General features: G+C 35.0%; 1 protein-coding gene across 1 annotated transcript; it reads right to left on the bottom strand.

Moving 5' to 3' along the window:
* Window positions 1-53,713: 53,713 nt before the first annotated feature.
* On the bottom strand, window positions 53,714-63,064 carry LOC127848385 (heat shock 70 kDa protein 12A-like). Its single transcript, XM_052380821.1, has 5 exons — window positions 63,007-63,064; window positions 60,163-60,479; window positions 59,452-59,670; window positions 58,115-58,250; window positions 53,714-57,041 (listed from the first exon to the last, which is right to left on the bottom strand). The coding sequence occupies exons 2-5, from the start codon at window positions 60,466-60,468 to the stop codon at window positions 56,023-56,025; spliced, it is 1,680 nt and encodes a 559-aa protein (XP_052236781.1). The 5' UTR covers window positions 60,469-60,479; window positions 63,007-63,064; the 3' UTR covers window positions 53,714-56,022.
* Window positions 63,065-72,089: the final 9,025 nt, after the last annotated feature.

Below are 72,089 nucleotides of genomic sequence, written 5' to 3'. Positions count from 1 at the left end.
TTTAAGAAATCAAATGGTAAAGTTTGCTCGCAGCGTCAGAACCTAACAGACAACTTCAGTGCTAAAGCTGTGATGAAGTGTCTGACCTGAGACTGTGTGACACGGTGCAGCGATATGGTCCTGAGGAGGTATCAGATACAATAAAACTGCATCATTTACCTATGAGTCTGCAATGTGCGTAAAGTGTCGTCCCAGATATATAGAAGCATGTGCAGCCGCACTTGCTAACCAGGGGACGACATTTTCCGCTTTCATAGTATTTGTCGTTTTAAGAAAGACTCGTCTTAACGAAAATTCCATTCAGGCTTTTGAACTGCACAGGCTTATCTGGAACGACACTTTATGCACATGCATTTAATCCCGTTTCTCGGAGCGCGATTCATAAAAAGGTGAATGAAAACACATATTCGTATAACCATCTTATAGAATATACGAACGTAATTCCGCCTTTTCTATATTCTTAATTTTGTATGAATGTTAATTCATAATATCATTTTAATATCGTATGAGATCAAACAGGAATTCGTTTTTTTTTTCAAAATGGTTTCTGATAATCATCAATGTTTACAATATTTTTATTTTTCAAGTTATTCAGTATTGAAGAATTTGATCGACAGGGACAATCCAATTTCAAGCTAGGCTCCGTGGCTGCAACAGTAGGTTACTCTTTTAAGACTTTATAATTAATCATACAATTCACAATAACCACTTTTTTGGCGTAGCAGTCTTACCCAGCTTTCCACCTTAAATGACTTTAATCAACCGCCTATAAAAAAATGTTGGGAACATTTACCGCCAGTAGATTCGAATGAATAAATCCGAATATTTCATTGGCTGATTTGAGATAAATCCGCTAGAACATTAGCTACATCACTGCGTCTTAGTACCACGCATCGAAGTTATACTATCATAGTAAGGAAATCCGGACTATAATCTTCATGTTTAAACGACACTTAGAAAAAATGTTGGTCCAGTTACAATAACGGTACGTATTCAATTCCATCTCACCGAATTTTTCATGGTCAGTCCTCCGTCAATAAATCGTCAAGTGAAGACAGCATGGACTATCAATAAACGCCCTATGTTGAGGACACATAAACGCTATACAGATATAAAATAGCACAAATTTAAGTGAAAGAAATGAATGAAAACCTATCGGTAAATGCCATATATTTGACTGGTGATAAAAAACTACCCGTGTATTATTATGTCATAAGATAAAATAGTTTAATTATCAAACCACGCATGTAGAACGTACGTGGTCATCTTGTCTGAAAATCGTTCATGAAAGCCAAAAAAGAAAGTGCATACGATTTTTGATTTCTTGATACATATACAGATATTTATTGTCAACTCATATGGATGAATAACTTCCAGTGTAGTGTCAGTGAACATGGTCGTCCTGTTTCAAGGTGCAAGTCCTGATGCAGCGAAGATTTCTGTAACAACAACTGTACCGCCGGCCATGCTGCTCCAATCATAGAATGAGCAGTGGAGGTTATGTTAATTTTTATAAACAAACCAAAACATGCCGGCGTATTAAAAGTTATGTTTCTTATACCTGTTCATGAATCTTTGCCTTAAATTGAGTAATAAAATGTGTTGTTTGAAAGAATATACGAGAAAACATTGGTTCCGCTAAAAGCGCATTTAAACATGTTTACAATGGCATCAATATACATTTACAAATATTTAACGTTTATGTCTGAATTAAGTGTTTGTTTTTATTTAATAATGAAATAATTATGTTGTTTTAAAGAAAACAGCTTGCTTTATAAATTTGCTTTTGTTTTCAGGCTAATGCAAGCGGAATACCGTTCGTGTAAAAAGCATTATTAATAGGTTATTGTGTGGGTATTATTAAATCTCATTAATCGCAGTTGTGATAAGTTATGATGTTTATTAAAAATTATATTCCCACATATCTTTATACTTGTTGTAATTGTTTACCAAAATATAAGCTTTACCCTTTCCCACTCACAAGCAAAGTGGAAATGGCTATGTGCAAACAGCAAAAAACCAGAACAGCCTGAGAGTAAGTCTCGCAGTCTGATCAGGTTGTATGCTGTCTGCTGCTCACCAGTAAGGGTTTGCAATAAAGCCTTTAAAACTGGAATACAGTATGAAAGGTCTTCAATAAAATATAACTTATTAAGTGACTACAAATGCGTGAAAATACGTATCTTAGTGGTAAAGGGTTTAACGTATGAAACTAGGTTGAAAATAAGCTGATAATTATGTGTCTGCTTCAGCTAACAATTATACAGAAATTAAACGCGTGTTTATATAAAATAAAGATTTGAATAAAATGCAGAATGTTCACTGGCTTGGTTCTTTAATTTACATATTGGATATAAGTGTGCATGTTTAAGGCGAATGTTGATTTTAACAGTTTAAGCCTATTAATCGCAAACCTAAGGCTTATTGATTTGATATCGAGTCGGTTCTTTGTTTATAAAATCCAATCATTCAAACTAAAGTTATGTGTCTGTTATTCACACGGGCGTGTACTTTCAATAAATTCATAGACGGGGTACGAACAAACGTCAATATCTTAATGCAATGGCCATTTAACCATTTACCACTTAAATACGTATTTTGATGCATTTGTAGTCCCTTAAGAAGTTATATTTAATTTAAGACCTTTCATACCAGATTCACTTTTTTAAGGCTTCAAATCCAACATTTAGATACTGATGAGCAGCAAACAGCATAAAACCTGAGCGGACTGCGAGTGTCTTGCAGGCTTTTCTGGTTTTATGCTGTTTGCACATTTCTATTTTCACTTTGCTGCGAAGTGGGTTATGGTTTAGGCCAATTTATTTCGAAATTCCATCATGCAAAATCGAGTCATGGGCGTGTACATTTACTATATCCATAAAGAAATAAGCGGGTACCCATTAATGGCCTTGGCATTAATACAACTAACTTGGCTGTTGAGCGGCGAGTCGGCTGCAAAAGGTGATTGTTTGTTCCTATGTATATCAAACTCTCGTCCTGCACCAGAGTGTAATGCGCTGGGCCCCAACATATGTAAAAACAAATCAAACAAACAACCAAAGCATGTTATAAATATGTCGTCACTCCACTATTCGGGGAAACAGGACGCGTAGTTCTAGCAATGACTATATAGCCTCTATACACATTTCGTCATGAGGCGAACGAAAGTTCAAAATGATTATTGGATCAATGGTCACGACAGTTGTATTGCTTGCCCTTACTGCTGACTTAACATTGGATGAACCGATAACTACGCTTGCCTTTACAAGCACGAATGAATACGGTCTGAAGGTAAAAGGCCAAGAAGGTTAAGATCACACACACGCATGTCAAACTTGTAACTTGACGACTTGCTTGTCCATTCTATAACTCGACAAGGGACTGAAAAATGGTCAGATGAATTAATTGTCACAAAATTCACTGCGGCTTTAAGCTTATGTGGTATAGCAGTAGTTATGTTAAATGACATAAGGCATCAGTAAGAGAACATTACATCCACAGAAGTGTATACTGTATCTTCGCCGAGGCGTTACGTCTACAGGAACACATTGAGTTTAATATAATATTTATTATGTAAAACTAAAATACACCTATACACATGTGCACATATAGCAATGCAGAAATAGAGTATTAAAAAGTGCACATACTAGTATAACACGGAATTAACATGAAAACACAGGAACACACAGAACAATTTCTATACCCGATACCACTAAATGCAGGAGTATCTACTAGATAATTACATTCTAATATTAAACAACACACTTTCCGAGAAAGCTGTAAACAAGAAATGTGTCCACACGACATGGATGCCCCCAACTGTAACTTTGTCATTACATAAAAGCATAACTGTGTTATTTGTTTACATCGCCTTTTTGTATTAAACTATTAGTTTGCTGCATAACAGGTGTTTAGTATTTAAGTTTTGTTGTTTGTTACATATGTCTTCTGCTGCAGTTTGTTTATGTTGATTTTTCTGCCATTTTTTTTCAATTTTGGTGAACATCGAATGAAAACTACTTGAAATAGAGAGCGAACACCATGCTGAATGTTTAAAACGCACTAAGTGACCTAGTTTTTGGCCCGGCATGGCCCATTTCGAACTTGGCATAGAGATCATCTAAATGCAACTTCTGACCAAGTTTGGTGAAGATCGGATGAAAACTACTTGAAATAGAGAGTGGACACCATGCTGAATGTTAAAAACGCACTTAGTGACCCCTGACCTTGTTTTTGATCCCCGTGACCTATTTTTTGGCCCGGCATGGCCAAATTTCGTACTTGGCCTAGACATTATCAATATAAAACTTGTGACCAAGTTTGGTGAGGATCGGATAAAAACTACTTGAATTAGAGAGCGGACGCCATGCTGAATGTTTAAAACGTACTAAGAGACCCCGTGACCTATTTTTTGGCCCGGTGTGGCCCATGTTGAAACTTGGCGTAGACATTATCTAGATACAACTTCTGACCAAGTTTGGGGGAGATCGAATGAAAACTACTTGAATTAGAGAACGGACACCATGCTGAATGTTTGAAACGCACTAAGTGACCCAGTGACCTAGTTTTTGGCCCGGCATGACACATGTTCGAACTTGGCCTAGACATTATCTAGATACAACTTCTGACCAAGTTTGGTGAAGATCGGATGAGAACTACTTGAATAAGAGAGCGTGCACGAAAAGTGTGACGAACGGAGAGACAGACTGACCGACCGACCGACCGACCGACGGACAGTGCGAAAACTATATGCCGCCCGTGTGGGGCATACACAACTCTTTATGCCTATGTTAATCATAACAGCTCTGATTAAAAAACGTCAACTGCATTTAGTAGTAAACATGTAGACATACTTGTATATCATTTGAATGAGAAAAGTTTTTCAAAGAAATGTACACTTTTTATGCAGTTTTTTTGTATTTCCGCCCATTTGATTGCTGAATATGTTCTTTTTATGGCATCAATTGATTTGCATTGAACATGAAAATGTCACAACGAATTCATTAGATGCCACTCAACAGTGATATTCGATTACTTACATTTAGTTTAATGCCTCCAAATTGTATTACAACCCATATAAACAAAACATTATAAAATATACCAGCAGCGAACACACGAAATATTAAATCCACCAAAATATACAGCTAATGTCAACAAATAGTGAACAATTATATTATTATAAACACTGTGAATACAATATATATTAACTATTGTTAAGTAAATTTGAACAAAACATTACTTTACATAACACAATATTGTGTGTCTCACACCAAAAATCATTCGACTGTCACGTTGATTTTCCTTTAACAAAACCATAAACCAAACAAAATCATATTTCAACATTTGTATTCGCCAAAAACTATCTAGTTGACAATGGAATCAAAGGAAATCTTTATTAAATATTTTGCTTGAAATGTTATAACTTTTTCTCTCCACAATTTTGAAATGAAATAAAAGTATTTTATTTCCCTTATAAGTTATACACATACTAGTTGAAAATCTATTTCAAAACAAAGAATTCTCACTTAACGGCACCATTCATATAAGTAAAATACTTGTTTAAGATAGATTAATACGAATGACAATAGATCTGTCAATCAATTCATAAGTTTAGAAGAATAAAGTTTTAATACAACGACAATGGATATGTCAATCAATTCATCAGTAAAAAAGAATTAAGGAAAATTAATTCACTTAGGATGACTTTTTTTAAAGCATCATTTGTTCAAACAAACACCACAAATATTTGTGAGTACTTCATTACATACAATGAACAAAATTAACAGAGTATGTATGAAAGCAAAAAGATTTTTAACTCAAGTTTAATATGTGAGACAAAATGAATGTAAGCGATTAACACATATAATATGCATACTTATACTACTATCTACGTATACTAACAAAACAATAACAGATAACTACGTATACTAACAAAAATGTAACATATATATGTAAGTAAGGATGTCTCATTTGCATACAATTTATGCATGAAAATATTACCATTAACCTAGAAGTTATCACAGATCATGTGGAATAGAGGTTTTCCCAGAAAACCTCAAGAATATATAACAATGTTTTTATTTTATTAATTTTATGCATAAACTTAGAACCGATTGTTCATATTATTAACAACAACAAAAACACAGAACTCTAGTTCATAATTAATGTTTGATACAAACGTATCAAACACATGTAATGGTACAGTATAGGTAGTTGCATACCCAAGGTAAAGAAGACAAATATGACGTGCACAGTGTTTTTTTCCAATGTATGAGCAACTTCTGACTACACAAAAAATGAAACTGAGAATTGCATAGTCATCCCGTACTTAAAAAAAAGTTTAATGCAGCAACTTAATGGTTCTTTGAGGCGATATCAGTGTGTTTACATATTTGTTTATGTGAATACACCAATTTTAACGGTGGGTTGACATATGGTTAGTGTGAAAACACCAATTTTAACGGTGGGTTTACAGATGAGTTTATGTGAATAGACCAATTTTAACGGTGGGTTGACAGATGTGTTTATGCTAATAGACCAATTGTTACGGCGGGTTTACATATAGGTTTATGTGAATAGACCAATTTTAACGTCGGGTTGACAGATAAGTTTATTTGAATAGACCAATTTTAACAGTGTGTTGACAGATGTGTTTATGTGAATAGACCAATTAAAGGAAGGTTTAAAGATGTGTTTATGTGAATATAGCAGTTTTTACGGTGGGTTGACAGATGTGTTTATGTGAATAGACAAATTTAAGGTGGGTTTCAGATGTGTTTATGTGAATGTAGCAATTTTAACGGCGGGTTGACAAATGTGTTTATATGAATAGACCAATTGAAGGTGGGTTGACAGATGTTTTCATGTGAATAGACCAATTTTAAGGTGGGTTTACAGATGAGTTTATGTGAATAGACCAATCTAAGGTGGGTTGACATATGTTTTATGTGAATATACCAATTGTAAGGTGTGTTTACAAATGAGTTTACGTGAATAGACCAATTTAAGATGGGTTGACAGATGTTTTAATGTGAATAGACCAGCTGACAGATGTGTTTATGTCAATAGACAAATATTAAGGCAAACAATTTTTTCAAGGCCAAATCTGAAACAAATATATTTATACGAAATAAAGATGTATGGTATGTAGGATGAATGTTAACATGACAACACAATGCAACCGATATAATGAAAACATTTAAAACATGGCACATTTTCAGATTCAAATGCAGAAATAACAGCCAATGTTATGTCTTTAACCAATTTATGACAGGCCATTTAATAGGAAATCATTAAGAATATTGACAGCAATTTTTTTGTTAGCAGACCTACCTTCTCTCCGTTTTTATCGCTATGTAAGTGAAAAGAAATAACTTTTACTGTTAAACTTGAAATAGGTCACAGAGACTGCTGGCCCAATAACACATGTTAGGACACAGACAAATCCACGTAAATTCTACAGTAGACAAAGGGCCATAATTCAGTAAAACATCTGGTCGCAGTCAAAGTTTCTTTCTATAACATCATAAACACATTGAGGTAAAAAACTGGTCGCCGACAAAGTTCCTTTCTATACCATCATAAACACATTGAGGTCAGTTAAATGTAAAAGTTTATGCAAGAGTAGTTAAAGAGAAGTTGAAGACACACGCTTCATAATATATCGTAAAAAGGCATCTGAACAACAGAAAAGGTGAAATTTTGCAAATTAATATGAGTGAATACATTATTGTGCTCGCAAATTATCATACAGGAATTATTTCTAAAATACAAAAATATAGAAGGAAAAAGAGGCCAGGCATTAATGTCAATTTATCGGGATTTGGTAGCCATCACCCTCCTACAGGTGCAATAACAACTATACGCCTGAACTGCCAAAGATTGTTTTTAAAATATCATATTCCAAAGTTATATTATTGAACCACTAAGAATGATACGGGTTTGTAGGCATTTTTGATAAAATTCATACAAACAGTACAAGGATATCAATTTGGTGTTGGCAATGCCTACTTTCAAGCATGATTTTCAAACAAATAGGAAATAAATGTGTACAAAATATAATTTTTCAAAAATTGGCTTAATTGCATACATTGTTAAATGCTTAATTTGAAAAAGTGACAAACAAAAATTCATTAAATACATTTCTATAAATATTGCCTCACAAGAAAATGGTCACAAGACATTTTGTTGACACAACCCTAACACAATAAATTTCGAAAAAACATGACAATAAAAACATGTTCTCCCTTAAAATTCAGGTATTATTGCCAGCAAATAAATATTAAATGCCAAAAGATTTCAGGCTTTAAATCTCGGTTACATTGCTAGAAACAGAAACTCTTTGTATTAAAAATGCCAAAATATTGATTAAAGGGTATATTGACACAGCGATGTCACTGATGGATTGCCATTTTACATATGATATTGCCAAATAATCTGATTGCCTAAACACTTCCACTAAAATGTGCATTAAAATGGCTATATGCAACCAGCAGACTGTTCAGGTTTTATGCTGTTCGCTTCTCATCAATATCTTAGGGTTGAATATTTATGAAGACTTTATCCCTTTCCCACTAAGAAGCAAAGTGAAAATGGCTTTTTGCAACCAGCATAAAACGAGAACAACCTGCGAGTTACTCGGAGTCTTTTCAGGTTTTATGCTGTTTGCTGTTCATCGTTATTTAAGGTTTAAAAAAGAAGCCTTTAAAATTTGAATGTATTAAGAGAAGTATTTCATTTAATATGATTTTCTAAGGGACTACAGACCAGTTTAAAAGGGTGGTAAAGGGTTACAACTTCAATCTAGTCAGCAAAGCGCGTATCTGAGTGGTAAAGGAATTCAAGTACGGTGGTTGTTACAGGTAGGCTTCGTGAAGTGGATTACCCGGAATACGGTGGGGGCGGAGCATTGGGGTACTGCTGGTTGACACCTGAAATGGAAACGTTGGCTTAAATGATTTAAAGACGTAAATAAGGTTGTTTTGTTACACTTACCAAACCGGCCCTAATTTATTCAAAGAATTTCATAAAGGATATATGACCCTTGTTCTTGAAGTACTGGATTTAATGCAAATGTGTAAAGTGTCGTACCATTTTAGCCTGAACAGTCCCCACAAGCGTATCAGTGATGAAACTTTCCGCCTATACTGGATTTTTCCTACCAAAAGAATTCCTTTAAACAGAAAAATCTATAAAAGCGGAAAAGTGTCATCATCCTACTCTTCATCAGCATAACAAATGTAGTTTTCATCATTACCATCATCATCGTCATCATCATCATCATCATCATCATCATCATCATCATCATCATCATCATCATCATCATCATCATCATCATAAATCATCATCATCATCATCTTCTTCTTCTTTTTCTCCTTCTTCTTCGTTCTCAACATCATCATCATCACCATCATCATCCACTTTACCATTATTAGCAACATTGTTGTTTACATCATCATCATCATCGTCATCATCATCATCATCATCATCATCATCATCATCATCATCATCATCATCATCATCATCATCTTCATCATCATCATCATCATCATCATCATCATCATCGTCATTATCGTCATTATCATCATCATTATCATCATCAACAACTTCATTACCGTTATTAAATGGGGCTCTAATAAAAATACCTTTCTGGTCATAGCCAATCCCCTAGGGTGCGGGTGGATAGCTGGCCCCAGGGGGTTGGGGAGGGTAGCTGTAGGGCTGATAGATAGATTTATTTTGGTATTATAGTGCAAACACAATTAACAAACATGTTGTATCCATAAAATAATAAAAAAAAGACAAACATGAGAATTAACCATATCATGCAACACAGTACCAGGAATAGACCAAAAAAGAGAGTGATCTCTTATTTCAATTGTGGTCCTTGTTTCTGGTGGAATGACATAGAGGGACATGAATTGTTTAAACTGAGCATTAATAATACTTGAATTGGTGGACATTATTGTAGGAATATCACAGTTAAAAATGAGCACATACAACATGAAGTTAATAAATGACTTAGGTAATTAAAATAGTTTTAGCAAATAAAAATATATTACAGATAATTACAACATTAACATCACAAACTGACTAGTGAAATGTAATTCAGAAGCGGAATGGATTTATTTAAACAATTTACACAAGATACTTATTACTTAGTAAAATCTCCCTTAAAAGCTAGTTACTTCCCTTGTATTTTATATTTTGTCCTTTGACCTTGAAGGATGACCTTGACCGTTCAACACTCAAAATGTGCAGCTTCATGAGATACATATGCATGCCAAATATCAAGAATCTATCTTCAATATTGCAAAAGTTATGGCCAATGTTAAAGTTTTCGGACGGACGGACGGACAGACAGTTCAAATGCTATATGTCAACCTTCCGGGGGCATAAAAAGTGGTTTTTGACGGCAACCTTAGACCTATGGGACTAAGATATACTAGTAATAGAAGGATGTAACCCATTCCATAGTTTACAACCCACAAACGCAAAGGATTTGATACCGAAACCTTTAACCTTCGGAATTGTGAAAGAACCTTTTTCACGGAACCTTGTATTGTGACCATGTGTTTCCTTAACGGAATGAAATGCTCATCCATATAATCCGGGGCTGTACCAGCAACAATTTTAAATACTTGAGTCAGAATATTTTGATCGACTCGTTTGGATACTGGGGGCCAATCTAATAGTTTAAATTCCTCAGGACCAATGTGTTACCGTGGGTCTAAATTCAAAACAAACCTTACCAACTTATTTTGAGTTGCCTGTAACTTGTTAATCCATGATTTATTTAAACCATAATACCAAAAGAAGCAGGCATAGTCAACATGACATTGAATAAGTGACATAACCAAAAGTTTCTTTGTATGTTGAGTGAGATATTCACGTTTCCTATATAAAACGTTTAACCTAGAGTATGCTTTTTAATGACTGAAGAAGCCATTAAATCACAAGATAAATTTTGATCCAATGTTGCACCAAGATAATTAACAGAAGAGGTTGGCTCAATAACCTGGCCATTACATGATACATTAAGATATGGATTTAAACGCAGTTTGGGCTTATAGCCAAAAAGAATGGACTCAGTTTTACCTAAGTGTAATGACAATTTATTGTCAATGAGCCATTTACTAACAACCTCAATTTCCTCATTCAGGGCATTGTCAACATCAGATTTATTTTTACCGGTTACCATTATGCCAGAATCATCTGTATACAATAAAAGCATGTTTTTTACAACTGCTGATATGTCATTTACATAGATTAAAAACAGAAGGGTTCCTAGAATTGAGCCCTGAGGAACACCACACGAAATATTCGAAAAAGAGGAAAAGTTCCTGAAACATCAACCAGTTGTTGTCGTTCAGAAAGGTACGATTTGAACCACCTTAAAACATCTTTACTGAGACCTAAAGCTTCCATCGTCATTAAAAGTATACCGTGGTCTACTGTATGAAAGGCTTTTTGAAGATCCAAAAGAATCATAACAACAAGATTGCCTTGATCCATTTGGAATCTAATAAAATCAGAAAGATGAATTAGACATGTATCAGTTGAGTAGCTTCGCATAAATCCAGACCGGAACTTATACAACAAATTATTTTTACACAAATATTCTTCAACCTGGTTATACACAACCTTTTCATAGATATTAGAGATTAAACTAAGAATAGACACTGGGCGATAATTACCCACTTCCGTCTTATCTGTCTTATCATTCTTTTTGTAAAGGGTAAAAACCCGGGCTGGAAGGGGTCCGGGCCAGAAACCTCACCCTCGGGCAGTGCAAATTTCCCCACGTCTGAAATCGATGTTAGACTTGAAATACTGTAAACTGTACTTATATAAGCATGTTTTTTTCAAACAGTTTTTATAATTTGGCAGTGCTCTGTGAAAAAGGGGTTAATGCATGTACCTAAAGTGTCGTCCCACATAAGCCTGTAAAGTTCGCACAAGCTAATCAGGACGACACTTTCCACTTTTATAATATTTATCGTAAGAAGGTCTCTTCTTAGCAGAAATCAAGCTTAGGATGAAATGTCGGCCCTGATAAGCATGTGCGGACTGCACAGGCCTATCTGGGACAACACTTTATGCACATGAATTAAACCCCTTTTTCACGGATCAGGCCTCATTTATAATTTCATATTAGTTATCAGTCAATCTTTTTGTGAAGGGTGTTTTGTTTAAGCGCTAAGTCAAATGAGAAATTATCTTAAATCCGGGATTTTTTATTAAGGGAAATGGAACTTTTTCTTTTCAAACAAAATACATTGACAATTATATTATCCTTGAACTCATGGCACCGTTTAGGTAATGGTATATGGGATTTTCATGCAACACAAAACGTTGATTGTATTGTTCATGTTCAACACTTAACGAAGTCACTCACTCCATTCATGTACAATATGAAATATCAACGCAATCAAAAGACAAAATTTGAGCCGTGCTCTGTGAAAAGGAGCTTTAATGCATGTGCGTAAAGTGTTGTCCCAGATTAGCATGCAGTCCGCACAGGATAATCAGGGACGACACTTACAGCTTTAACGATATTTTCTATGAAACGAAAGTCTATTCTTAGCAAAAATTGTCAGTATATAAGGGTTGGAAATGAAGCCTGTAACTTGATTCTAGTAAGAAAGGTCTTTAATTAAATTTAACTTTCTAAGGGACCATTAATGCCTTTAAATACAGTAACGTATCTAAGTGGTAAAGGGTTAAAATTTGTGTAGTATTTACATCTCAGCCATTATCAAACCTTGTCAAGCCACCATTTAAAGTGATAAACCCAGTCCACTTAACTCACTGGTAGACTCTAATGCACACATGGGTTTAAAGGGACATTTTCACATTTTGGTATATTGACAAAATAAAAAACAATTGTTTCAGAATCGCAAATTTTCGTTGTGGTTATCATATGTGTGAGGAAACAGTAATACTGAACATTTACCATGCTCTAAAATATCCATTTTGCATATTTTGAAGATTTAAAAACCTGAAAATTATAAAGCGTTGAAATGCGAAACAATGGAATAATTTGGAGAGTTTTGTTGTTGTCGTGATATTTTGTGACACTACGAGGATTGCTTATATAAAGTATAAAATACATCACTCATTGCATGAGCACGGATGAGTGGTCTAAGCGTTAGACTTTTACTCCAGGGGTCAGTGGGTCGTGCCTAGCTGAGGGTTACTTTTTTCTTTCTTTAATTTTATTATTGTTTTTAATGGAGCTTTTTAGATCAATATAAAGCATTAAATGACAAACTTCAATATCAGCCAAAATCTGTGAAAAGGTCCCTTTAAAACTTTAATCTAACTGTCTGATAAAAAAAACAAGCACCAAAATGTACAAGACCATGTAAGTCTCTTTCTTGGGAAACGGGGCTTACAGCATGTGCATAAAGAGTTGTCACAAGTCAGCCTATGCCGTCAACACAGGCTAATTAAGGATGACAATTTAATGGATTTTTTCATTAAAAAAATATCCTGTCCAGGCAGAAAGTGTTGTCCCTGAAAAGTTTGTGCAGACCGCACAGACTAATCTGGGCTGACACTTTACTCACATGCATAAAGCCCAGTTTTCCCAGAACGAGGCTCAAATCTTCAAATGAAATCTAAAAAAACAGATACTCTTCTTAAGAGTAGGTATTAAGCTTGATTACCTTCAAATCCAACTAGTTTGTTAGGATGTGGGTAAGCAGGGTAGCCGGGCTGGGAGTTTGCAGCATCTGATAAGAAAGATAACATGAATATGAGCCCGAAAGGCCCAAAGCCGCTCACCTGAGATACAAAGGAACTAACCTGCTTTGTGCCACCCCAAGATATCATTATGAGCCTGAAAGGCCCAAAGCCGCTCTCCTGAGTTACAAAGGAACTGTCCTGCTTTGTGCCGCCCCAAGATATCAAAAGAACAAATGTTCTGACCAAGTCATGAAATTCGACCTATAAATGTGACTTAGAGTGTTGACAAGGTTTTACTATAGCCATATAAGGAAAAATGCCCTGCACCCTGGCGGCAATGCTTTTCAACAGAACTGAACCATTTTCGAAATTGTCTAAGGTATCATTAAAAAAATCTTCTGACCAATGTCAATTAAGACTGACTATAAATGTGACTTTTTAAAAGTCTTAACAAGGTTTTATTATAGCCATATAAAGGAAAATGCCCCACCCTCTAGCGGAACCATTTTACAACTCATTTTAGATATCATAAAGACAAATTTTCCGACCAAGTTTCATGAAGATTGCACAATAAATGTGGCCTCTTGAGTGTTTACAAGGTTTAACTATAGCCATATAAGGAAAAAAATGTCCCGTTTTAGTTTTTGAACCAACAGAATCATTTTCAAACGCAATTAAGATATAATTGGAACAACTATTCTGACAAAGTTTCGTGAAGATCGAACAATTAATGTGTCCACTAGAGTGCTAACAAGGCAAATATTGACGCTGCAGATGGCACAACAGGAAAGGCGATCAAACAATCTAAAAAAAGCTAAAAATGTGTCAACACTGAATTGAGAAATGTTTGTCTGTCATCTGAAACTATCATGAATTGTAAGACATATAAACCTTTCTGTCTCAGAAGCAAAATGAAAATTGCTAACTGAAACCGGCATAAAACCAGTACAGCAAGCGAGTATCTCGCAGGCCCTCCAGGTTTTATACTGTTTTCTGCTCATCAGTACCTATGGGTTGCAAATAAAGCTTTTACAACTTAAATCTAGTAAACAAGTTCCATTATCTAATTTGGTTTTCTAACAGACTACAAACGGTTCAAAGTGCGTATCTGAGTGGTAAAGTGTTAAGACCCACTTACAGTCATAGTTCTTTCCCTGTGCTTTTCCTTTTCCTTCTCCAAAGCCCGGACCCGAGGCTGTGTCCACTAAACCACCGGGAACTGCATGGCGATGAGGTTGCTCAATGTAACGCTGCAAGGCGATTGACCCTTGGACATGGCCTGTCAATCAGACCCAACAAAAGTTTCAACACAGCTCATGCAAAGTAATATATTTTCCTTTATTTTTAAAAGCCAATTAAAAATATATTTTATATGATATGTTATACTACATAATCATATCAGGGCGGTTTCCAGCCATTTTGGGAAAAGGAGTCTGGTCAATGTGGGATTTTTTAATCGATAATAGTGGCAAATTTGGGATTTTTTTTATCGACAAAAAGGACAAAATTTGGATTTTTTATCAACAAATATTTACACAACAGGTCTTTACCTGGCCATTTTGGGAAATAATCATATAAATTATAGTTAAATATTTTGTATGTAGTTTAAAAAATAAAATTGAGATATAGCGTCTTATAATCATAATCATGATAGACCTAATCATAGCAGAAACCCACCTGAATATATATAGTAATTATTATCAACATAGTTTTATTATAAGAAAGTATTCACATGTTAGCTTTGATTTTATTAACTAGATGTACACATGCATTTGTTCATATCTATTTATTGGGTAAGAAATGCGAAATAATTCTGTATTTAGCATGGTGTAGCTAAATTGCATACACAAATGAAAAGAAACAGATGTTTTGAGTTTGTAGAGCAATCCAAGTCTTGCATATTTACAATTATTGTATAATCGCATGGCATGGACTTGATGTTTATAGTAAGGCATACAGTATTTGTTTTCGTTAAAATCGGGCCCGGTATTCTAATGGAACAAGCACATTCGTTGAATTGATATCCCCCGCCATTTTCAAAATTGTGTCAGACGGACGGACTGATAGACAACGCCAATTCTATATCCCTCCGCCTTTAGCGGGTGGGGGAGTAATAAGTCTAAATGTACAAGACATTAAGAATGGTTGGTGAACATATGCCCAACATGTGTGTATCATTAGTATTTGGGAAAATCAAAAACTTTAACATTACATTGTATGCATATATTTTTTGATAAATGAAATGCATTAACGTACAAACAAGTTTCATTTAAATGCACAAAAGCAGTTCCACAATATGCCTCTGGACACAAAAAATTTCTGGACGGATGAACAACGCCAAAATAATCTCATCCAGATAAAAAGACGGATGGACAACGCCAAAACAATATCCTCTCCCAGATAAAATTATGAGAGAGGAAGGACAGACAAATCAGCGACTATTTGCTCTCCCTTGTTGGAGCACAAAATCTCTCAACTGTAATTTCTAAGTACAAAGATGTATACATAATTCTGGAAAAAATGCTGGTCAGTTTAGGGGTTTAGCGTACGACCATACATAAAGCATTTGTGTAACTTTGACCCTTGATGTGAATCGTATGACCTTACATGAAGTATATTGTGTGACGTTGACCTTAACCCTAGACATGAACCTTGCCCTTAACCTTAGACATGAATCTTACATATGACACACAGCAAGGAAGAAGATGGAGAAGAATTATGGAAGGTTATTACAGAATCCACTGATGCATAGTAAAAAAATGGCTAAATAATAACTATTTTTACAAATGTGTGACCTTTGATGTGTGACCTTGTCTTTGGTAAAAAACACATAGGTCTTGCACTGCCTGATAATTGAGAACAATTACATCAGGACATTTTGAGAATTCATTTTTAGTATGGTAGAATTCTTACCAAATAAGGCATATTTAATAAAAATGTGCGATTTTGACTTTTGTGTGTGACTTTAACCATAACCCTAGCAACCTGGATCTTATATTTGACACTCAGCTAGATAATGGAGAACAATTGTGGACAGTTATTACAGAATCCGTTGATACATATTAAATGAATGACTAAATAATGAATAATTCATCAAATTTTAGACATTTGACCTAAATGTGTGACCTTGACCTTAGCCCCTAGGATTATGGGTGTTGAATGTGAAGCACCCCCAGATGATTGAGAACAACTTTGGCAAGTTACATGGCACTGGCTCATGTGTTAATGGAGATTAAGCTTTAATCTTACATTAAAAAGCATTTTTTTCAAGATACAAAGGGCCATAACTACGTTATTAACAGATGGTGTACAATGCCATTTGGCGTGCATCATCCTCTTATCCATATATATACTCATACCAAGTTTCAATGAAATCCGCCAAAGCACTTCCAAGATATGGCTCCGGACACAAAAGTGCCGGACGGACGGTAAGACGGACGAACGGACAACGCCAAAACAATATAACTCCGCCTATGGCGGGGGATAATTAACTCATGATGTGGGTCGTCATTTTAACTCCGCAATTTGGCAACTACTATCTTTTTTAGCGCCAACCTAGCTTTTAAACTTAAAGTGACAGTCCATCGTTGTTTTGCATATAAATCGTATAGCGAGAGATAAACTTTACATAAATTCATTGAAATATAGGTTGGCATCGATAACCTGGTCAAAATCAGTTTTGAATCGATAAAATAATATATAAATGATCATAAATACATGCTATAGGCGAAAATCATTGCAACGTCGCGAGTTATGCAAACTATATATATATATATATTTAGCTTTCGCTAAACATAATTAGCATATTAGCATTTGGAAGATATATACATAGTTTTAGCAAAAATGTAGCGTTGCAAATCAGTTTCCGTCTGTAACAGATGTATTTGCATTTGTTCTTACCTTCTCTTTGCTTAATTCCCCCGTATCCGCAATTTTGTATGTTTAGATTTGAATTAACGTGTCGAATCATGAATATTAATTAGGTCGTTTTCGTACTTTACCGTACTCGACCCCAAAATAAAAATCGCTTAATTGTTTGTTTTCAACCGATTTCAACCGGATTTTCAGTGATATCCTCAATAAAAACACGTTTTCTTACGATTCTGCCCATATATATAGTTATTTCTCGGGTGCACCTTGCTAAATCTGGAATAAAAACGTGTCTTTTACATTTATGTATCAAAGAGAAACTGTCCTTTATTTATGTATCAAAGAGAAACTGAACATTATTGTTTTTACCTAAAAACATGTTAATTATAAAAAGCATCATTTGTACTAGGTTTATCAGTGCTACTTATGGTGCTGTTTTTTAGCTCCACTGGCCAAAGGCCAGCGGGCTTATGTCATGGTCCTGTGTTCGTCGTGTGTGCGTCCGTGCGTGCGTGCGTTAACTTTTTCTTTAAACATCTTCTTCTCCTAAACTACTGGTCTGATTCTGATGAAATTTCTCAGGAATGTTCCTGTGGTGAACCTCTTTCAAGTTTGTTCAAATTATGCCCCTGGGGTCAAATTTGACTTTGCCCCTGGGGGTCAAATAATTGAAAATTTGCTTATATAAGGCCTATTTTGTGCAAATTTTATAAATCTTCTTGTCAAGAACCATTGGGCCTAGGGCTACCAAACTTGGTATGTAGTGACATATTATAGTCCTCTACCAATTTTGTTCAAATTATGCCCCTTGGGTGAAATTTTACCCTGCCCCGGGGGGTCAAAAAATTGAAAATGTGCTTATATAAGGCCTTTTTTGTGCAAACTTTAAAAATCTTCTCGTCCATAACCGTATGGAGTAGGGCTACCAAATTTGGTATGTAGTGACATCTTATAGTCCTCTACCAAGTTTGTTCAAATTATGCCCCTGGGGTCAAATTTAAACCTGCCCCGGGGGGTTAAAAATTGAAAATTTGCTATATAAGGCCTATTTTGTGCAAACTTTAAAAATCTTCTTGTCCACAACCATTGGGCCTAGGGCTACTAAATTTGCTATGTAGTGACATCTTATAGTTTTCTACCAAGTTTGTTCAAACTACGCCCCTGGGGTCAAATTTGAACCTGCCCCGGGGGGTTAAAAAATTGAAAATTTGCTTATATAAGGCCTATTTTGTGCAAACTTTAAAAATCTTCTTGTCCATAACCATTGGGCCTAGGGCTACCAATTTTTCTATGTAGTGACATCTTATAGTCCTCTACCAAGTTTGTTCAAATTATGCCTCTGGGGTCAAATTTGACCCTGCCCCGGGGGGGGGGTTAAAAAATAGAAAATTTGCTTATATAAGGCCTACTTTGTGCAAACTGTAAACATCTTTTTAACCATAACCATTGGGCCTAGGGCTACCAAATTTGCTATGTAGTGACATCTTATAGTCTTCTACCAAGTTTGTTCAAATTATGCCCCTGGGTTCACATTTGACCCTGCCCCGGGGGGTCAAAAAATTGAACATTTGCTTATATAAGGCCTATTCTGTGAAAACTTTAAAAATCTTCTTGTCCATAACCATTGGGCCAAGGGCTACCAAATTTGGTATGTAGTGACATCTTATAGTTTTCTACCAAGTATGTTCAAATTAAGCCCCTGGGGTCAAATTTGACCCTGCCCCGGGGGGGTCAAAAAATTGAAAATTTGCTTATATAAGGCCTATTTTGTGAAAACTTTAAAAATCTTCTTGTCCATAACCATTGGGCCTAGGGCTACCAAATTTGGTTTGTAGTGACATCTAATAGTCCTCTTTCAAGTTTGTTAAAATTATGCACCTGGGGTCAAATTTGACCCCGTCCTGGGGGGTCAAAAAATCGAAAATCTGCTTATATAAGTCCTTTTTTGTGCAAGCTTTAAAAATCTTCTAGTCCATAACTGTATGGCATAGGGCTACCAAATTTGGTATGTAATGACATCTTATAGTCCTCTACCAAGTTTGTTCAAATTAAGCCCCTGTGATCAAATTTGACCGTTCCCCAGGGGTCACAAAATTGAACATATGCTTATATTGGGCCCATTTTGTGCAAACTAAAAAAATCTTCTTGTCCATAACCATTGGGCCTATTATTATCAAATTTGGTAGGTAGTGACATCTTATAGTTCTCTACTTAGTTTTTTCAAATTATGTCCCTGGGAACAAATTTGACCTTGCCTCAGGGGTCACAAAAATGAACATATGCTTAAATAAGGCCTATTTTGTGCAAACTTCAAAAATCTTGTTCTTAATTATAGAGCCTAGGGCTACTAAATTTGGTATGTAGTAATATCAAATAGTCCTCTACCAAATTTGTTCAAATTATTCCCCTGGGCTCAAATTTGACCCGGCCCTGGGACTTTGTGCAAACTTTAAAAATTTTGGCATTACCATTGGGCCTAGTGTTACCACATTTGCTATGTAGTGACATTGAATAGTTCTCTACTTTGTTTGTTCAAATTATGCCCCTGGGGTCAAATTTGACCCTGCCCCAGGTGTCACAAAAATGAACATATGCTTATATATGGCGTATTTTGTGCAAACTTTAAAAATCTCCTTGTCCATAACTGTAGGGCCTAGGGCTACCAAATTCGGTATGTAGTGACATCTAATAGTTTTCTACTAAGGTTGTTCATATTATGCCTTTGTGGTCCAATTTGACCATGCCCAGGGGGTCACAAAATGAACATGTGCGTAAAGAAGGCCTATTTTGTATAAATTTTAAAAATCTTGTTGTTCCTAACTGTATGGCATAGGGCTACCAAATTGGGTATGTTGTGACATCTTATAGTTCTCTACCAAGTTTGTTCAAATTAAGCCCCTGGGATCAAATTTGACGGTTCCCAAGGGGTCACAAAATTGAACATATGCGTATATTGGGCCTATTTTGTACAAACTTTAAAAATCTTCTTTTCTATTACCATTGGGGCTATTTATACCAAACTTGGTATGTATTAAAATCTTAAAGTTGTCTACCAAGTTTTTTTTTCAAATTATGCCCCTGGGGTCAAATTTGACGCTGCCCCGGGGTCAAAAGAATGAACATATGCTTAAATAAGGCCTATTTTGTGCAATCTAAAAAATCTTCTTGTTAATAATTATAGAGCCTTGGGCTACTAAATGTGTTATGTAGTGACACAATTCCCAAAATGAATCTTAAATATTATTTTTTTATTAATGATTAAAAACAAGCACTTCTGGACCTGTTCTTTAAGACACACTATTTATAAATTTGAATGGGTTGTTTTCATTTAAAACTTGAAAATAAAAAGCTATAACATAATTTTTAAAACTGAGTTGCGTCTGAAGTACAACAGCGAACACCTTCAGTGCCTTCTGCGCTTTGATTACGCATGCGCATAATCGGTGGTCGTAAGCGCGGGAAAGGTTTCGCGGGAAACAACAGCCGACATTTTGTAATGCGGACGGTTCCAAAATTCAACAAGAAAATGGCAATGAAGAGGAAAACGGAAGATGTGAATTTAACTGGGTACATTTCAAACGTTAGCCCCGTGAAGCTTTCTTCGAACGAAAAAACAAGGTTAGTGAAATCCATGTTCGTGCAATTATCTAGATTAGTAATTAAGTCTGATCTACACACGCGCGAACAATGGAAAATTTCCTTGAGGATAATTCTTTGTCACTAATTGTAATGTATCCGTGACCATTTGTGTGTGTGTGAACAATTCGAGTCATAATTACGTGTGTAACAATATGCAAACATTTTATGTCGCCGGATAATGTTAAGGCGTCTTTGTGCAAAACGATGTGGGCTTATTCGGCCAAAAACAATAGACCAGTTCACGTGTGACGTCACGCGCACCTGCGTGTTTACATCTGGTTAATTTGGAAGGCAAAAGAAAGACAATCAGTGGGAAGAAATAGAGCGTGTTCGGTTTTTATGTAAACTAATATATTAAGATTTTATTTTTCAACATGCTAACAAGTTGTTTTACGTTACTGTAACAAATGAGATAGAAAACAATCAATAAATAGATCAATTTCAAACATACAACATATAAAAAATTAAGCATAATGGTATTTGTCACGGAAAACAGACACGTTGACACTTTAAATGAACATTTTCAGCCTCGTTCTGAAATAAGACGAGTCATGTGATTTCTAAAAATAGCAACAGCGGTAGCATTGTGAAACTGGTCTATTAGACACATAGAGCAGAAACATAGCAGTCAGATATAAGTAGGTAAAGGGTTGATTAACCATTAATTGATGGCACATTTCACACTTAAGCTGTTAACTTTTTGATATATACCTAATCAGCAATCACCAATCAAATAAAGATCAAATACTAATAATCTTTATATTCATGATTATTTACCACACATTGATGTTGTCTTTTAAAAAGATGTCGAACATGTTACAGATTTGGTTGCATTATTTTGTTTTGTTAAGAAAAGAGTTGTTCAGTCTGGTAATATGTACAAGTTTACCAGACGACGGTTCTGTAATATATTTGTGACTGTCCTATAATATATTTGTAACTTTCGGAAAGACTGCAATATCCATAAGCATCCTTATCTGCACATCATTAAAGCAACGATCAACAAAATAAAAAATTGGAGTACCAAAATGGTAATCATTGCTCTTCTGTATTAGAAACAGCAAATATTGATACACACAAATGCCAATCACACACCTTGTGTTGCTGATGTTAAAATAGTCTCTGAGCTATTCTTATAGTTTTTGTATTTTTTAGATTCTTCACTGCACAGTTGCAAACAGAGAAAACGGAAATCCAAAAGGTTGTGTGCTTCTGCCCCGAAAAACATGAGACGTTCAAAGGGGCAGAAATTATGGACAAGCCATTTCAGATAATTAACGCGAAAGTCCAACCTGATGGACAAGGAACTACTACTATCAAATGTTTCAAAGAGGCCACTCTGTTGTCGTCAAACAGAAATCTAGGGTTTCAGAAGACCTACAAGACCTACAAGAAACATTTAGACTTTGAGGCACGCCAAGAAGTCAGCCGATTGGGAAATATTGAAGAATACCAAATGGTAATATTGCCTTTATATTTTTATTCTCTCCTTAAAAAAATTGGTGGAGCATATAGTTGCCGCTTTGTGCTTACATTTGTGTCTCTGTCTATCTGTGTACAACTCTTGCCCTGGCTATTTTTCTGCAACTTGTGCCTGGAAGTCGATGAAACTTCATGGGAAGCTTCACTACCAAGAAGAAATACAAATATTATCATCAGGTTCTTGGTTGACGAAGTTTCAGAATTTTCACAGCGGCCTTTTGAAATTGTCATTAATTGTAGATAGAGTGCAATTTTTGTGCAGGGCCTCCGCTGTCGGTTGCTTAATTCACCAATTGAATTTGTTTAAGAAATGGCAAATAAAAATGAGTTTGGCAAAAGAACAAAGATCTTGGATGTAAACTTGGCTATGTTTTTGTCTTTCTGTCCGTCCGTCCGGAGCCACATGTTGGAAGTGGTTTTGATAGATTTCATTGAAACTTGGTACGAGTATAGATATATATATATGGAAAACAGGATGATGCAAGCCAAATGGCATTATACACCATCTGTTAATAACCGAGTTATGGCCCTTTTAACAAACACAATTTAGAACTTGCACAATGCTTAACATACACACATTCCTGTTATTCTGCACCCATTAAGAAACGCACTTTCTTCAGCGGGCATATCAAATTGAACAAATTTGCTTGTTTATTCCAGGTGACGGTGCACATCAAAGTTGTTTCCCTTTCAGAAACGCATTCAGAGGTTAATACACAGTATGGGAAGAAAGACATTTATTCTGCGAGAGTAGCAGATTCTTCTGATCACAAAAGCCTCACAATATGGAGCAAAGAAATTTATAGACAGCTTAAAGTTGATGAATTCTACGTTTTTACCAACTTAAGAAGCAAGATGTACGACGGTAATTTGACATTAAATACCACAAGTTCAACGACAGTCACATGTGCTACTCCATTGCCAACAGTGGTTAACATTGAACGGGAAGTTGTCAACAAAAGTTCAGTCCTTGCTGATTTGGAAAATGTCCAAGTGAAAAAAACACTTATTTGAAAAAAGTGTTCCAAAAGTGTACAGGAAGTTAATTTCGCTGATCCAACTTTCCTTTGCCCATCGTGTTTGTATAAGCAAAAAACAACCAGCATCTCAGTAGATATCCAAATTTCGGCAGCTGACCATAAAATCAAAGGTCCTTGAATAATTTGTCAACATGATTGAAAAGCAGGAGCTGTGAAAGACATAGATGCACTTGGAGACTTTCTACTCTTGAATGGTCCATTCCTATTTGTCTTTGGTGGACATGGAAATGTTTCGAAGATGGAGCATCCAGAAGTTTTATAATGCATTTATACAAGCATAACATTTCCATCAATTTTTGATTAAAAGGGCCATTTACAAGATAATAGAACTTCGGTATGTGAACAGATTGTATGTACTGTCATGGATTGGTTTCAGGTCTCTGTGACCAAAGGAACTTGAAAGTCTGCCAGTGAGAATGTCAGCCTCATGATAAACGACATATTAAAGAACCAATAACTATCGACACAATCTAAATATGCACCCATGCGCATCAGATATTTTAGTTTCTGTTAAGAAAATTGCAATTTTGTGTGTTCGATAAGCTGTCTTAAATGCAGAAAGTATGAATGTACAAGATGATAAGGGTCAACATTTAAAATTTAATTTGGAACAAAAATTTGTTTTTGAACAACGTGGACAATTTCGTGTTGTTTTTTTAGCTCACCTTAGTACAACGTGCTCATTGTGAGCTTTTGTGATTGCCTTTTGTCCGTCGTCCGTTGGCTGTGTCAACACTTTGCCTTGTGAACACTCTAGAGGCCACACTTATTGTCCTATCTTCATGAAGCCATAATGTTAAAGAAAGATAACCTGTACATATTTTCTAATAATTAACTAATCGTTAACTCCCTTGTTTAAACCTGGGACTTCTTTCATCAAATGTGGTGAACATAAAGACAGTAGTTTGCATTCAATTTAATAAACCTATGTCATAAAATAACTGTACCTGTACTTATGCAATGTAGAACCTTATGTATGATCTTTTCTGATAAGCCAAGTTAATCTACCGTGTTTTGGTGTATTTAGCAGACGACAGTGCTATGAAACTTTTTCCATGGCAACCGTGTTATTTGGCATTTTTTAAATTAGAAAGACTCTTGATTAAAATAACTTTTGGAAAATCTTCTTAATTTTTACATTCGAGACACTGGAGTTTTCCACTCTTCATCAAGTGTGTTCTTTTGATTAATTGAGACTTATTTTATAAACTAAATTTTAAGCAACTTCTAACAGTAACTAATATTGATATCAGTTTTTTTTACAGATTGTGAACTTCTTTTTACATACATTAAGGTATTTGCTGTATTTGTTCATGTTTAACGATGCATAGATTCTTTAGACTAAAGTTAGTTATTTTCATTAAAGCTGCTTTGATTTTCACTTATAGATTAATTCTTTCATTGTATTCAGGCGTATCTGACTGGACGCCTTAAGTAAATTGAATTACAACCAGTAAGAGTGTTAGAAAAAGCAATCTTTAATTACACTCGACACATATTTCCGTATTACATAAGTGACAATCTTTATGAGCATATTTTTTGCTCGTAGTGAACTTTTGTTATCACCTTTTTTCAATTGTCTGTATTCCGTTTGTCATGGATATTTTCCTTTTTAACACTGTAGAGGTTGCATTTATTGTTGTATCTTCATGAAAATTTGTCAGAAGTTTTGTCCCAATAATATTTTGGACGAGTTCAAAAATGGTTCCAGTCTGTTGAAAAACATTTCCACCATGGGACCATTTGTTGTTCATTCTTCATGAAACTTGGTTAGAACATTTGTTCTATAGATATCTTGACCTGCAAAGAACAGGTCACTTCTCTTTATCTAAGGAAAGCTTGTTTGGGCCTTTCAGGCCCTCTTGTTTATAAAAACAAATCATTCAACAGACAGCGAAACTTACAAAATACCTGTACTAAGAGCGAATCACATTTACACAGGTTGTATCATGAATTAAACATTTACAAAAGTTGTGAAATCACGCAAAGGTTTTATGAATAATACAAAATTCATTGAAAAAATATCTGCAGTGCATGGGTGTATATAAAGATTTAGGTTGTTTGTACCTGAATTTATTGTTTATCCAATAGATTTTGATCATTCATCGTATCACAAGTGGTTTGAATTTTTTGATGGTGTTTTGATTATTTAGGATTACCATAGATCTCAAATGTGTACCATTCTTGCTGTTTTATGCCCCCCTTCAAAGAAGAGGGGGTATATTATTTTGCACATGTCAGTCCCTCTGTCAGTATGTCTGTCCGTCCGTCCACCAGATGGTTTCCGGATGATGACTCAAGAACACTTAGGCCTAGGATCATGAAACTTCATAGGTACATTGATCAGGACTTGCAGATGACCCCTATTGGTTTTCTGGTCACTAGGTCAAAGGTCAAGGTCACAGTGACTAGAAATAGAAAAATAGTTTGCGGATGATAACTCAAGTACATTGACCATGACTCACAGATGACCCCTGTTGATTTTCAGGGCACTAGGTCAAGGGTCAAGGTCACATTGTTTCAAAATAGAAAAATGGTTTCCGGATTATCACTCAAGAACGCTGACGCCTAGGATCATGAAACTTCATAGGTACATTGATCATGACTAGCAGATGACCCCTATTGAATTTCAGGTCTCTACATCAAAGGTCAAGTTCACAGTGACTTACCAGTAAAATGGTTTTGGGATGATAACTCAAGAACGCTTACACTTGGATCATGAAACTTCATAGGTACATTGATCATGACTCGCAGATGACCTCTATTGATTTTCACGTCACTAGGTCGAGGTCACAGTGACTTGACACAGTAAAATGGTAACTGGATGATAACTCAAGAAAGCTTAAGCCTAGGATCATGAGACTTCATAAGTACATTGATCATGACTCGCAGATGATCCCTATTAATTTTCAGGTCACTAGGTCAAAGGTCAAGGTCACAGTGACAAAAAACCTATTGACACAATGGATGGCGCTACAACTGGCAGCTCATATGGTGGACATGCATGTTTTACAAACAGCCCTTGTTTTATATAATGAAGGGAGAGTTTATTTTCATAATGAACATACGTTCTATATTGCTAGAATTTCAAGACATGTTTGAGATGTTCACCAAGTTTAATTATTGGTCAATTTTGCTGTGACATGGATCAGTCTGTAAATATTTATTGCATGTAGTTAAATTGATAGTTTTTCTGTTGTTGCTTTTTATTCCCCCTTTCGAAGAAGAGGGGGTATATTGTTTTGCACATGTCGGTCTGTCTGCATGTATGTATGTCCGTCCACCAGATGGTTTCCGGATGATAACTCAAGAACGCTTAGGCCTAGGATCATGAAACTTCATAGGTACATTGATCATGACTGGCAAATGACCCCTGTTGATTTTGAGGTCACTAGATCAAAGGTCCAGGTCATGATGACTCGAAATAGTAACATGGTTTCTGGTTGACAACTCAAGAACGCATACGCCTAGGATCATGAAACTTCATAGGTAGATTGACCATGACTCGCAGATGACCCCTATTGATTTTGAGGTCACTAGGTCAAAGGTCAAGGTCATGGTGACCCGAAATAGTAAAATTGTTTTCAGATGATAACTCAAGAACGCATATGCCTACGATCATGAAACGTCATGGGTAGATTGATCATGACTCGCAGATGACCCCTATTGATTTTGAGGTCACTAGGTCAAAGGTCACGATGACCCGAAATAGTTAAATGGTTTCCGGATGATAACTCAAGAATGCTTACGCCTAGGATCATAACTTCATAGGTACATTGATCATGACTCGCAGAAGACCCATATTGATTTTCAGGTCAAAGGGCAAGGTCATGGCGACCTGAAATAGTAAAATTGTTTCCGGATGATAACTCCAGAACTCTTAAGCTTAGGATCATGAACCTTCATAGGTACATTGATTATGACCTTCAGATGACCCCAATTAATTTTGTGGTCAGTAGGTCAAAGTTTAAGGTCACTGTGACCCGAAATGGTAAAATGGTTTCAAGATGATAACTCAAGAGCGCTTACGCCTAGGATCATGAAACTTCATGGGTACATTGATCATGACTTGCAGATGACCTCTGTTGATTTTGAGGTCACTAGGTCAAAGGTCAAGGTCACGATTACCTGAAATAGTAAAATGGTTTCCTGATGATAACTCAAGAACACTTATGCCTAGGATCATGAAAATTCATAGGTACATTGATTGGAAATCTTTATCAATTTTAAATATGGGTCAATTTGCTGCGACACGGATCAGTCTGTAGATATTTATTGCATGTAGTTAAATTGATAGTTTTTATTTTTATTTTTAGTGATTTCGTTTGTTGTAAGTCAGGCAACCTTTGTTAAAATTTTATGTAAAACCTTGTATTCCTAGCTCTTCTGAGCATATTTTGGTCGAGGTCTACAATCTAAACTAATGTTTATTTCCATCCTTGTGCATTTTATCCTTGCATTACTTTTTCAGAACTGGTCCATCTTGGTGGCCCTAAAAAAACTTTATGAAATTTCTCGAAACATTTGCAAATAGGCTTTCTTAGATACTTCCCTTGGGTTTCGAAAATTTCTATTAAATAACAATTTTCCCATTTATTTTTCTGTGGCTTTCAATTGCAGTTAGAGGTACCATGCATAACTAAACTGCAGGTATTGGTACCTTAAAACTCTGATGAAAATATTGTAAGGGTAATGAAAGCCTGTTGTTTATTTTGCTAGTTTCAGTTCGTTGTAGATCAGGCAATCTTTTGTTTGCTTTGTTTTATGAAAAATGTGTATTGTTTTGTTTGACCACATGTTTGTTCTTGTTTTTTACGTTATTTTTCATAAAATGCTTGTTTTATAATTTTGACCAGGTTTTCCAAAGAAAAGTTTTGGTTACAAAATAGGTGAATGCCAGCAATGTGTGGAAACATTTCTTCCCTGGAGAAACTTTTACATTTCTCTACAGATTTGAATGAATCTTCTACAAACCTATTGTCAACAAGGGCACCGGCACATATTTAAGGATTTTACTATTTGGTCAAGGTCACAAAAGCTAAAATTATATTGAATTTGAAAATAATGTTATAAGTCCAACTTTTTTGTTACAACAGCTTTGGTAGATTTCACTAAGATAATAACCATTGTTCATAAAGAACAAGGTTTTGTGTTTAGGTCAAATTTATTTGAGGATGCTTTTCATATTGACCAAAACCCACCGACTCTCTGAATTTGATAGCGTCTCGTTCCCTTTGATCAAGGTCAAGATTTATTTTGCTTTAAGTAGAACTATCTACTTTTCTTTATAGAACCATTCTTATGCCCCTCTTCGAAGAAGAGGGGGTATATTGTTTTGCACATGTCGGTATGTATGTATGTATGTCCCTCCACCAAATGGTTGTCAGATGATAACTCAAGAACGCTTAGGCCTAGGATCATGAAACTTCATAGGTACATTGATCATGACTGGCAGATGAACCCTATTGATTTTCAGGTCACTAGGTCAAAGGTCAAGGTCATGGTAAACCAAAATAGTAAAATGGATTTCGGATGATAACTCAAGAACGCATATGCCTAGGATCATGAAATTTCATAGATACATTGTTCATGACTCGCAGATGACCCCTATTGATTTTGAGGTCACTATGTCAAAGGTCAAGGTCACACTGACTTGAAATAGTAGAAATGGTTTTAGGATGATAACTTAAGAATCCTTACGCCTAGGTTTATGAAACTTCATAGGTATATTGATCATGACTCGCAGATGACCCCTATTGATTTTGAGGTCACTAGGTCAAAGGTCAAGGTCACACTGACTTGAAATAGTAGAAATGGTTTTAGGATGATAACTTAAGAATCCTTACGCCTAGGTTTATGAAACTTCATAGGTATATTGATCATGACTCGCAGATGACCCCTATTGATTTTGAGGTCACTAGGTCAAAGGTCAAGGTCACAGTGACCTGAAATAGTAAAATGGTTTTAGGATGATAACTTAAGAATCCTTACGCCTAGGTTTATGAAACTTCATAGGTATATTGATCATGACTCGCAGATGACCCCTAGGTCAAGGTCACAGTGACAAAAAACGTATTCACACAAAGGCTGCCACTACAACTGACAGCCCAAATGTGGGGCATGCATGTTTTACAAACAGCCCTTAGATTTGGTCAATAGATTCATCTCATTTCTACACTTCATCAAGTCTATGCAATACTATCCTATGTGGTGGTAATTTAATGGCACCATACTATTGGACTTTCTTGTTGACTTGTTACTTTTAATCGTATATGTGATATGAAATTCAAAACCTGGTTGCTCATGGGACAATTTTGTCCCACTTTGTACATTTATTTGTGACAAGTCGTAGTTTGTGATAACTCATAGAGAGGGTGTCCCAGTTGTTTTGCTCAAGAATTGCATACTTACTAAAGAAAACGCTTAATGTTTATTATAATTAACCAGGTTTTCTAAAGGAAAAACTGGTTATTAAATTGGCGAATGTATGCGGGCGGGCGGAACAAGCTTGTCTGGGCCATAACTTGGTTGTTCATTGTGAGATTTTTTAATCATTTGGCACATATGTTAACCATCATTAGACAATGTGTTGCACGAAAGAATTACGTCAATATCTCCAAGGTCAAAGTCACACTTTGAGTTCAAAGGTCAAAAATCGCAATGAATGAGCTTGTCCATGCCACAATTATGTCATTCATTGTGAGATTTTAAAATCATTTGGCACATTTGTTCACCATCGTAAGACAGTGTGTAGTGCGACATATTCTGTCGATATCTCCAAGGTCAAGGTCACACTTTGAGTTCAAAGGTCAAAAAAGGCCATAAATGAGCTTTTTGGTCCACAACTGTGTCATTCATTGTGAGATTTTAAAATCATTTGGCACATTTGTGCACCATCAATGGATGGTGTGTTGCTCGAAAGAATTACGTCGATATCTCCAAGGTCAAGGTCGCCACAACTAAAATTAATTTATTTTGAATCAAAGGGAGTTCATTATATACAATCAGTTCAGCTTGAATTGTCTCCCTTTGTCAGGCTTCTTTTTTTTTACATTGAAAACCTGATTTTGTGACAATTTTGTCCCTTGTTTTAATTGTCATCTGCAACACCTTTCAATGTTGTCACACGGTTAGTGTCAGTAAACTCTAGGTTGCTAAAAACAACATGGAAATTCATAAACCAGTCTTACATGAATGAGTTTGTAGAAATGACATTTTTTAACATTTTGAAAGATTTTTTGTGTAATGAGCGATTTCTTTTCTTTTTTTCTCATGCCTTTGTCATGCATAACTTAACTGCATGTACTGGTACCTTAAAGCTGGATTAAAATATTTTGAAAGTTGTAAAAGCACGCTCTTCATTTTGCTAATTTCTGTTTGTTGTATACAGGCAACCTTGTTTATATATAACAGTTTATGAAGGATTTGTATTGTTTTGTTTGTATTCACCAAACGGTTAGTATTATTATTTTATGTTAACATTCTCAGAATCCTTGTTTTCTGATATTATATTTATCATAAGGAACGCTCTGGTTATAAAATTTGGAATGACAACAGATATGGAATAATTTATCTTGAGGAAAACTCCTATGTGCATACTTTTGTATTTCATGATTTGCTCAAGGGCACAAAGGCTAAACAATGATAAAATTTAATTATAATTTTTCAAGCTCAACTCCCTACATTTAACAACAGATTAAGATGAAGCTTTCACTTAAAGTATAACCATAGAACAAAAACAATGAGGTTTTTTGTTTGGTCAATGTCAATATTGCTAAAGGTTGCTTTTTATATTGAGCAAAATCTGCTTATTTCTCCACTTTCATGGTGTTGTGTCACTTTCAATAAAATCTAGGTTGCTATTGCTTCAACTAGAACAATCTAGTTTTCTCCATAATAATCTTTATTTATTATGCCCCCCTTAAAGAAGAGGAAGTATATTGTTTTGCACATGTTGGTCGGTCCGTCCACCATATGGTTTCTGGATGAACGCTTAGGCTTAGGATCATGAAACCTAATAAATACATTGATCATGACTCGCAGTTGACCCCTACTGATTTTCAGGTCACTAGGTCAAAGGTCAAGGTCACAGTGTCTCGAAATAGTGCAATGGTTCCAGATGATAACTGAAGAATGCTTAGGCCTAGGATCATGAAACTTCAAAGGTACATTGATCATGTCTGGCAGATGACCCCTTTAATTTTCAGGTCATTTGGTCAAAGGTCAAGGTCGCAATGATTCGAAAAAGGTAATTGGTTTCCAGATGATCACTTGAGAATGCTTACGCCTATGATCATGCAACTAAATAGGTACGTTGATCATGACTAGCAGATGGCCCCTATTAATATTTAGGTCACTTGGTCAAAGGTCAAGGACACAGTGACTTAAAACAGTTAAATGGTTTCCTGATGATAACTCAAGTATAATTGGGCCTAGGATCATGAAGCTTCATAGGTACACAGTCAAGGTCACAGTGACAAAAACGTATTTACACAGTGGCTGCCACTACCACTGACAGCCCATATGGGAAGGGGGAATCATGTTTTACAAACAGCCATTGTTGACTTTAATTCTAACCTTTGGATTGTAGGTTTCTTTAATTTACACTTATTGTCAACTTGCTGCAAAACTGTACTAAATGTTTGGCAATTGTTTAGAGAACTTTCCAAAGTATTGTTCCAACCTGTTGACTTATTACTTTTAAAAAAATAAACTATTTAAAACTGATAACCCGGATTTTGTGTGACTTTTCTTCTCCTTTGTATACATTTGTCATCTTTGGCAAGTCGAGTTGAATATGTGATCACTCGTGGCGGGAGGGCGTCCCAGCTGTTGACCACTCAATAACTAAAGTACCCTTGCATGTATGGACACCAAAATTGTGTCTAAATATTACAAAGAAAAAGGTCCCGACCTGCTGAATTTGGTCAGTCAGGTCAAAGTAGTTAATGCTATAATTAATGTCTGTTCAATTACTTCAGTCACAGCATGTATATATAAAAATGCTCGCCCTTCCAACTTTAAGCGCCCAGTGGGACAAGGGATGAAAAGAGAAAGTCACTTGCTTGGGTACATTTCAACCCATGCGTATTGCACGCTTTTTTTTGCACAAAAACCAGTGGAGCGATACAGGGCCATCATGGCCCTCTTGTTTAAGAAAGTGATTCAAATTTCCTCCTATGCTGAAAACACCCCACATTTTCCTATTTCAAACTGAACCTGATTTCTTATATCTTCACAAGCGTTTTCTATCATTTGAATTAGTGACCTAGATTTGTACCCTACATGACCCAGTTTCGAACTCGGCCAAGATATCATTGGAACAAATATTCCTACCACATTTTATGAAGATTGGGCAATATATTCGCCCTCTTACATTTTCAGAAGGCAAATATGTTTACGAGGGCAATTCACTCCAAAACAGACATATGGCTATCACAAAAACTCATCTGGAGCATATTTGCATAAGTGAGCTAAAATGTAAAAAAAATTGCTGAAATTATTACATTTTTGTAAATGTAAAGGACTGAAAATGTATAGGGAGTGATTAAAACCATACAAAGGTTAGCCTTAGAACTTCCCTCGATTAATTCATTATATTATTAGACTATTCCGCCAAAACACTTTCCAGCAGCACCTTTGTACGATTTATTATCCTAAAACTGTCCAAAGGGAATCCACCCAAAGCCCCTCCATAAGGGGAAATTTGCATCATTTTCTATTAAAACGGGATTTGTTTCAATACTACTTTGCATAGATTCATTCATGCAATATACTAAATACAAAATATTTCAGAAGCTATCGAATTACAGCACAGCTTTTAGAATTTAATCTTACAATACAGATAAAAATATATGTTTTTAGAAACTTTTAAACTCTGACGTTTTCTGTGTTTTTATGGGGGAGATTAAAATTAACAGGTACACTCAGCAATATAATCCCTCCAACTTTCTTTATTTTGTTAACTTCAAATAATAGCACCTCTTTAGATTTGTATGAAAAACAAGAGCTGTCACCATAGGATGACATATGCCCCCTATTAACACTTTGATAGAAGTTATGAGCATTTTTCGAAACCTAAACGCAGATTTTGAAACCTAAACGCACATCCAAAGTTCAAGGTCACATGGGTAAAATTTGTGTGCGTATGGAAAGGCCTTGTCCATATACACATGCATACCAAATATGAAGGTTATATCTCGAGGGACATAGAAGTTATGAGCATTTTTCGAAACCTAAACGCAGATTTTGAAACCTAAACGCGGACCCTAAGTTCAAGGTCAAGGTCACAGGGGTAAAAATTTGTGTGCGTATGGAAAGGCCTTGACCATATATACATGCATACCAAATATGAAGGTTATATCTCATAAGTTATGAGCATTTTTCGAAACCTAAACGCAGATTTCGAAACCTAAACGCGGACCCTAAGTTCAAGGTCAAGGTCAAAGGGGTGAATTTTTTTGTGCGTATGGAAAGGCCTTGTCCATATACTCATGCATACCAACTATGAAGGTTATATCTCAAGGGGCATAGACGTTATGAGAATTTTTCGAAACCTAAACGCAAAGTGTGACGGAAAGACGGACGGACAGACGGACGGACAGTGCGATCACTATATGCCCTCCCTCGGGGGCATAAAAAATCAAGTTTCATTTGTAACTAATCACTCGATCCACCAGACATTTACACAAAATCAATGAGACAAATTATAGTCCCCCCAAAACTTGCTGAAGAAACTTGTTAAAATTTAAAAGTAGACAAATCTTTTCTTTCCTTTTATTTTAAGATCATAATGGCAAACACCTACAGCTAAGTAACTCTTTTATATACAGATAAATTCAATAATTAAATTTAAATCAGTTAAGAATCAATATGAATTCCAACCCTTTTCCCCTATACATGTTCATAAATATGAATTTATTGAACACCAAACCCTAAAAGACCTATTGCTTCTACCGATAGTTGAATATGGATAGTTTTGTATTTATGGTGTACATTTAGCCCCCTTAAAAAAAACACGAATCACTTCTCTTCTTTGAGCAAACAAACTCCTCTGTGAACAAATAAACCTCATTTGGCAATCAAATTTTACAACATACAGTTTGCATTACGTCAGTCTTCAGGTTGGTAACATGGAAGAATTGCACTGACAAGAAAATTGGACTCGCAAGTTTCCAACAAACACAGCATTTAATAGGCGAAGAGCTATCTCACTCTGGTGTGTTGGTGGATGACTTTTAATGCTGATGCAAATCATAAACCGCTGGGATACCATTAAGCAGCAGCCACAAGAAATTGCAGACATGGCGAAAAACTGTTTGCCTACTGGGCATTGCCCGTGACAATGTCAAAAGGCCGGCTGCAAAATGTCAGATCGCAGGACTAACTGCCTTGTAATGCGGTCTTCCAAGGATTGTAACCCTTTCCAGTTTTCACATTATTTTTTTTGTAATAACCATGCCTTGTCATTCGGACATTTTCAGTTCATTTTTTTTTCAACATTCATTACTACTTATATCTCTTTGGATCAGCAAACAATGTATTGCTTGCAGAGGAGTCTGCAGATAGTTGACACACCAAGATTGCGGTCAATTCCAAGTGATTCCAAAGTCAACTTTACCAGTCAGCCCATGAGAAATTGGTTGCACATGAGCATCAATCTGTAACTGTTTAGTTGTGTATAAGTAGATCATGTCAAGCATCACACATTATAAGTAATCCAGCTAGGCCTTAATGGAAAGGTGCTCCGCCCTGCAGTTCTGAAGCCCCACCCTGCCGTTCAAAAGCCCCGCCCTGCCGTTCTGAGTCCTCGCCCGGCCCTTTTAATCTATGCTTTCATAATTGACTACAAGTTTCATAATAGCTTGGTATGTATTGTAACAAATAGCACCTTAATGATGCAAATGATCCAGTGCCAGCCGGTCTACATGCCCTCCTAAGTGTTAATTTAAAGATCGAATTGCTGCGACCAAATATATCTGGTCAAGCTATAAGTAACCTGGCCCATGCTGAGACCGTATATATCCGCCAAATCTGTGCATATGCCCTACACTTGCTGGGTGCTTTTCTAATAAATCCATATTTAACATCTTGTAAGCTTGTAATAATCCAATTCCCGCCACTTTAATTGAACTTAATGTTTATTTAGTTTTTATTTTATAAGCTCATTTTGGCTGAATGAACGTGATTGATTCACTTCCAGTAAACAATTGTGAACTGGTTCCACCATTTTTATTTAAAGCTTGCATGTGCACGTGGTTTCGAATTCATCAAAATTATTTTATTGAAGAATGTCATGAATGTTTTCTGATCACATATTGTTTAACTAGAGGGCATGAAAGGCCCAAAGTCGCTCACCTGAGATACAAAGGAACTGACCTGCTCAGTAAGCCCCAAGATAGCATTAGAACAAATGTTCTGACCAAGTTTCATGCAGAGTGAACTATAAATGTAGATTTTAGAGTGCCAACAAGGTTTTACTAAACAGTTGTGTCAATTGTCAGAAATTTAAAATCCGGAAAATAAGACCGGGGGGTCTTGGGACGCTGGTCCCAAACGGAGATGAAGGGCAGTGCCCCCCCCATTTATTGTACTATTTTATAGCCTTTCTAGTTGCTTTACTTTGCTAATCCATCACTTAGAATATTTCATGACGGCAGACATGTTCAACGTTTCGCTAAATTTATATTAAGATTATCGGCAAATAGCGACGAAGTTTCTTCAGTTACCGTTCATGTCCGCGTCATCCGCTAGTCAATCATATATTAATAAATACAATAGCCATGTTAACATAGCCATCCCCGCCGAAATGTGTTTGCTTGTATAAGAATATTTGTTTTAGAGAATAGAATAATATTTGTAAAACATAGTACCTGTGTCATCTATTTATATTTCAAGGATCAATTAGTTATAGTGATGGAGTTATGCTGTAAAGAATAAAATATATGGAAATGAAAGAAAGGGAGGTAATTAAACCAGAAAGGGAGGTAATTAAACCAGAGCACCGCATAATGGGTGCCACGCTCGGCTGCGAAAGCTTGTCAGAATTTTTTGATTTTTTTTTAGAGGTCACAGTGACCTTGACTTTTGACCTAGTGACCCAAAACGGGTGTGGCGTGTAGAACTCATCAAGGTGCATCTACATATGAAGTTTCAAAGTTGTAGGTGGAAGCACTTTGATTTTAGAGCCAATGCACAGGTTTTAGCACGACGCCGGCGGACGGCGGACGACGAGCAGGCTATGACAATACCTCGGGTTTTCTCCGAAAACAGCCTCGCTAAAAAAAAGACTATAAACAGCTACTGTTCTTGACCACTGTATTTTTCCTTAAACTCTTCTATTCATTTTACAGTGAATACTTCAGTCTTCAAATTAAAATATTATTGTAAAATTAGATAAAGGGAGATATTAAAAATTGAAAAGATAAAATACATAGTTATGGTCATGGTTGTGAGACACTACAATTTTCCTTGATACATTTTAAGTTTCATGTTAAACTCTTTCAGGGGGGGGGGGATGTTTTAAGTTTCAAGTACATCCCTTAAATTAATTTGGAGTTAAACTCTGGACAAGAATTTAATGTAAAATTATTATTAAATAAAGGGGGATTAAAGAAAATCCCTTCATTAGATTTGGAGTTATGCTCCGAACATAAAATTCACTATGAAATGAACACAAATTTACTATGCAATTAAATAAGGGTTTATGTTGTAAGTTTCAATCTAATCCCTTATATAAAAGGGTTTATGTTTTAAGTTTCAAATGAAATCCTTTATATAGAATAAGAGTTATGCTTCGGACAAACATTTACTTTGAAATTGAATAAAGGGAGATAATTCTAAAACTAAGGTAGATAGAGATATAGTATTTGGTTACTGCACTCTTCCTAGTTGTCATCTGTTTATATTTGAAGTTTCAAGTTAATCCCTTCAGTAGATTTAGAGTAGTGTCTTCCGGACAAAACGGATAACATTTACTTTGAAATTAATTAAAGGGAGATAATTCAAAAACTACGGCTGATAGAGTTACGGTTCATGTTCACTGCACTTCTCCTAGTTGCCATCTGTTTATATTTCTAGTTTCAAGTAAATCCCTTCAGTAGATTTAGAGTTGTGCTCCGGACAAAAATTTACTTTAAAATTAAATAAAGTGAGATATTTCAACAACTAAGGTAAATAGAGTTATGGTTCTAAGTCACTGCACTTCTCCTACTTGCCATCTGTTTATATTTAAAGTTTCATGTAAATCCCTTCAGTAGATTTAGAGTTATGCTTCAGACAAAAATGTACTTTGTAATTATATAAAGGGATCTATTTCAAAAACTAAGATAGATATAGTTATGGCTCTTGGTCACTGCACTTCTCCTAGTTGCCATCAGTTTATATTCTAAGTTTAAAGTAAATCCATTGACTTGATCTGGAGTTATGCTCTGGTCAAAGTTTCGGACGGACGGACAGACGGACGGATAATATTACTATATCCCCTTCCGAAATTTCGGCGGGGATAAAAAAGTATATATTTTTTCCAAATGAGACCTAACAATTCCCAGTTGAAGGTTTATAAAAACATCAACGACAATTATTTCCAAGTTTAGTCAAAACGCCGCAAATTTTCCCAAATCAAAGGGACCCGGCCCCATTCCCAAAATGGTGAAAAAACACACTGGCATACCCTCTCTGCAGATAGACATTTTGTTAACATAATCTGGATGGTAGAAATCTGAAGATTGCAATACATACAATAAAATCTGACTGCACAGTCAGTCCTTGTTACAAACGGACTTCTAATAGAAAGCCGAGAACAAAACATCTGTGAGCCAGAGGAAATAATCAACGAAGCTCTTGATTTTTTTTAAAGTAAGAAGCATTCAAGTTAGCTTTTCAGAATTATTATTCTTTTGTACACAGGATATATGGTAATTAAAATATATAATAAAAGAACTATAAAGTAGATATTTCTACCAAAACAAAAGCTATTAAGGACGAAATAAGGGTCGTTATGGCGTTTAGGACATTGCCTCTATTTATTGATCTTGTGGTCTCTGGTTTTATCACCTGTCTACGAGGGTTTTCAGAATCTATCCCAAAGACAAAAAGATTCTACCAAGGAAACCAACAAGAGTTTCTTGATAGGTTTAAGACTTAAGATGCCAGTAAAACTTTCTATTTGTGAACATTTCCACAAAAATTGTCTACATGCGATACGAAGTACCTTTCATACTAAGATTATTATGTATATTCGGTATATGACATTTTCCCCTTTTTAGTCTATTCTTGACTTGATATAGCATTGACAGCTCGTTTGACCCTTTTCCTCTCAGATGCAAACGTGAAAAAGGCTAAATGCAACCAGCACAAAGCCAGAACAGCCTGCGAGTAACTCGCAGTCTGAGTGTTAAAGAGTCAATGGAATTTCTACTTGGTTTGTGTACATAAGTGACCAAAATGTGGACCAGCTCAGTGCTTTTTTAACATTCAAAAGTGGGTCCTGAATGGTAAAAAGTTCATATTTTTCCCAAATGGGACCTTAATATTCCCAACAAAAGGTTTCTAAAATATATTTTTTATTATAAGTTTTAAAATTGAATTACAGTCAAAACTGATTACAGAGGTCAATCAAGGTAAATGGCCAGGGACCATTGTGGACAGGTGATGGCTATTTTCGGATCAACACTTTTTAGATGGTTGGTCAGTTGGTAGTACTGCTACGTCGATACGCCACCATGTCATTCGCACAGTGTATAACAAAGACTCATTGTCAAAACCTTAGCATAATATAAATAACTTCTATTGAATATTACAGAATAATATCTTATAAATTGATTTAATTTCATGACTATTTTTAAACTAAATCTATGACTTTATTAATGATAGTATTGTTGTTTACTCGTGCATCTAGTTCATTTAGTACATCAGAAAGTTCGCATTACATGCATTGAAAGATATTTTTAAATAAAGGTTGACACATGTCATAGACGTCTTGTACGAATGAGAATAGACAGCGGATTCGCTGTCATAAACTGAAAGCACCGTATAACTGTATATATATAGGTTGAAATCAAATATCTGCTTTGACTACTTTTATCGCCTTCTTATAACAACACTTGCCAGCTTAGCGCTGTTTTTCACACCTTTATCAGAAATAAAGTACTATTGACTCCAGCTCTATAAGTTTCACTTCAATAAATAATTGAAATCACTTTTATTCTCAAGTTTAAAGTATTTGTTAGTAAAGATTTAACGCCACTAATTTCATAGTTTTAGTCAAAACATTAAGATTTTCCCAATCCAATGTGGCCCAACCTTATTCCCAATATGGTTAAAAAAAACACTGCAACTGCAAGTGGCTGAGAATATTAGCCTTGTTCTGAAGAACCTGGGCTTAATGCATGTGCCGAAAGTGTTGTCTCAGATTGTGTGCATAAAGTGTCATCCAAGATTGGCCTGTGCAGTCTGAACAGGTTAATCAGGCAACACAATTTTCTTCTTGTATGGTATTTTTTGTTAAAAGAAGTCCCTTCTAAAACTAAAATATAGCTTATGCAGAAAGTTTTGTTCCTGACTAGCCTGTGCAGAGTACACTGCATAATCTGGGACGACACTTTACAATGTGGTTTTTCACCATTTTGTGAATGGGACCAGGTCCCTTGGGATTGGAAAAAATTGCAGCGTTTGAACCACAAATGGGAAATTAGTGTTGTTGTTGTTGTTTTGGGAACAAATACTTCACAATTGAAAATAAATGTGTTTTCAACATTATATTTACTACTGATCAACTTACAGAGCTGGCATGGAGGTAAACTAAGTTTTGAGATCTACAAAAAATAAAAAATAATCTTTTTGGTTTCTGAAATCTTCAACTGGGAATGTTAAGGTAACATGTGGAAAAAAATATACACTTTTTCCATCAGGAGTGGGGTGGGGCCCTGAATTTGAACACACAAAAACCAACTACTTTATGCACATGCGCTAAGACCATGTTTGCATACATCAGTCACCATAGGGTGGGACAACTGGAGGTGGCTGAGAGTAAGTGGCAGCTGCAAGGTTTAGATAAGCAGAAACATTACAGGCTATGCTATAGTGCGAGTATGAGCCTTGTTTTGCGAAAACTTGGCTTAAGCCATGTTCGTAAAGTATTGTTCAAGGTTAGCCTGTGCAGTCTGCAGATAAGCCTGTGCAGTCTGCAAAGGCTAATCAGGGACGACACTTTTTGCTTAAACTGGATTTTTGCTGAAAAGATACTTTTTAGAGAAAAAATACCATAAAGGCAGTTTTGTTCCAGATTATCATTTGAAAAACTGCACATGCTAATCTGGGAAGAAACTTAATGCATATTTAATAAGCTCAGTTTTCCAAAAAGAAACTCAGAAGGGGCCCATTTCTAGAAAGCATCTTACGATATTACCACATAAAAGTATATCAGGGACCCATTTCTAGAAAGCATCTTACGATATTACCACATTAAGGTATATCAGGGGCCTATTTCTAGAAAGCATCTTCTGGTATTACCACATACAGGTATATCAGGGGCCAATTTCTAGAAAGTATCTTACGATATTACCACATTAAGGTATATCAGGGTCCCATTTCTAGCAAGCATCTTACGATATTACTACATTTAGGTATATCAGGGACCCATTTCTAAAAAGCACCCTACGATATTACCATATTAAGGTATATCAGGGGTCCATATATAGAAAGCATCTTATGATATTACTACATTTAGGTATAATCAGGGGCCCATTTCTAGAAAGCATCTTACGACATACCACATTAAGGTATATCAGGGGCCCATATCTAGAGAGCATCTTATGGTATTACCACATTAAGGTACACCAACGAATTTGGGTAAAAGTAAGAAATTACAAAACACTAAATAATACATGTGCGGACATTATAGTTTTAACTTAAATTTATGAGGGATATGAGTTTTCAAAATAATGAAATCAGCCTTTATCCTGACATATTGTTCCCATTTGTTCAGATCCACGAGAAATTTTATGTCAAAGAATCAAGGATGCTTTATAAATATTGGCCAATAGAATGGGTTATCAGCAATCTTAAAATACATAACATGAGAACATACAGTTAATGTCAAGTTAAACAAGAGCTTTGTCACAGACGTGACGAATACCCCTTCATGCCGCATTGACACAGAATATTTTGCATGTTGTCTTCACAAAAAGCAGCGGACACCATGCTCAATGTTTAAAATGCACTAAGTGGCCCCGTGACCTAGTTATTTTATCCGGCATGGCCCATGTTCGAACTTGACCTACACATCATCTAGATACAACTTCTGACCAGGTGTGGTGAAGATCGGATGAAAAATACGAGAGCGGACACCATGCTGAATTTGTAAAACATACAAAGTGACCCCGTGACCTAGTTTTTAATCTGGCATGGGCATGTTTGAACTTGGCCTTAAGCTTATCTACATAAAACTTCTGACCAAGTTTGGTGAAGATCGGATGAAAACTACATGAATTAGAGAGCGGACAACATGCTGGATGTTAAAAAACGCACTAAGTGACCCCGTGACCTTGTTTTTGGCCCGGCATGGCCCATGATCAAACTTGGCGCAGAGGTCATCTAGATAAAACTTCTCACCAAGATTGGTGAAGCTCGGATGAAAAATACTTTAATCAGAGAGCGGACAACATGCTGCATGTTTAAAACGCACCGAGTGACCCCGTGACCTAGTTTCTCAACCGGCATGACCCATATTCAAACTTGACCTAGACATCATCTAGATACAACTTCTGACCATGTTTGGTGAAGCTCGGATGAAAACTACTTGAATTAGAGAGCGGACACCATGCTCAATGTTTAAAACGCACTAAGTGATCCCGTGACCTAGTTTTTGACCCGGCATGACCCATATTCGAAATTGACCTAGACATCATCTAGATACAACATCTGATTAAGTTTGGTGAGATCGGATGAAAACAATTTGAATTAGAGAGCGGACACTTAATACGGACCGACAGACCGACAGACATGAAACACACGGGGTACTGCAACTTATTTTATTGGTAAATTTAATATAATATTAAAGAAAAGGAAGTCAAGACAAAGCTAGACCTCAGAATATTTTTTGTAACAATTTGCTTTATGATTTTCCCAAAAAGTTAAAATTTATAACAAATTGTAACAAACTCAATATCAATCAGTTAATAGGTTGTAACAAATGAAAACCCAAACGAAAATACATATGTATTTTTTACATATGTGAAACCAGATGGCTCGAAATTCCAGTTGTCTCATAGTCTCCCCTAAGTACCATTGTTGTATTGCTACATATTAATATAAATATATGTTGTGTGCCTAGAATCAAAGAGGATCAAATTAGCAGATGACTTGAACAGTTTATTTTGTCTTTGTCACAATTTTCACACCTTGTTTTGTTTGTTTGGCTCGAACTCGCTTCCAGTTCCATAAAGCTTTTAAAGGAATATGAGCGATTAATTACCGATCGCGCTACACTATAAATGAGCGGTTGCAAACTTGTAATAGACTTATGTATTAATTGCTTTGAGTAAAATATTTCATCGACTCAATCCTTGATTGAATTGATTCTTACATTTTCCCGGAAATGTGCTTCTTCTAATAAACCTTTATTTAACAATTGAATAGCATTTTGCTTCATTTTATCGGTGTATGAACTGTCAGGAAAAGTACGCCTAATTTGCATAAACGCCGACGGTATTTATGCATAATTTATGTGTATTTTTCCCGACAGTTCATACACCGATGAAATGCAGAAAAAATGCTATTCAATTATTATAATTACAACACAAAATGATCTGAAAGCTTAAATTATTTCGTGGTAAGGGTTATAAAAGTCCGTTTTAATCTAGCGGATGAATCTATTTTCAGGTTCGGCTTCATCTCCGTCAAACGGGTTTATCGTTGAAGTTCGCGCAACAAATATACAGTCATTTTGCTATTGACCAATAAAAAACAACGCCATTAAGTTTCGCGCAAAACCTAACGTCATTTTAGCAACTTGTTTATGACCAGAAAGTAGCGCCATGAATATTCATATTTAAATTTGCATACGAAGTGGGTTCATCGGAAAATGAAAAACCGGTCACTTGAACAAATTATCGAATCAGAATGCAGCATTCATATGAATGTGACAGAAATTGTAATTATATCATGATATTTGTAAAATGTATGTGTAACTGTTAATAAATATTTAGATAAAACAAGAGCTGTCTTCATAGGATGACATATGCCCCCGAAAAACGCTTTGATAGAAGTTATGAGCATTTTTCGAAACCTAAACGCAGATTTCGAAACCTAAACGCGGACCCTAAGTTCAAGGTCAAGGTCAAAGGGGTCCACATTTGTGTTCGTATGGAAAGGCCTTGTCCATATACACATGCATACCAAATATGAAGGTTACATCTGAAGCGACATAGACGTTATGAGCTTTTTTCGAAACCTAAACGCAGATTTCGAAACCTGAACGCGGACCCTAAGTTCAAGGTCAAGGTCAAAGGGTTCCAAATTTGTGTGCGTATGGAAAGGCCTTGTCCATATACACATGCATACCAAATATGAAGGTTACATCTGAAGCGACATAGAAGTTCTGAGCATTTAAAAAAAAGTGTGACGGACAGACGTACATACAGACAGACGGACAGTCCGATCACTATATGCCCTTCCTCGGAGGCATAAAAATAGTAAACGTTTGTATTAATTCATATTATGCAGATAGAAATACGGAGTTTATGAAGTATGAATAGTTGTCCACGTTATAAGAAAATCTAATGAAGACTTAGGTAAGTAAACAATTTGTACTAAAAATAGCGCATTTCTATAAAATTATATACGGAATGAATAGGAATGGACATTTTCAATAAATTAAAATTAAAAAAAACTGTTACTGTATCTATGTTGTACAGTCAACTGCCATCTTAAACCAAGCTTAAGTTTGTATTAAACATTTCATGGATCAACATGTGAATACATACTTGGAAATATTTCTGCCAAATTGGTCTTATAATAATAATGGTACCATGTGTATTATTTGTTGATGTAATTACACATAATGATTGATATAAGGAAAAGCGTCGTATCTTCAAATGTTATCTAAAGTAAAGAAATTACGGAAGTTATGAATACATTTGTGGTTGAAATTAGAAACAGTATGGAAATTAGGAGAAGAATCTAATCTAGCCATAAAACTAACAGGTAGGAAATAACTGTTTAAATGAATTAAAGTATCACATACTATGGCGTTTCTGGATAACTTTCCCTTGCTTGGACGCTCCTCTACGTCGCACATTGACGATGTACAGGTATATGATTACTGTGACCAGTACGCTGCCAACGACGACACCAACCACGATTTTTATGATATTGGCCTTCCTTAAAAGAACGAGACTTTTAATGCAACCTTGTGTGTGTAAGTACAAGTTTTCAAAAATATTATTTTGAAAGCAATGAAAAGTAAAAAAAATATTGTAAAAAAAGACATAAGGCAATAATCTCTATTCTATCTAAAGGGGGCCTGTCATTTCTCTCGGCGCTGCTACAGCACTTGCATGGCATTCTAAAAATCTGTAACAGCCCCGAGTGATTTCTGCAAAATATACAATAGTCATAATAGTTTGTAAATATAAAAAATGATTGGCTTTCTACGACAATCACTCAAGTGTCATCACAGCGTCCTTACAGCGATCAAGGTATCCGGGGCAGAATAGTCTCTATAGCAACTAAATCCCTCAATATATGGCTGAAACATAAATTTATAACCATTTATAGCGAAATCTGATCTTGTACCACTAAGTGTAATATTGACCTTTTTGGTAGGGAAATGGGTGCTACACACAGCATGACGGTGGACATCATGATGGTTGACATTTGTGCGAAGCTATTAACTCTTTCCCCATAAGAAGCAAAGTGAAAATGGCTTTTTTGTTATAATTTGATTATTTTTCATTCAACATGATGTTTTTACTAATTAATATTGCTAACCACAAGTGCTACCGGAGAAAACTGCACCAATATATATCACACTATGGCGGACAGACATACAGAGGAGCAGTGTAAAAGGAGGCATACAAATAATAGAACCTCGTATAACAATAACAAACAAATGATTTACAGACGTAAAATGAGCATTGCAGTCAAGGGAAATTACTTAGTCAATCTTATATTCAATATTAAAAAGAGTTGTCTTATCTGTCCTTTTCCTGGCGTAGCTTTGAGTCCTTTAATCAGACCCATTCTCAAAGCAAAATGGTAAAAAAAATCCCAATTTGAAAAAAACTAACATTTCTAATAAGATTTTTTTTAAGAAGTGTCTTATTAATGATTATTAAATATCATACCTAATAATTTTATTTCAATTGCATCTAACAGAGTATATAAATATATTTTTTTATGATTGTGTGCTTATAATTTTAATTATTATAAAGAGTTCTATAAAATAAAATTTTCCCAAATCAACATACTTTTCGAAAAATTCCCAATGCCGACATGGTATTTTTTCCAAAATGGCCAGGAAAAGGCCTGCTTATATGTTTCATAAGCTAGGACAAGAGTGTTAACATGCTTTTTCTAAGATTTAACCAGTCGGCCTAATTTTGGATGACACATGACCCAGTTTGAACTCTGCCTTGAAATTGTAAAGATAAACATACTGATTATTTTTGTATAAACATTTGAACATTTGACCGAAATAAATAAAGAATGAATCCTAATTATGTCATTAAACTTCAAGATTGTCAGAAATTCATGAAAAGGCCTGGGACCGTAAGAATCATGTTATAATTCTTAATTTATAAATAATAAAAACATGGCTTGCTTTCTTTTGTAGAAAATGGCTGTTTTTTTCACAAATGTGAGAAGTTTGCCACTCAAATTAAAAAAAGGTTCCATCTAATTATTTCATAGTTTTGAACAATTTGCCGCTCTTTCTTGCAAAATTTTGAAAATGTCTTAATTCATTTTTTTCACATAATGCAGGGGGCAAATTCCCCTTCACAGTGATGGGAAGAAAAGGCCCTGGAATACCAAGGTACATACCTGCTTTCTGCCGTGTACTCCAGATAGTCACAACACCTCTGTTCATCAGAGTCACCGCAGCACTTGTCTAACGAGTCCGTCATGTTGGTCTCGGGGCACACAAAGTACCCGAACGTGCTGTTCTTTAAGTTGACTTCATTGTAGCAAATAGTAGGCTCTGAAAAAATAAAATAATGAGCTCTGTTAAAAAGGGGCTTTTTGCATGTGCATAAAGTGTCGTCCCAGATTAACCTGTGCAGTTTGCATAGGCTAATCGGGGACGACAAATTCTGCAATAAAGTTTTTTTTTTGTTTAAAGGAGGGATCCTCTTAGCACAAATTTTAATCAATATACTACACATTAGCATATACAGTTAACGAAACTTTAAAAAAGTCTTTCTAAATATCAAAATTGTTGAAAAAACTCAATAAAATATGTGTCCACAGATGTCGGCTCATATCTCTTTTGTCTAAAAACTCAACTCTGATCTTAAAGTCATGCATTTAGATTCACACACAAAAATCAGTGAAATATCTCACAGCGTTCCGGGAAAGGAATGCTGGACGGACAGACATGTTAACACACGGTCCGACTTCTGTGTCCCACCCTACCTGGGGCATAAACAGGGACCATACCTCTGTCAGGGTACTAGTAGTAGAGACGTCTGTGTCCCACCATACCAGGATAATAAACAGGGACAATACCTCTGTCAGGGTACCGGTAGTAGAGACTTCTGTGTCCCATTTACCGAGGGACATAAACAGGGACCATACCTTTGTCAGGGTACCGGTAGTAGAGACTTCTGTGTCCCATTTACCGAGGGACATAAACAGGGACCATACCTCTGTCAGGATACCAGTAGTAGAGACTTCTGTGTCCCACCATACCGGGGGCATAAACAGGGACCACACCTCTGTCAGGGTACCGTTAGTAGAGACTTGTGTGTCCCACCATACCAGGGGCATAAACAGGGACCATACCTCTGTTAGGGTACCGGTAGTAGGGACATCTGTGTCTCACCATACCAGGGATATAACAGGGACCATACCTCTGTCAGAGTACCGGTAGTAGAGACTTCTGTGTCCCACCATACCAGGGGCATAAACAGGGACCATACCTCTGTCAGGGTACCGGTAGTAGAGACGTCTGTGTCCCATAATACCAGGGGCATAAACAGGGACCATATCTCTAACAGGGTATCGGTAGTAGAGACTTCTGTGTCCCACCATACCAGGGACATTAACAGGGACCATACCTCTGTCAGGGTACCGGCAGTAAAGACATCTGTGTCCCACCATACCAGGGGCATAAACAGGGACCATACCTCTGTCATGGTACCGGTAGTAGATACTTCTGTGTCCCACCCTACCGGGGGCATAAACAGGGACCAAACCTCTGTCAGATTACCGGTAGTAGAGACTTCTGTGTCCCACGTTACCGGGGGCATGAACAGGGACCATAACTCTGTCAGGGTACCGGTAGTAGACTTCCCTGTCCAATCTTACCGTGGGAATCAACAGGGACCATACCTCTGTCAGGGTACCGGTAGTAGAGACTTCTGTGTCCCACCCTAACAGGGGCATGAACAGGGACCATACCTCTGTCAATATATATATAATAACTGCAATTAAGAATCAGGTCAGTCTTGAACCATTCAATATTCAGTACTGATAAAGCAAAGGATAAACTATGTAAAAAAATATTGCAATAACAAAATTTGTTTTTGATAACATGACTGCTGATGTCTTATATTTATCCTACAGCTAAATTATTTTAAAGAACAAATACGACCCATTAAGAAAAGATAAGGTTTTCTCCACGGATATTTTTAGATCAGGTTTATCCCACAGATATTTTTAGAACATTACGTAGGGACTACTTTTTTTGCCTTTCACCCCTGAATGCGTCATTCAGGTCATTGGGTACGCAGTCGTTTTACGAGTTAACGAGTGTGTGTATGTGTTTGCGATGGATTATTTAGAGGATAATACACGGTGAGCCGGACCGGTTATGATAATCGGCCCGCAGGGAGCAAAACTGCCCGAGGGCTTTAGCCAGAGGGCCATTGGCGACATGGGGCCGATTATCACTGCCCGGCCCGGCTCAGCCGTGTATTAACGTATATAATATATAATTATCTTACTTTTATACTAAACTATAGTTGGGCACAGGTTTTGAGTCATACAATGAATCATACTATTTTGGTTTTTCGCTAAAATATATGAAGAACCAGCTTTCCGTACTTATATTTTCATTGAATTGATTACGCAATTTATGACGTATCTCATGTGACGTAAAATAAATGACGAAACTAGATAGACGCTTTGGATGTAAGGAAAACAACAATTCGAACTTGGAGGGTTTTTATTCAACACTTAAATATTTTTTAAGCATCGAACGATTAGTGTGTGTGTTAACGATGGATTAGTATAATATTATAAATGTGAATAACAGTGTTTGGATATAAAACTGGAATTAAACTGGTGAGACTGCATTTTCGATTTCGTTGAAATGTCGAATGTACTCGAATAACGCGATGTTTTGTTGAACAATTGATGGATTTAATTTAAGAAAAGTGTCAGTGAATTGTTCTTTAACTGTTTGAAGGAAACCGATGTTGAATTAAAAGGGTAATTTCTTTAATGAATAAGTCGTTCCTTTGTCAGTCGATCAAAGAAAGTCTATCCACAAAGAATTGCCTGCTTACATTCAGTGCTTTAAAATTGAAAAGATCTATGGCGATGAAGAAATTGTCCAGAATTTTAACTCGTCATTGAAGCAAATTAAACATTACGAAAATAAACATGGACATGGTTATAACTTCGGTGAGTAGAACAATAATTTTATGTCGGTAAGTAAAAAGTGTGTAAACAGAAGAGTTGTTTATAAACTAAAATTAACAATATCGGCGGGGATAAATGCTGAATCATGCTTCACGTAGCCACGGTCTAGGTGTCTACACATTTTGTAAATTTCAAAATGGCGGGAGCCATGTTTGTTTTTAGGGTATTTTACAGTGGTGAAACAAGAATTGTAGTTTGAACACAACCGTCTGTGTTCTACTTGAGTGTGTTACATTTGGAACGCTAATAACATTTTAATCGAGGCGTATAGCGATATTTTGTCTGGTTACTCTTCTTTTGCGTGGAATTGTTAAGGACTATTTCGAGTTCCGTAAACGGGAAAGATCACAATAAATATTACTACGCAATGTTAGAATAAGTTAATTTAATGTGTTTTTACTATTGTTTTAGGAATAGATTAAATAAAAAAAATATTGTATGATAAATAGAATACTATGTTAGTGTGATTGTGTGCTTAAATATATCCCACTCGTCTCAGAAAGGCTTACACTTATCTTTTGGGCAGTCGACGTACGAATGATACACGTTAGAACATAATATTTATGATAAATACGAGATATTGGTTGGCAACTTAATGCATGTGCCAACTTTAAACACAACGATGTAATTACTTAGTTGCAATTCCGTGATTTTTACATCACAACTTGTTTTGTGTTACATTTATGATAACTGTAAGCTTTGATACTTTTTAGGCAATTCAATGGTCACGTAACGTGTTATCAGTAATTATTTACACACTAACGTATATTTTACTAAGACATATTGGAAGACATAAGAAATGGATATATGCATGATAACCCACATTGCAAATAAGGATTAATGTGTGCGTTCACTTTGACGTACCATGCGTAGCTATATAGTGTTAGAGGCATTGGCCGTTTTGAAAATGGTTTGTGAAATTAATAAGAAAGTAAAAAGAAATATCCATAGATTACAGCTTTGATTGGAAATTCATACCAACACAAAAGAAGTCTTAATTATATACGGCAACGTTACTCGTATTAAACCCGATTCTTTGCGCAATGCAGCTTCAAAACACACATATACACGGTCTTCATAGGCACACACACACACACGCACACACACGCGCACGAACATACACACACAAACCAATGTAACCAAGCAAGTATCAGGCAATGGACATGGAATCGTACGTTCAAGTTGACATTCGTCCGTATGGCAAGATTATACTTCTTCGTCTATATAATGCTTGAATTCATTATAGTGATATCTTACATAATTCGCGTGTTAATAATTGACTACGCTTGTTCGTAATTTGCAAATCAATGCTATTTATTGTGTACATGTAATCAATATTCAGAATTGACTCATTACTTTGCGCAATCAGCTAGCTCAAACGCTTAAATCAAAGGTTATTAAAAAGTAGTCCAATACCGGGAACCGGTAAACAATAAGTCTCCCGTTAATAGAAATTAGCGCTGAACGTCAATTTTATTATTGCTTCCTTCTCATTTTCATACAAATAACCATTCACGACAGATCATCATTCGCAACATTCGTAAGCAATAATGAAAAATGCTCTTAGGCAGTACAATAATGTATATATCAATATACAAATATAGTATCAGTTATATTTTAAGATTGCGGTAAGCAAATAAAAAGTTTAAATGCGCGTGTCGTTTAAATAAGCGATATTAATCAAGTGATACAAAAAGAATAAATTGTAGTAATGGTCAAATGTATCTGCAGCAAATGCAAGCATACAACATAAGCAGTCCATTAAGAAACATGCATGTATTTGCGAGTAAATTTGTGTTATCCATATGAATGTTAACCATACTTTGCAACCTGAATTATACGGGTCATGTTAGATTGTATATTTGACGTATAGATAAATATTACTTGCATGTTATTACATGCATATAATATATATGAAACCGTTTAATTTTGCTTTTCGCCGAGGCTTCTCGGTATTATCAGTTATATATGTTTGCTGCAAAATTATTATCTTTATAACAAAATCCACCATAAAATGAAAATGTATACGATAACAATAACGTTATACAGACCAAACAGTAATTTCGTAAAAAAAATTACGTAGTGAACAAAGTGTTTTCCTAGCGATACTTTGAATACAATGGACCCGTTTCACAAAGTTCGTATGAACGATTTTCTTACGTAATAATTAGAGCAAAGATCTGCAAAAGTCCGTGGTTTTCAGAAACAAATTATTTCGCAACTTCCCTCTACGATTCCGTTAAGTTTCATTATAAAGGTAAACAAAAATTAAGGGCTGTCGTAACATTTACAACTGGGCCACGTTGGAAATCGCACGTCTTCACAAACTTTACAAAGTAAAGCGAACACTGACTGAGTTTGCATTTTAGAATATACAAGCAAATACAAGAACATGTAGTATTTTTCGGTTCATTTAAATAAATGAAGTACATTATATACACCGCGGTTTCCCTTGTTTCAAAAAATCGCGACAATGAAACAAGGTCTTATGAAGACAAAGTCTCTTTTGGATTTGCATAATTTATATTACTGGATATGAAATTTACAAGTATTATTGCTGTAGGAATTCTAATCTTTACAGTTATGTAGATCTATGTCACACTGGATTTTTTTTATCACACTTGACTACATTGATGTACTGACGACACAGGAATGTTGATTATAGCAGATCCATCCGAGTTTACAGAATAAAACCAAATCATTAAGATTCCTTTATTAACCTCAATGATGTATACCACTGCATGTTTGAATGATTATTTGAATTTGTTTTTTATCTATATATTCAACAATCTCACCATTATTGGAGCTTTATATTGTATTCTTTTATATTGTATTGTTTGCATTTATTCATTGGCATATAATACAAAGATAGAATTACTAATATATAAATTACTTTTTGCTCTAGGAAAGCCATTGTCTCAGTGCCCCAAAAGTGACTTTATTACCTCTAAAACTAGGGATACAAGAGGTTACCATCAACTTTTACCGGTTAACCTTTTTTGCCGTAAACGGTTAATAACCGGTTAACCAAAACCATTTAGTAGTAAACATGTATAAGTATGCGTCAACCATGTCATATCGGACGCTCATCTCATCAATAGAAACGAAAGTAGTTTGAGATCGCTTTCTTTGATAGCATATCCGTTTCTTAACAAAAATGTATTATAACATTTTATTTTAATAATTTTGAAACTAAAAACTTTAGTTATGATTATTCTTTCCTGCGTAATAACAACAGTGAAGCTGCCTTCATGATGTTTGCATTAATTGCCATTTAGAAACACGCACACAAGAGGCAATGCTCCAGGTTTACTATAATTATAACGTAATATTTTAATAATGATGTAAATATTTAATAATGATGTACATCACTGACATTTCAATTTGTATTTGGATACAATAGATAGCTAACCCATTATAAACATTAAATTCATTTAAAGAGAGAATTTGTCATGTTTTTAAACAAAGTATCAGCATGAACTGGCAAACATGTTGTCGAAGGGTGATATTTCGACATAATTAAATAAACATGAGACAAATTTCTTATAACTTTCAGATTATCCTCCGCCGTACATCATTTTTAAGTTGTTGCTGGTTTTAAACATATATGAACAAATCTAAGTAGTTCGATGTTCTGATTATTGTTTGCATTAAACATCAATAATCGATACTATTTGATTTACATGTTGTGACCCGCTTTTTAGCATCATTATCTAATCATAAGCTAGACTCGGTCTCTCGAGGCTTGCGTTTATACGCTGCTTCACATCCATCTAAATGTGTTGTTGTAAAGAAGAACTCTAGTTGTCTATGTTTTTAACAGCTCTAGATTTCAAGATCGCAATCTACATTATGAAACCCACAATAAATGTCGTCATCAACGACTTATTTCAATGCTAAAGAATATAAAGGCACTTCCTCTCAGTTCGATATGTTTCGTGTGTTTGTTGGTCGAGTTCGACTGTTCATCCAGTTGGTCACGGTCTGATTCATTTCGTCTTAAGTGTAAAACATTAACCATACAGCTAGCCCCAAATTTATTCATGCTGAATCGTATTAAAACAACAATTAATATATAACTCAACCATTATTATTGACTTCGTATTATTTATTGTCTGCGTATTTTTAAAAATCGAATAATTGTTATGGTATATGAAAGGGCTTAAAACTAATTATTGCTATCGAATAACACAATCAAAAAGGTGATAAAACACGATTTAGCTATATTATTTAGCTTGATGGTTAACTCAACTGTTTATTGATGTGAATTGTAGGAGATCACAGTACAGAGGGGACCTATTGATCTAAAAGATGAGGTATATCTGACAATATGCGTTTAGGTTATTGCGTTTTGCGTTCACGAATTTTAGGTAGAGATATGTCGTAAAAGGAGGGCATACACATACAGATGAAGTTATAATATAACCTGTATTATGTCATTGGATGTCCAGATATGTAAAGTTAAATTTGATTTGTAATAAAAAGACAGAGATAATATATTTAAGCTTAAGAAAAACTGCGTTGCCTTAATGTATTTTCTAAACAAAATATCTACTTAACAACTACAAATATAGTTCCTCCTTATTGTTTAACAGGGAAAATATATTAAAGCATGTGTACGATGTTAACATACAAAATGTCTTATGTGATTTAAATTATAACACATACTGATAGTTTATCAATATAATTACATTCTTAAATATTAATCAGTGAACATTTGCATGTACAATTCAAATCAAAACATACATAAAAAGTGAATTCACTTAATATCCAAAACCTGTACATAAATAAGTTTACTAATAAGCTTGGGATGCATAAAAATACATTATTTTAAATTGTAACAGTATTTAATAGGTAGCTTCACTTTGCCTAAGCAGTCATGCTATTTGTGGTATCAATAAGTGTCAACACAATATTCAACAAAGCATTAGCATTACATTGAATATCAATAATACCTCTAATACAACAGATCATATAATACTCATTCATTTTCAAACAAATAATAACGTTCATGCTCACAAACTGAGTAGAACCATTCTTTTTTTGTATTCAAGACTTCTACAATGCCTATTGTTCAATTGTTAAATGCCTACGTAACTGAGTATATACAGCTTACCGTGTCGACCACTGAATATGCATATTTTCCGTCTTCTGGCGTATATTTCAATTGATAAATTAGCCAATATAATCGTGATTTATATTTTCAAAAGCAAAATCATACCAATAATAACGATAACTATATTTAAAAATAACGTACATACAACACTTTGGAATTACAAATAAAGTGAATTCTCGACAAGTTTAAATCACGTAATCCAATATGGCGCAGCAATCATGGATTGTCTTCACAAAACTTTTGCGTTGTTACGATCGTTATTTGCATGATTGGGTCAAACCGGTTGTGACTTTGGCTATTGCTTGCGAGTTTGTGAATGACGATGTTCTCATGGTTATTTATATTCCTAAACATCGCTCGTTACGTCGTGTTTTACATTACGAAATAAAAAGAAGGCTTAACTTATAATGTTATGTATATTAAAAGTTGGTTTTGTTATATGTATGATAAACCTAAATATGTACCTTCGGACAATAAAAAACAAGGATATTTCATAACTAAAATGTGTAAAAAATTGAAATGAATTGGACGCTCTCAAAATACAAAGGACGACTTCTAATTGGAATAATATTATTTAAAAACCTTCATTAAATTCTAAATATTCGAGAACTTTGTCGGGAGTTAGTATTCCTAGCTTTGCAATTATCAGTTTTTAAGAGATATATATACGTAATGTTATGATAAAAAATATTCTGAATAAAGATTTCAAGTTGAAAAGAACAAATTGCTGGTAAGGTTGTTTAAAATAAAAGTCATTAATCGCTGAAAATAGCGTAGTGGCCTAGTGGGTACGGTGTCCGCCGAGGGACCGGAAGTTAACTGGTTCGACCTCAACTGTGGGAGCGTTCTTTAGATCTCCTTCATAAAATACCAAGTACTAGATCTACCCCCGAAAACGGACCCGAGATCGTTTCAATAAGCCCTTAGCAATCGAGAAAAAATATAAACGCTTAATCCATTAGCTATTTGACCAATAGCAATCGTACTGTGTCGTTGATTTGAACAATTGAACCCTGGAAGAGATGCAGCTGTATTAAATAATTGCACGCACAACAAACATGTCACTGAATTTTGATAAAACGTTAACATCTTATTTTTTCAAATTGTGTTGCGCCTATATGAGAAGACATATTATAAAGGTGCAAATTGAATTATCATGCGAATTTCAAATAGTATACTGATTTATCTATTTGAACAGAAAGCACACTGATAAAAGCATTTGTGCAATTGTAGTAACATAAACAAATTAAAACGCTTTCCAGGATCAAAATAGTATCAATACAAAAACTCATGCAAACTACAACGCAATGTTGTTCCTGATTACTTTAAGCAATCTAATAAAAGTGTCTGTTTTTTCCCCGTGTGCAAATTCGTTACCTCAATGAGCAGCTCAGTATGGCCAAACATAAAGTGCACTTCGATACTCTGATCCGTTAACGTTACACTGTCAGTGCTATTGATCTCCAATATACCAATCAGCTCACAACCGGGTTCTGTAGTGTATTCCGGCTTATCTGACATGGTTCTGTATACTTGACACCTTGAATGTTTACTATGAACTTTAAAGGAACGAACTATCTCATGATCAACGCTGATCTCCTCGTTCGCTTTTACAAATATATTGAAACAATTCCTCGCATACCATTTGTTTTCATAAAAAAATGTTACCTCAGGTTTGTGTTTGTTCTCATCATTAGGATCGTTCGCAGATACGCCATACGTATGCGACATTACACGTGATGCAACTATGGATGGATTGTGTCCAAACAGCACCGCTCCTTTAAGAACCGCCAGCCCTGCATCTTCAGGAACAATTAGAGTGATACCGGGAAGTTCATTTCTTAGCCTCTCTTGTACATAAGTCGATTCAGCAAACCCACCGACCAACAATACTGTATTTACATCATTTACAGTATCAAACTTTCTGAAGTCTTTTATATGATCGATAAGGCTCGAAACTGGTTCCGAAAACCAAGTTTTTACGTCCGATTGATTTATACGCAACTTGTCTGATTCCCTGTTTCCACTGTCTCCACTGGCAGCATTTCGCTTTCGGGCTATTTCCATTAAAGAAAACGGAAGCCGTATTATACAAACTTTGCTTGTATGGAATGTGTTTGATCTTTTTTTATGTTCAAATTCTCTGATTAATTCGAAATAGTCTTGCATATGAAAAGTCCGTAATTCTTCCAAAGAGCCTTTTCCTAACACGCTGTCTAAGAATATTAAAAACTTCTGGTCCACATATATTCCACCCCAAGCACCACCACTTGCTTTATGTACCACTTTAACATGATTGTCCGGTAGTTTCTGGATTATGGAGACATCTGCCGTTCCACCTATTTGTCACATCGCACAAAATATATAACCACGATAATTCTTGTATTGCAAATACATATACTGTGGGTGCTAGATGAGATATCGCATGCAACAAGTCCCGAAATTCAAACTAAGTAAAGGATAATAAATGAGAACCAACGGGTGCGTATCAATTATGTTAATAACATGTCATTACGATGTGTTAGATACTTGTTCTCAATGAAAGCTGTACCTGTGTTTGTATTTTGATTTCAAAGATGCACCTTTATATGAATAATTAGATTATTGTTTTTTAAGTTCAGCAAGAAAATCGATTATGATTGTCCAAATTAAAATAAAAGTGTGTACACATCTTAATATGAATTTATTTAACCATTTTCTTAAAAGAACTGTTTCGTATACCTGGCATCGGCATTGTAACATGTGTTATACTATTTACTGGTTTCATTAGTAATTGTTATCAAGAATCATGAACAAATAAGAGACGTGTTTGTCAGAAACACTATGCCCCCTACTGCGCCGCTTTGATTTATTAATATGTTTTTTGCCATTTGGCAGGTTCAGATAATTTTTACAAGGGAAGTAATATTTTTAAGGGATATTATAAAAATATTACTTACCTAGTAAACATTATCTGTACCTGTCAAATGATAAATAGAAGTTATCTCCCTTTAAGGCTTATTACTTCCCTTGGATTTGTTTTTTTGAACTTTGACCTTGAAGGATGACATTGACCTTGTCCGTTCACCACTCAAAATGTGAAGCTCCATGAGATACACATGCATGCCAAATATCAAGTTGCTATTTTCAATATTGCAAAAGGTATGGCCAAAGTAAAAGTTTTCGGACGGACGCACGGACTGACGGACGGACAGTTCAATTGCTATATGCCGCCCTACCGGGGGCATAACAATAATTTTAAGGAATGTATATTTATTATAATTAAAAAGAAATAAAATTAACCAAAGAGTGTTCAACTATGCTTTTTAAAGTGTGCACAAAATAAAAAAAAAGTAAATTCATATTAACTATAGTATGCTACCGTTCAATTATAGTATACGTAAAACCCAAATGCGTTATGTTTACGGCATACCTCCCAGGTCTATGACCATGTACTTTGACGGTCTTTCCATTGCTTTACTCGCGTTACCATAGTTTAGCCCTGAACACCAAATTGTTGCCACCTCTGATTCATAAGCCATTTCAAGTCGTTCGCCATCGATTCCCGCCTAAAAGTTTAAGAAGATTAAACAATATTGCAATAAACACTTATAACTATGACTCCATACAACGGATATTCATGTGAACATAATATGTAAATCAAACAGCTCTCAGAAATGTATTATAAATTAGATCAACAAGTGGAAAGTAACCTTAACATCCGGGTCAAATATAACCATCAATTGACCGTGTTCCTAATGACTTAATACATTTTTAGAAAGTAATGATTAAAAGCATTTGAGTAAAATTTGTATTCTGACAATATCTTAATCTGCGTTTAAATTTTCTGGCTGTCGTAAACTCGTTGAAGCTTATACAGCGGAAAATATTACATGTATGATTTGAAGACATAGAGTCAAGCTAACTCTAACCCATGACGACCCTTATACTTCCTATACTGCCTATACGATTGGGAAAGTAACAGCCTTACATTATTACTTGTGCAATCCATCGCATATTTTAATTCTTACCCGAAATGGCGCTGGAATGTTCATCAACCAATTACGTACTACGTGTGAATAAAAAAATAGAATACGCTTAAGCATAAGATACATTCAAAATATGCATAAGCAAACAGTAATCTCTGATTTCAACAAAAAGTGTGTTTGTAATGTCAAGTAACATCGAGAAATGAGTGATCAAGCGCTGGTTAATTTTTTTAGTGGCTCACTTTACTGAGAAAATATGGTTCGGTATAACCAACAAATAAAGCAAATATTCTTGATTTAATGGCAATACCATTAATAGAAATGAAGTATTGAACTTGTGCAATAACGCCTACACGTTTCTGTGTTTTGAAACAAATACACATTTGCTTAGTAAAAAATACACATGAAGTTGTCACGCAACCATTACGATTCGGATATTAAATAACGGATATTATTCCGAATGAAACATATATTAGATTCGTACATTAAACACAAATTCCAACTTAACAGTGTTTATTTCAACCTAATTATGTACGTTCATCTAAATATATGTTTAGTTTATGGATGTTTAAGTTAAGCATAATAATATATGCGACGAATACAAAAACATGAAAATGCATATTACTTTTTTTTATATTAAACACGAATTCAAATTTATTTGGGTTTGTTTAGATTTTATTCCGAAGATGTGCATCTTAATATCATTTCTTTGTGTGTGCCAATATGAATTGTATATGAAACACATATTCAAACCCTTTAAAACAAACCATATTGTACGCACCTTGACAGCCGCCTCTCTCATGAACTGTTTTGCCCCTATATCCCAAATTGCAGGTACGGTTATAATATACCGGATGTCTGTCTCCGTCATATCCGGTATACGTTGTTGAAACGTGTCTAACAGATGTCCGTGTAAGTATTTGATTGCCAGTGCGAATATATCCATGGCGGGATAAGACTTCCCCTCAATGTCTTCTACCGTGGTATGGCGGGCAAGAGCCTAGATACATTACACATCACAAATGACATATTTGATCAATATGAAAAACCAAGCTTAACACTAATATTGCATGTAAGTAGGCTATTGCTAAAGGTTATGTAGATTGATATATAAACTAGACGGATAAAAGAATATTTGGAGATGATTAGGTCGGATATTGATTTAATAATCGGTGTATCGATGAACCAAAAGGTGTAAGGGCGATTCATAGAAGGATATAATGAGTTAATTGATGAATGATTCAGACGATATATGAGTGGAATATTATTAAATTATTAGTGTTTATATGGTTTACATATGATGAACGGATCGGTCGGAAGAGTGACACATCATAGAAAAAGTGACTGATGTATCGAAGATTGATTTATAATTGGAATAATTTATGAAACGGAGACAATAAACGTTGACGTTTTGACGGGCAGATGAATGTACGGATGGGTATATAATCAAAGATGAATAGTGAGACTGATTCATAATATATTTTAAGTTTACCTTAGTAGTGTGCAACATCATTTTAAAACGTCTAAACAGCCTCCATCCTGTATGAAGTTGGTCTTCCGCTAACATAGCGAAGTGATCCTCCGCCTCGAATCCGAAAGAATGAAACTGTCCTTTGTCACCAAGAAGGACACTAGTGGGCGTTTTAAGTGAAACAAGTTTGGAAGAGGCGCCACCAGAGTACCAGTTTTGATTTGTACACACTTGTGTCTTATCGTCGGTGTAGGAATAGGCGTACCCGCTGTACGTTGTCCCGAAATCAAAAGCAGCCACCACAAGGAAAGACTTACTTCGAGGCATTGCGGAAAGATCTATAAATAACATAGTAGTTTGGTTGACATTTAAAATAATATGTTATATGTATAACTCGGAATCAAGGACTTGTTTCGGATCAAACCATGATATAAGCATCGGGAACTTGTATTGTTGTATTCGTGTGTAAGTTTAAATATGCCGTAACAATATGTAGATGTGTCATAATCCATAGAAACATGTGTTATTAAATGTAACGCCTTTTTTAAAATGACATGGTGCTGGTACATGCATTGATTGTCTTAATAAACTGTTATTCATTTACAATAGTTGTGTGCAGACAATTAAGGGATATTAAATTTAAGTATATTTACGAAGTTTTTTGTTGTTTAAAACTAAACAAGGTTTTATAAATGAAGATATCTGTTGTACATTATCACCGTCTAACAACAATACACAATATTCAGTTGGATCCACCAAACGCTGAAATTATTCAATAAATCAACACAAATCATTCCCGAGCATGTGCGAACAATCATTTTCTGTATAATAATTGAATATATTTAAGGTAAGTTACTATGATTTTAAATTATTTGTATTATGTAATTTCTTGCTTTTACTGAATTTATGTTTTTTTAAATATGTTTTCATTTTAATTTTTTAATTTAGATGTATTAGTTTTTATTATTTTTACGGAGTTCAATAGTTAGCAAACACTCGGTAGTGATTTGATTTTGTGTATTTAACAAGAGAATCACTATTTTGACTTTGAATATGAAATTTGTATTATATATTCAATAGCTATTCAATGTTTAATATGCAATTATAGCTATAATATTGTTTTGACAACACGGTCGCTGCAAAGTCGTATCTTACAAGCAGCTGATTTATACATCGATTAAAATTGAATCCGTAGCGAAAACGTGTAATTCTTCGTAACGATATTTTAAATATATTTATGCATGGCAATCGTTTAGCCGTTTCGGATTAATCGCCTGTTTCGTCATCTATAAAAAAAACACCCTAAAAAGCACGTCTAACGCATCACGTTTATAATTTCATGGTTTAAAACAGCTCAACATATCAACTTAAAGGTTCGCCATTTTCGAATTTTCTAGAACGTTTCCTTCAAATCATGCAAGCTTGACGCTCTTACACTTTTGGACCACATTCGGGTGTTGTTTACTTGTATTGCAGGTGCAAATTGAAATATGTGCATAATATTGATTTTCATTTGTTTATAATTCTTTTGTTAGGCAGACACGGTTGACCAAACATATGTGTTCTAATATTTGACTGACAAGCGCCATGTGTGTGTGCAACATGACTATTTTAATGCGGTTGATCGTTAAACCATACATGTATATGATCACAAGCTCGTACCGAACATAGAACACACGTATAAACAAAACACACAACGATCGTAAGCTATGCCTTAAACATCTGGACGTTATGAACCTTTTCTTTTTTCTGTGATTAACATGGGTGTAAAGACTCGACCATGTGTTGCCGTATAGAACTTGAATGGACCAATATTTGATAATGGATTAATATTACATCGGCATTCGACTGATATTAAGTGTGTTCGATGTCATATATGTTTAACTCATTCACCAGAGCAATGAGTTGACATAAATGACAATGCGCCATCAGAAATTGACAATTATTGAATGCATGTTCAGCCTGGCGTTTATTGACATGATTTATGAATGATGCAACCCAATTAGGACGGAACATTCTTTATATCAACAATAATAAACTGTTTGTTCCTGTTTGTCTGTACATAAACATGATATGTTATCAGCATATCAAATCGGATAGTAGTACGACTAGAAAGTCGAAAGTTGTCATGTTTAAATTCGTGCTTTTGTTCTGCATGATAATATGGAATATAAGAATATTTCAGCGATTAATGGAATAACTTCTTAAGTATTATGTTCATCACAATTGATTTACTAAAACAAAAAAGCACACTTATTGTCGACTTATTGAAAACACAACAAACGGTTATCGTCGTTTTGTTTTCACTTTACACTGTATTGTTTTATTTTGAATACTGTTAACGAGTAAATGTTTGTCAATGTACGATGAAATGTGACAATAAACTATTTCAATACAAAGTATCATACGGTACCTAATACTCCGTAATTAAAAATTTAACAATATATACAGGTTGGCTATTAATTCATTTTAGTTTCGTTTCCCGTGTCCTACATTATTAAGATTTGTCAAACGCCAATTTATAGTATAATCAGGGACATTCTGTTACATTTAACATTAAATTGACTTTTGTCAGTAAATGATGATTTGAATTAAACAAATAAGACCAATTCAACCTATTAATACATTTAATTGACTATTAATTAATTTTAGTTTCGTTTCCCGTGTGCTCTATATTGAGATTTGTCAAACGTCAATTTTAAGTATGTTCATGGACATTTTGTTACATTTAACAGTAAATTGACTTTCGTCAGTAAATGATGATTTCAATTCAACAAATTAAACAAACATTAAACAGTAAGGAAAGTGAAATACGTGAGTGTAAACCACAGTTTCAATGGCAAGTTGTCAATTATGGCGGAATACCTCTAGCGTCGGTGATATAATTCACCTATCTCACAGTTATCGATTGTCTCTGTCGTAGGTAAACACGGCCACTAATCGCTTCAACGTCACTCTATCTTGTGACTCGAAGTATATGTGTGTGAATTTTTGCTCTTTTGTGTTGAGAAAGCCATTAGATATTTATTTGTTCTATTTGACATTTAATTCATTTTTTTATGTTATCCCACATCTGTTGCAGTCGTTCGAATGACTTTTTTAAATTAATTTAAATAATAAATTGAGTTCTAAAAACAATAGCAGTATTACAAATATAAGACGTATTTTCCTGGTTATAATATAGAACATACATTGAGAAATTAGTTAAGCAAGTGACAAGTCAAAATTGTATTTAAAAGACCTCAATTATACGATATGTATCACTACCCAGCAAACAATCTATATGGGACCCATATGGGTCCGATGTGGGCACCTATATGGGCCCCATGTGGGATGCCAACATGGGACCAAGATGGGAAGTGCAACCGGGCTCCACATAGGTCCCATCTGGGCTGCCCCATGAAAGTATATGGGGCAGCCCAGATGGGACCCATGTGGAGCCCGGTTGCACTACCCATCTGGGTCCCATGTTGGCAGCCCACATGGGGCCCATATAGGTGCCCACATGGGACCCATATAGGTCCAACATGGGCATCCCTTTTACTCAATATGGGCTACATACAGGCAGCCCTTTTACTCAATATGGGCTACATACGGGTAGCCCTTTTACTCAATATGGGCTACATACGGGCAGCATTGTACTAAATATGGGCTACAAACTGGTAGCATTGTATTCAATATGGGTACACAGAGCCTGTAAAATTTTGGACAACGCATTAATGGAAATTCAGGTTATGTTAGAAATAATATGTAGGCTGCAAACATGAAATACTGTGTGTTCAAATTGAACATCAGACAAAAGATTCTTGTACATGTACTTCCAATTTCAATTTTTTAAATGTTTTATCTATTTCTTCTTGCTGGAACAGAGTGTTATCAAAAGGTTTAAGAGCTAAATAGCATTATCCTGCAAGAAATACAAGGTTTTTGTTAAAAGACTTAAAAATTTATTAAAGTACTCTCAACGTTTATTCACATAAAGTATTACACACATATACATGGATACATACATACATAGAAGGAGGATCCCACGTTAACTATTCTACCAGAAAATTCTAAAATAATATGGTGATTCCTAACTTTTTGAATGTAACATCAGCAAAAATATTTTACATGAAGTTGCTAACGAAAACATGTTTCTATCTAATGTTCTATCCGCATGGAGTAATGTTACTCATAATCTATAAACCCAAACCAACAGTATAACTATTTTATGGACAAATAAAGACATAACATCAAACAATAAGACGTTTTTCTATAACATTATATATGTCGACCAGTTATACGACTATAGAATTAAGGACTTCTATTATTTTGATATTAAATATATATTAAATATACAGAATACCTTCAAGTATTTTCCTGTTGTACTACACATTACTCAAAAGCATACCCATGCATATTAAAGCTTTAAACAATACAAAAAACACCATGTACTCAAAGAACATTCGTAGAAAACATACTTGCAAGACTTAACAAAATATTTAATAAACTACAAATTAAAAACCCTGCAGAAAAATCCAAAACTCAAATAAATGGCAAATCCTTTTTCGAGAATAAGTCCATATTATTATCTTTGATATCTTCATACATTCTAGTGTTTTTCGTAATTGCACATGATATATATATATATATATATATATATATATATATATATATATATATATATATATATATATATATATATATATGTCTTTTAAAACCTTCAAAAACTGGAATGCTGTTTCTTCTTTTGCAAAGGAATATATACCATTTCATTTCCAGATAAAAAAGATTGTATGCTTTCTTAGAAGATGAGCCTTAAAGGAATGGTTTAGGATCAATGGAGAAAAAACTGTCAATTACATTTACACAATTGCTTAATATTTTTGATAAAAAAGCTTGAACTATGCAGCAGTCCTAGAAAAGATGGATCGTAGCTTCATCACCAAGATGCTCTTCAAACTCATCCATTTGCTCAAATGTTCCAATTGGAAGACTGATGTTCTCTGGCAGTTGCATTGGCTGGTCATCAGTAGCTGACCTAGCCAAGAGCCGCTGCAGCATCCGCTACATTTCCCTGTTCTCGTCTCTCATTGTTTCCAACACCGTTAAAATCTGTGTAACTGCATCAGAAGACAGAGTAAAAAAAACTGTACCTAAAATTATGTTGACAATAATATTTATCACAGCTGGGTCGGATATAATTATAACGGATGTGTGCCGATATAACGGCGGAGGGCCCGATTTGTCCCAACAGCTGTTGTACGGCTAGGGCTGATTATAGCAACTTGCACCTATATGCCCGTCAACGTAAATTTGTTTCTTTTATTAGTAGAAGTATGTATTATTATAGATCACTAAATGACTGTGTATTTTATATTTTTTAAGTTGGATTATCTGTTTGCATCAATTATTTATATAATTAACTATCAGACATTTTATAAGCAGTAATTACAAAACTGAAATTATTTTAAGTTAAAGTTTCAAGCACAAAATTAGTTACTTTGTCCTATGAACTGTCTTTGGGAAGGCTCTTCAGCTGGACTTAATTGGAGTGACCGGCCTCTGTCATGCACTGCTGGACACTCCTTGTAAAGACGATGTTGGCAAACGAGGCGGTGGTGAATATTTTATTTTCTGAAATAAATTTGTACAATAAACATTACGAATTTAATTATTTCTTAATACACAGACTGTTTTAATATTCTGCAAAGTGTTTAAATAATCATTAAAATTTGTCCACAGGCAGACAACCTTGGCTTGCGTGCAAGTAATCAAAGACCTATAAAAAAACATTATATTATACGTCTTTGATGTAATAGTTTTGAATTAATATTATCTAAGACTATGTATGAGATAAGTAAGATTCTCATGCATTAGCATTAGTGTTTTTCCCAGGCCATTTTAGCGTGGCGAAAAGCCACGCCGCCCTCCCGGATCGCCACTCAAATCAAATCAAAGACAAATTTCGCCACGCGCCCTTCTTTTCAAAGGTATATTTCGCCACGCGCCCTTATCGATAACATCTTTATTGCCTTACGATCTAACTTGGTCCGCAAAATCAGCTTCTTTGATTGTCTGTGACGCTCCGACTGTGCTTGATTTACTCGAGAGACGTCAACGTCTAATCGACTTCATTAATCGAGTAGATTTAATCTATAACAGTGCTCGATTTATAGGTAGTCAAACTGAATGCTCCAAAGCTGAGAATTAGTCATGCGTAAATAACCCTGTGTCAGTAAATAATGCCGGAGGCTATGTTATACCAAGCGCACTTTTCGGTCGGCAATGTGTTATCCTCCACCATAAAATCATTACTTCGGAGACTTTTGATGTAAAACTCGATTTTATTCTTGTGGCAATTGTGCATTGCATGCATTATTCAGTTAAATCAAAACATATATTTTTACGCATAATTACATTTAAATTCACAAACAAATTTATAATCGTTTTCGTCTTTTAAATAATTAGATCTAATAATTAAAATAATTACTGAGACGTATACTATTTTAACAAAATGCGAATCGCGTATACGATTTAATGTTGCTATGCGCACCTGTCGCTTACATCATTTGACATTTTATCAACATAGCGGACTAAACAGAATTTAATTGTGACTAGGCAAAAATGGCATATAACGTCGTAAACGATCGAATTTACGATGGAGATTATACATTAAGAAGGAATTTATTAAATGTCTGTGATAATCAACGATGCATTAAAAATGTTTATGATAGCAACAACATTATTTATTTATTTGTAATCTACTCGGTGGATGTATGTCACGGAAAAGAGTGTTTGCATATTGTTAGCGATCAATTTACTCGCAATGTTATTTTAAACATCTGTCAAGATTATTGTTAGAAAATGGGATAATACAAACATGGTTTCATTTATATGTTAGTGGATCTGTGTATAATCAGATTCATATGCATATGTTGCTTTATTATGTTTGTCGTGCTGTACAGTTTATTGAAACAGCATGGAACTTAAATGTACATTGCAAGGTAAATATATTAATATAAATCATAGTAAGTTAAATACATCTATTACCATTAAATGTGCTTGTTTATATGTAATTTTTTCCACAACTGCTTCTGATGCGATTACATGTTTCCCCGTAATTCAGGTATTCCAGGAACGTTTTTGCCCTTTTTTGCCAATACTGCGCGCTAAAATGCCCTTTTTGAAAGTAATGCGCCATGCCCCTGTGCCCTCCTTGGGAAAACACTAAGCATGATTACTAATTTAGTTTTCCATTTTTTCAGACATGCGCCGGTCTGCTTTAATAGTTTGTTTTGAATATTAGGTAAAATCTAGTTGAATTAAGCAGTTTAACTAAGAGATTGATTTATGGCGACAAACGAACGTAACGACTTACGTCGCGAAAATACATGACAAAGGCAAAGCGAATAAAGAAATCTAATAATTTGCAATTCAAATTATTAAAAACACAGGCATTCATTGAAGTAACAGATAAATAAATAATGCGTGATCAGCAATATATATCTGATTTCAAAAGAAATATATAATTACGTGTATAATATCACATTTTAACAAATTACCGTTTCCAGTGTTTTTGTTTTGAATGTTTTCGCGAGGCGGAATTAACATCTGCGCATGCGCATATTATTTAAATACTTTATTTTTCTGCGCGATTATTTAAATTAAAATTATCTCTTGGAAATAACTTCATTTTAATTATAGTATATACATTATTTAAAACAAAGCCATATCAAAAACAGAATTTTCAAAAAATGTGCGCCCGATAGCTGATTTTGTCCTTTGTTGGGCGGCCCAAATGGGACCCGTATGGGACCCATATGGGCTGCATATTATTTGCTTATGCATTGATTTTATATTTTTGGGTAAAATATTAGCAGTTGAGATCAAGTTTGTCATACATACGTTTTAAGGAATTAGTTTTTATTCAAATAAATAAAAGTTTCTATCTTTTTCCTGATAGCGCAATAATATGAGACCTATATGGGACCCTTAAGGGCATTCCCATATGGGTTAACCCATATAGGTCCCAAATGACTCCCATTTGGGCTTACCCATATGGGTTTGCCCAGAAACAGCCCGGTAGCTGATTTTGTCCTTTGTTATGCGGGCCAAATGGGACCCATATGGGACCTATATGGACTGCATATTATTTGCCTATGCATTGATTTTCTATTTTTGGGTAAAATATTAGCAGTGTAGATCAAGTTAGTCCAGCATACGTTTTAAGAAATGAGTTTTCAATCAAATAAATACAAGTTAACATCTTTTTCGTGATAGCGCAATAATATGGGACCTATATGGGACCCTTATCGTCATTCCCACATGGGCAAACCCATATAGCTCCCAAATGACTCCCATATGGGACCCGTATGGGACCCATATGGGCCGCATATTATTTGCTTATGCATTGATTTTCTATTTTTGGGTAAAATATAAGCAGTTTAGATCAAGTTAGTCCTACATACGTTTTAAGAAATGAGTTTTTAATCAAATAAATACAAGTTTACATATTTTTCCCGATAGCGCAATAATATGGGACCTATATGGGACCCTTGTGGGCATTCCCATATGGGCTAGCCCATATTGGTCCCAAATGACTCCCATATGGGCTTACCCATATGGGTTTGCCCAGAAACAGCCCATATGGGATCCATATGTGCATGTTTGCTGGGTAGGTTCTAAATCTGTAAAATATATGATGAATCATAAGTAATTAAATAATCGTTTTATAAATGTTACCTTATTCATAACATATCTAATAGCTGCTAGTTTATAAGGTAAATCAGTTAACAGAAAAAAACATACAGATATGTCAATTTGTTTTACTATGGGATGATTGTATGTGCTATTTTATTGTCTTTAGCTCCTCTAAAGAAAGTAGCATTAAGTCGGCGCTTTGTATTATGAATTCTTATTTTGATGTAAACGAGGTAACCAGGTAATGTGTCCTTCACGCTTAATGTCCATCCGTCCGCCCTTGCGCCCAACACATACTTCTTAGAAACTGATTTATTATTCATTATTCTCAAGTGATTTGCAGGGTCATACAACATTGTCTTAGTCTTGTTCATGTATTGTCGGTATCCCTGCAAACATTAATTTAACCATCGAACAGTAACTGCAAAGGATTTCTCCTTATAACACGAGCATATTCATATTAGTAGGTCCTTCTTCTCGGACGATTTTTCAGGAAATTACTTCTGGCAATATCGCTGTAACATATTAACACAGTTCACATGTTTAGGTTGGCTCCCTACAAAGAGATCATGCATTTATGTGCAGGTTGTTAATGTTCATTTATCATTCAGCAAATGTGTTCTCCCTTTTTCCTTTTTTCGGGCTTGTAAATCACCATTCCATTGACGATGCGCAATATAGAATCCAACCGTTTCACTGATATTCGTTTGTTTGCGTTATCATTATCGTTGAACATATAATTAAGTCAGTACTATATATAGTTTATACCTTTAATCGATCAAACTATATATAATTGGCTTTCCATTACAATCAAGATACAAGTTTAGTTCGAATGTGTACATATTTACTTGGCAACAATTAAATAGTAAATTTGACAATAAGAAACCAATCTGTCTTGACAAAGGACTTTGATTTCGTTTATTATAAACGATTATTATAAAGTGATAATAAAGAAGTAGGTACCCATGGACTTCTGTACTCTGTCAAATATCTTGTCAAATTTTCTGTCCTCCGCATCTATGTAGCCAACCATGCATGGGCATACATTGAAATGGACCTTAATAGTTGTATTTTCATTATATACATATTTTTATTTTCATATATATATATATATATATATATATATATAAATAGCGTTATCATTAATTTCAGCGTTTACATATATAAATGTAAATATCTCTTAATGATATTTGCGATTCATATTAAGTGGTAATTGACGATAATTAAGATGCGTATTCTCATATGTATATATATCGGGTAGATATATGATTACACATACTTATATATTTGTAATTATCAGTTGTGTCTCAGGGTCATAACGTTACAAGTATGGTTGTTATAAAAAGTGTTTTATATTCAGTTCCATGAGTTCACAGCAGAATATTTTGAGAGTATGAACAGTCAACATTACGAACAATCAGTAAAATTATGTAGCTTTGTACGTATACACGTAGACTATAAAGAATTGCATAACCTACTATATTTAGTCTTGAAAGATGTTTGATGTATAACCTTTGGCATTTATTCTTCAAATCGTTTGTTTTTTAACAAAATGAACAAGTCATTATTATATTGTGTATTATTCTATTGAAGAAATTCGAGGTACAGTCAAACATATCGTCTCACATAGTAATATTTGTTATATATGTAATGTAGTGTGTTCGCAGTTTATTGTATAATATACATTTAAATCAAACATGGAATTAACGTGTAACATACACAACATACACAACACGATCTTCTTTTCATTGGCTAGACTTTGGTTTTATCCGCTAACCGTCTTCTATTTCTACGTTATGTGCCGACCTTTGTAGGTTTGTGTCGTGTCTGTGTTTTTCACTTTCGATCATAAAATCATTAATATATATTGCATATTCGACTGGTTCTATGTATAACGTATGTCCCAGTATCTTAACGTGTTAATGCACGATTTAATCTAAAATGGAGTTCTCCTTAATTCAAATATAAAACATAAGTTGTCGTGTCAACATGAACGCCGAGTTATTCTTTACATGTAAGATTTATTGTTTTCTAACATCATTCATTATGGTTTAGTCTGCAAACTTATGGATCTTAACTCAAGATTGGTGTCATAAATACGTCGAAACAATCAAATGTGTGACTGATAAACAGGGTGGGGTATCCGGTAAAACATGTGTTCAAGTTGTGATCAGCTTTGTGACTCGACCTGTTCAGAAGTTGCAAGCACTATTGATAAGTTAATTGCTCTGCAATCTCTTATTCATTTTCTATATGTGAAAAATGTACAGCAAACATAGCAATTCGATAACTCCGGCTTTGAAGGTGTTTATTTTTATTGTTATGTTGTTTTATCGACATGTATTAAATATACCATTGGCCATTTGCGTTAAAAAAAGACAATAGTGGGTTTATTAGAATTGTCTAATTTTCGCCGGGAATGAGATTTTGACCCATAAAAATTAAATTCCTTGCTTTTTTAAAGGTGAGTTTTTTTTTCATGTTGAGTTGTTTTGCTTCAAAACAATGCAAATTGTGTATGCGGTGATGGAATTTCATGTAAAATGAATCTCCTCCATCAATCATGATGAGTGTATGAGCCGTTTGTAGTTTGTGTTTTACCCGAAATTTGTCAAAATCTAAAACCCTTCTCAATTAAACATTTGTTGTTGAACTTTTCTATAACGAAAGTAATATTATTCCGTTGAAAAGTTTAGTGCATTTATTCCCCATACAGTGTTTTTCTATCAATATATGTGGCTGGGAACGCGATTTTGACTATTCCGGCGCTGACGTCGGGGTCGTGCTAAAAGGCGGATAAAAGATCTTTCCGATAATCCTTCTTTGTCTATATTATCCGCTCTTTACTATATACCCAATATCACCCGCTCTTTTATCCGCCTTTTAGTACGTGCCCGTACAAAAACGACGTTAAGTTGTTACTACTGTTTCGCGTACTTTGTCAACCATTTTTTTTAGCAATTAACAATAGTTTTATTCTCAAGTATCATGGACGAACCATCTTTCGAACCTCTTAATTTTTTGACACGTCAATTTGACTCAAATATAATATTGGAAATAGTGAAACATATTAATTAGTACTCTATTTGATAATTTACTTGTTTCTACATGGCTGGCAACTTTAATTGCTATGTAAATCCTCTTTTGATAACAGATTTTTGCAAGTTTCCAGCACATCCATATCATGTAAAACTATCAATGCCGCCAAAACAACGAGTACCTGCTTTCGAACCCTTCACTGTACACCATTAAAAATAAATTAG

This window comes from Dreissena polymorpha, chromosome 10 (genome assembly GCF_020536995.1).
Source record: "Dreissena polymorpha isolate Duluth1 chromosome 10, UMN_Dpol_1.0, whole genome shotgun sequence".
NCBI classification, from domain to species: Eukaryota; Metazoa; Mollusca; class Bivalvia; order Myida; family Dreissenidae; genus Dreissena; species Dreissena polymorpha.
Note: the sequence above shows the minus strand (reverse complement) of the source record. Positions and strands in the feature narration are given on the sequence as shown.

What these genes read in the sequence shown, in the direction of transcription:
- LOC127848385 (XM_052380821.1), bottom strand. Translation starts at nt 60,468, where the DNA reads ATGCCTCGAAGTAAGTCTTTCCTTGTGGTGGCTGCTTTTGATTTCGGG. An exon ending in TGATGTTGCACACTACTAAG is followed by an intron (nt 59,671 to 60,162) that starts GTAAACTTAAAA and finishes TAATGTATCTAG; the next exon opens with GCTCTTGCCCGCCATACCAC. An exon ending in CATGGTCATAGACCTGGGAG is followed by an intron (nt 57,042 to 58,114) that starts GTATGCCGTAAA and finishes TGTGACAAATAG; the next exon opens with GTGGAACGGCAGATGTCTCC.